At 42.5% G+C, this 70545-nt stretch overlaps 6 protein-coding genes across 6 annotated transcripts; 5 read left to right on the forward strand and 1 right to left on the reverse strand.

Moving 5' to 3' along the window:
• Nucleotides 16342-20002, forward strand: LOC8056947 (probable glucuronosyltransferase Os04g0103100). Its single transcript, XM_002445960.2, has 4 exons — nucleotides 16342-17526; nucleotides 18196-18448; nucleotides 18792-19004; nucleotides 19605-20002. Exons 1-3 carry the CDS (start codon nucleotides 16793-16795, stop codon nucleotides 18960-18962), a joined length of 1158 nt encoding a protein of 385 aa, XP_002446005.1. The 5' UTR covers nucleotides 16342-16792; the 3' UTR covers nucleotides 18963-19004; nucleotides 19605-20002.
• Nucleotides 22057-26268, reverse strand: LOC8056948 (rhomboid-like protein 19). Its single transcript, XM_002447360.2, has 8 exons — nucleotides 25843-26268; nucleotides 25599-25717; nucleotides 25419-25479; nucleotides 23894-24060; nucleotides 23396-23510; nucleotides 23059-23261; nucleotides 22857-22967; nucleotides 22057-22545 (listed from the first exon to the last, which is right to left on the reverse strand). The coding sequence occupies exons 1-8, from the start codon at nucleotides 25927-25929 to the stop codon at nucleotides 22449-22451; spliced, it is 960 nt and encodes a 319-aa protein (XP_002447405.1). The 5' UTR covers nucleotides 25930-26268; the 3' UTR covers nucleotides 22057-22448.
• On the forward strand, nucleotides 30247-37713 carry LOC8080240 (zinc finger CCCH domain-containing protein 24). The gene is made up of 14 exons (XM_002445961.2): nucleotides 30247-30771; nucleotides 31180-31272; nucleotides 31360-31638; nucleotides 31738-31810; nucleotides 33295-33427; nucleotides 33499-33652; nucleotides 33774-33857; nucleotides 34593-34715; nucleotides 35362-35523; nucleotides 35605-35739; nucleotides 35884-35979; nucleotides 36153-36644; nucleotides 36931-36974; nucleotides 37261-37713. Exons 1-14 carry the CDS (start codon nucleotides 30295-30297, stop codon nucleotides 37502-37504), a joined length of 2589 nt encoding a protein of 862 aa, XP_002446006.1. The 5' UTR covers nucleotides 30247-30294; the 3' UTR covers nucleotides 37505-37713.
• LOC8056949 lies at nucleotides 45483-49468 on the forward strand. Its single transcript, XM_002445962.2, has 7 exons — nucleotides 45483-45992; nucleotides 46545-47160; nucleotides 47231-47558; nucleotides 48237-48309; nucleotides 48457-48547; nucleotides 48698-48777; nucleotides 48873-49468. The coding sequence occupies exons 1-7, from the start codon at nucleotides 45948-45950 to the stop codon at nucleotides 49194-49196; spliced, it is 1557 nt and encodes a 518-aa protein (XP_002446007.1). The 5' UTR covers nucleotides 45483-45947; the 3' UTR covers nucleotides 49197-49468.
• On the forward strand, nucleotides 54750-55640 carry LOC8056950. Its single transcript, XM_002445963.2, has one exon. It carries the CDS (start codon nucleotides 54949-54951, stop codon nucleotides 55402-55404), a length of 456 nt encoding a protein of 151 aa, XP_002446008.1. The 5' UTR covers nucleotides 54750-54948; the 3' UTR covers nucleotides 55405-55640.
• Nucleotides 59528-61257, forward strand: LOC8056951 (uncharacterized protein C594.04c). Its single transcript, XM_002445964.2, has 3 exons — nucleotides 59528-59951; nucleotides 60143-60406; nucleotides 60577-61257. The coding sequence occupies exons 1-3, from the start codon at nucleotides 59733-59735 to the stop codon at nucleotides 61054-61056; spliced, it is 963 nt and encodes a 320-aa protein (XP_002446009.1). The 5' UTR covers nucleotides 59528-59732; the 3' UTR covers nucleotides 61057-61257.

A 70545-nucleotide genomic window follows, 5' to 3' on the forward strand; every position in this document is an offset into this window, starting at 1 on the left:
TGATGGTATCAAGCTCTTAGAGGACATACATGCTGGATCCTGCGGCAATCACGCCGCATCCAGAACGCTGGTCGGAAAGGCTTTCCGAGCAGGTTTTTATTGGCCAACCGCGGTCGGCGACGCAGAAAAACTGGTTCGACATTGCGAAGGATGTCAGTTTTTCGCTAAGAGGACCCACGTACCTGCCCACGAAATTCAAACCATCCCGTCGTCTTGGCCCTTTGCTTGCTGGGGGCTTGACATGATCGGGCCATTTAAACCAGCCCCGGGCAATTTCAAGTTTGTTTTCGTGTTAATCGACAAGTTCTCCAAGTGGATTGAATACATGCCTCTGGTCAAGGCAACCTCCGAGAAGGCTGTGGAGTTCCTCAATCAAATCATACACAGATTCGGCATCCCGAACAGCATAATCACCGACCTGGGCACTCAGTTTACTGGCACCACTTTTTGGGACTTCTGCGATGACAGAGGCATAGTCATAAAATACGTGTCAGTGGCACATCCACGTGCCAACGGTCAAGTTGAACGCGCTAACGGAATGATCGTTGACGCCCTAAAGAAAAGGTTGTACACCGAAAACGACAGAGCACCCGGTCGATGGATGAAAGAATTGCCGGCAGTGGTCTGGGGCCTCCGAACTCAGACCAGTCGAAACACAGGGGTGTCTCCCTACTTCATGGTGTACGGCGCAGAGGCGGTCCTGCCGTCTGACATACACTTCGGATCTCCTAGAATCGAACACTTCGACCAGGCGACCGCTGACAACGCCAGAGAACTCGAAATCAATTGCATAGAGGAAAAGCGTTTAGATTCTTGTCTCCGAACAGCAAAATATCTCGCGGCCGTCAGGCGATACTACAACAGGAACGTCAAGGACCGTTCCTTCGTGGTCGGCGATCTGGTACTTCGATGGAAAACAAGCCAGGAGGGAATGCACAAGCTATCCACTCCCTGGGAAGGACCCTTCGTGGTGACCGAGGTCACACGACCTACGTCCTACAGATTGGCATACCCAGACGGAACACGAGTGCCTAACTCTTGGCACATAGACAAACTGCGACGTTTCTATCCATAAAGTTTTAATAACTTTCCTTTGTAAGTATCTTATAATTGTTGATAATGAAATTCTCTATTTTTTGCCTATACCTTGTCGCACACAGCACTCGGCAAAACTCCTGCAATGGATGCTCTTAACGACTACCAAGACGAATACGGTGACACGTCACTCAGATAATCTTACAGCGCTCAAAAACAACAGTCATGACAAAAAGCAAACTTTATTACAAACTTTACATACAAAGTTTACAATAAATACCCTGACGGGCAGACACTAGTCTATTCCTACAGACTACTCTATTGGCCTAGCTGCTCGGGCTGATCACCCGCCTGGCCCTGCTGCCCGGACGAAGGGGTCGGGGCCACCGGCGCCTGGCTGGTCGAGACCGCAGGCGTCGACCGCCCATCTCCCGCAACGGACGCGCCCGACAACTCCCTGGCCGACCTATCTGAACTCGGCTGGTCTGGGGGAGTGGCCGTTCCGCACAGATTGATGTCGCCGATCACTGTCGACGACAAGTCCAGCAGACTACCCCGAAGCTCGTCCGCTTCCTGTGGGCCGACCTCCTTCGGGTACCCCTTCTCCAGCCTGCTCAAGTCGACCAGGGGATAGTGGGCGCGCACTATGCTGAGGACGTGCGCGCCGGCAAACTCCCCGGCGTCCTTCACGAACTGCTGGAGCCAGTCCCACGCCCGTTGCGCCTTCTCGACCGGGGTCAACTGTGGCGCGCGGGGCTGGCTCTCCGGGAGCTCGGGACTGATCAGGTCTAGGACCGGGGACACTCCTTTCCAGATCCTGCAACAGTTGACCTTCCAGGAGTCCCGGTCCTTGATCAGATCATCCAGGTGCTTCTTGGCGTTCACCTTGAGCACTGCAAACGAAACAAAGCGTTATTTTCGGCATACCAAACAAACAAAGGGGCGACAAGCAGCAGCTAACAAGGCGGCACCCATTACCAGATAATTCTCGGTCCTTTCGACCCAATTCCTCTTCTGCTCGCCGCCCGGACTCCAGCGCACCGGCGAGCTGTTGGCTGAGCTGCTCCTTCTCTTGTCGGAGGCGCGCCACCGCCTCCTCCAAGTCTGCGTGAATCATAAACTGGTCAGTAAAGCAAACTACACAAGTACGCGAAGCTGCTCGGAGCGTGTGACTAACCTTCTCGCTGCCGGTACTGGTCGGCCAAGCGACGAGTGAGGTCGAGACGACGCTCCTCTTGGGCGCTCATCTCGGCCACCTTCTCCTCGACTTCCGACCGCAGCCGGTCTACCTCCGCGGCCAGGGCCTTGTTCTCGGCCACGACGCCTTCTATCTGGTCAAAGCACCGTTTCCGGTACTTTGCCGTTTTCATTGCGCCCTACAAAGCGAACATTTAACGACCATGCAAGACAAGGCATAGAATGTACAGCAGTACAAAAAGTCGCTTACCTTGACTTCGTCGACGAGGCGCTTGGCTGCGCGCTCCACCCTGGCGGCCTCCTCGGTCTCGGCGAGCTCTTCATGCCCGATAAAGTGATCCCCGCGTTGGCGCCACACATACACGTGTTGGCGGCCATCACGGGGACGACCCTCAATCTCCTCCACCTCGTCCTCGGAGGCCGCCTGAGCTTCCTCCTCCCGCGCTGCGTTGCTCCCGGTAGCGGTCCCAGGCATTACTGGTCCCCGGACCAGACCTGGGGAGCCTGCAGTCGAAGCGGCCCCTGCTCGGGGCGGTGTGGAGACTTCACCCTCCCCGGCGGGAGGAGGGGTCGGGGCCCTTCCCTCCCTTTCCGTGGTGCTGGCTGGGGGAGGCGTCCCCATAGCCTCCTCAACCCTGGTCGGGCTGCTCGACGTAGCCGGTGCCGCGGCCGGGGACTCCTCGGCGCTCTCAGGCACGGCTGCAGCCGTAGGCTGCTCTGCGGTCTGCGGGGCCGCGTCCTCAGCAGCGCAAACCGGCTCACTCGTCCCCTGGCCAGCGGCATGGCCAGGGTCGACATCCGACGCCGCGCTAAAGGAACAAAACTACAATAAAAAAAAACATCGGTGAAATACGTAAGTTGAGCACTTACAGGTTCGAGCGGCGGTGGGTCGCGGTAAACCTCCTTCTCGTCCGACCAGTCGGCACCTGTGCTCCCGACTCCCCAGCAAGAGGCGCAGGTGGATCGACGGCCACACGGTCGGCAGTGGTCGCCCCGCCGTCCGGACGGCTAGGAGGCCTCCGGACCAACGACGGAACGGCCTCCTCCTCCTCCTCCTCGTCGTCGATCCGGACGAACCGACGCCGTTTCGGCGCTCGGCTGCTCTCCGCCGGCAGTGTCGGCATCGGCGACGGATCCACAGGCATTGGCCTTTTCCCCGACACCCTCTCCTCGGTGGTTGGGACGGGGCGGGCTTGTTCCTCCTCACTGCTGGTGTAATGAGCACACCGAGCAGCGTCCTCCTCTAGCGGGTCTTCTCCCGCAGGATTCTCCATCCCCGGTGCCAGTGATACATACACTGTGCACCGGTCGACATCGCCGATCTGCAAAAAGCAACAAAGATGAGCCAGCCACATACGATATACGAATACTAAAACAAAATAATCTGCAACATACCTTTGGTGCCGGTCGGCCTAACTTGAAGGCTTGCACCCGATCACTGCCACGGATGAAGCCTCCGTCCGCGAAGTTGAACAGCTCGTTCAACAGCCGTTGTACCTCCGCCTTCTCCAAGATCTCCGGTCGCATCCTGGTCGGGTCCACGCTTCCGGCATACTCGTACGCCGAGTGCACCCTCTTCTGGCAGGGCATCACCCGACGACTGAATGATCGCTGCCAACAGATTCTGACGGCGGCATCCACCTCAACAGCATTGATTCTACTTTCATGGCACAGAGCATCTTATCTTTTGATGTCCACACAATTGAGTTCTGCAAATCAGCTAATGTGTTCACAGCATCCTGTCAAAGGTCTTGTGGAAGTTCTTCCTTTCTGGTGGACACAAAGAGTACTGATGATATGCCTTGCCAGATTTCTCAATTGGGCATCAGAGGTTTTTTTTTGAACGCAATGGCTGGAGCTCTGCCTTTTAATTAAGAGAGGAAATAGAAATTTATATATAGGTGGAGAGGGCATACCTCCTTTAGGAAAACAATTACAACTTTTCTTTGTTTATTACCCCCTCCCATCTAATGCCCTCTTCCTTTGTTGAATATCCTCTTTGACTCTTGACGCCACTTGCATTGCCGATTCACGAGCGTTGTTGAAAATTCTTCTATTCCTCTCCTTCCATAGGTTCTATAATGTAAAGATCACCATTCTGTTGAAACGTTTTCTTTCCCCTTGGTTATCTTGGTTTCGGCCTCCCTCCCACCATGAGATTAAATGGACTGGTTCCTGAGATGGCAGGATCAATTGGGCATCGTAGTGCTCCAGGATAGAATGAGGCTCCACACTGCTTTGGCGAATGGGCAAAGTAGTGACAAGTACAGTCATGTCTCAAGCGGTCCGTTGCACAAAATGCAGTGGTCTTGATGAGGCCATCTTTGTCCGCCGTGAGAATTTTTTCTCTCACAAGAATCCAGGCGAACACTTTGCACTTTGTCGGCGTCTAGACTCATCGTCTAGACACAAACAAGTGATGAGTTTGCGTGTCTACCTAAATCCGGATGGTGATGCAAGTGGAACACAGAGAGTTTATACTGGTTCGGGCTAAGGATGCCCTACGTCCAGTGAGTTTATACTGGTTCGGGCTAAGGATGCCCTACGTCCAGTGAGATCAGGGGTCTGTATTGCCTTGCACCCGAGAGTGCTTGTAGTAGGGGTATACAAGCGGTTGCGAGAGAGGGCTAAGTCTCAGGTCTCGACTTTGTGTGGTGGACAGAGCGTGACTTGCTACTCTGTGCGTGAACTCGCTTGGAGTTTTGGTGTTGTGCGTGTGTTGAGTCTTAGTTGCCTTGATCGTGTGGATTGTTGGCCGTGTCTTGGATGTGAGCCCTGGCTCTCCTTTTATAGTCTCAAGGGGGACACAGGATTTTACATGTGTGACTGGTGATCTTCCTCTAGTGAGTGGTGAAGCCACAGTCCCGACCCTATAGAGGCTTGCCCATCCCGTCCTTGAGGTATGGCTGACAGTATGGTTGCTCCTGTGGAGGGTTGTCGAGCCTTGTTGAGGTCGTGAGAGTCGGATCGGTGACACTGCTGTCTGTCCTGTAATAGTTGGAGAAGACAGCCAATAGTGACACTGGTTAATCTCTCCCATACCTCTTTTACTGTGAGGCGGTGCACCACAGTGAAAGAGGTAAGGTAGCATAGTGAAAGAGGTAAGGCTACAGTGGCCGGGGTGGTTGGAATAGTGGCCGCCATGTCCTGCCGTGGTATGAGGGTCACTGCGTCCGTCACATCGTGGGTACGGGCGCCGTGCGTTGGAAGCCTAGCTCTGAGACGGGGGCTCGGGCGAGACGGTGTTGGCGCCCGAGCCCAAGAGGGGTCGGGCGAGGCGGAACTTGCGCCCGAGGCCAAGGGGGTCGGGCGAGCCGGTGCTCACGCCCGAGCCCTGGTGATCATGGATGGTTTGCCTTGTTTTTTTGCGATTTTTATTATTCTGATTTGGGTATCCCTTTTTATGGTACCCATTGTTCTCTTCTCTGTATGTGCTTTCCATATGAGGTCACTCTGGAATCAAAGTCCTTTGTCATACATAGCCCAGTCAAGTAAGGCCCTTTTGACAGCCCTCTTGACCTTGTTTTAACATCTGTCTTCCTCCTATATTTGGAGGAAGGCTCGAAAAGCTTCCCACCCTAATCAAAGTTTCCTAGTACCGTACATGCTTGATATTACACAGTTGGAGAATGAGCAAGTTGGTTTAAAAAAAGAAAGAGAAAGTGAGCAAGTGCCTAGCAAGAGAAAAATCATGAATTCGGGATGCTTGCTCATCTTTCCTTTTTTAGCAAGAGAGCATCAACTATCTTGATTACATAGAAGCTTCTCGTTTGATTGGTGTCCCGCCCTTCAGCAATGATAGGACACATCGACTGGTGTGTAAGATGAGTGCATGGCGATCTAATAAGTTCGATGGAGGCCAGCACCTAAATTGTCAGTGCACAAAGTTGTGTTGTGAAGATCAAGAGCCAGCTCGGCATTAAAAGGTAGGGCATGAGCTTTGGCCTCTAAGGGTTCCAAGGCCCGAGCAATCGCTACATGGAGGAAAAAAAAAGAAGCATGGAGAATACTCGTAGCAGGTTGAGTGAGAATGACAACTCCAAATCCAGTTTGATTGCTTGAAGTAGGATTTTGTAAGTCAAAAGAGGCATCACAAGAAAAAAAAAATCCTAGGAGCATCCTGAGTTTGCAAGGTTGCAAAATGAGCAGCATCTGCAACTGCAATGGTAGGACTGTAGGAGCTATAGCAGCACGTGGAATAGGTTCAGACATAATGTCGCCTGTAATAATCCGAGCATTTCCAGGTTTGCATCTGGGCACTAGTAATCTGATTAGGCTTCATTAGGAAGTAGTAATCGTTTGAATAAATCACAACACTTAATTTAGTTGAATAACTAAAACAATCAGGAAACAGAAAAGGAAAAAAATAATCAATCAAGTCAAGAAACAAAAATCTTTCCATCTGTCGATGAACTTCACGTCAGAGATACAGAAGGCTGTGGAGAAGGGGGGCAAAATCCAAAAGAAACAGAGGTTAGGTACCCTGTCGACTGATTTAATTTTTCTTGGTGCATAATGAATCATCCGAGATCGACCTGATTTCTTGTATCTCGTCCAAAGTGTCTTGTACTGCGTCCAAAAAAAGGTGAGCTAGAGACTCATCTCTTAATCAAAAGTGCACAAATCTTTTGCGTGATGTTCAAAGAAAGAGTTCAGACTTTAGAGATGGTGCTATCTATATATATATTGGCAATTAGAGTCTGGTTGTGGCAAATCCACCTGTGCCAGCCGCGTTTTTCTCCGCCATTGCTGTGTGTTTTTCCTGAAAGCCGCCATTGCTGTGTGTTTCTTTTACGAACTATAGGAGAACATGATTATGCATTGCATTGCACAGCAGCACGGTTTGACATAGTGAAGATGAGAAAAAAGGTTGGCGAATTCTGTTAGCCTATTAGGAAGAAAAGGACGGCCGCCTGCTGTTGCTCTCAGTTGTCTGTCTGTCCGTCCGTCCATCTGTTTGTCTGATGAGTGAGTGACTGACTGACTTGGAACCAACCAACCAAGCGAGTCTGAATCCTCTGAAGTTGACCTTGGCCCCATATATTCTGGTATGATTTGGTCTGGTTTAATTTGCTGGGTGATGGCGATGCCGATGCTGATCGATATCGTACGTGCACAGGTACCTAGCTGCTCTGCATGTTCAGACTGAGACTAATTATTAGCCAGCCGATACGCAGATGCCACCATGCATGTGTGTGAGATTTGTTAGCACACCAACATGCACTGCAAAGCACATGTGAGATTGGTTAGCAGAGGATCATATATATTCTGATTATTATCGCTAAATCTCACTGGTGGCGCGGTTGGGATTTGTGGATGGTATTTAATTTAATTTAGGGGGCTGTCTTTTAATACAAAACTCTGACTCTGATCATGACCAGTTTTGGTTTTGGTCGCCTGCTTTATAAATGTAGTACATTCCAGCAGGGATCTGCCTAACATAACCATGAGAGAGCTGACTGATGGCTCACACCACACATATATATAACACATTGTTTGATTTGTTTGTTTGTTTGTTGTTAAAATATTCAAATCGTCTCGGATCAGATCGATGAGGTATAATACATACATTTTGTACTTACAGACGCCTTACATTGGGAGTATATGTATGGTTGGGTGACAGTGTTCTCTGGATGGTTTAATATGGGCCAGCCGCCGGCAGGTCTGATTATTATTATTATTATTATTATCTATATGTTGACAAGTAACAGGCAGCCTGATGTTGGGTCTCAGTTTCCGTGTGCTGCTCGCTACTGCAAGCGCAAGGCAAAAGCAAAGTCTTGTTCTTCAGATTGGATTTTTATATACAGTGCAGCTGCATCACACCGTACCAGCAAGGATCGATAATACACCCGCTTTCGTTTCCATTTAATATATTTTCATGTAAAATAAGAACATGTGAAAATAATGGAAATGATTGAGATTTTAATCATCTTTCAGCATGGCACAACGTTTGATGATGTTTTTTTGATATGATGACAAAATAAATAATTGTTTCTTGTCTTGTGCCGTCGGTGCCTTTTAAGGATACTGCACACTGCTACCCGTTCTATGTTCGCAAAAAAAAAAAAATGCTACCCGTTCTAGTCTTATTTATTTGATATTTGATGCGTTCTCACGGTTAGCAAAATGATTTATTTGTTTTCAAATCACGGTACGTCGGTTCCCCTCAAAAAAAAAAAAAGCACGGTAGTACGTCGGTACCAAACATCTGGTGTTGTGGAGTTAGTTGCACGGTACGGCACCCTTGAAAAGTATTTTGAATGCATCTCGAGATTCTACAATTTGACAAACTTTATACTAATCGAAAGGCCAGGGAAAGAAACAAATTGACTTTTAAGTTACTCCCTCCATCAAAAGGAGCATGCCATCCTAGTTTTCTCCTTAATCATCAAATTACCTTAAATTTTATCAAGTTTATTCAAAAAATATCGTTATTACCACAAAATAAACATCATTAGATACACCATGTTGAATACTTTTATAATGTTAGTAGTTATAAACAGTGATAATCTTCACCATAAACTTGGTGCAACATAAATAGTTTATTGACTTAAAGACAAAGCTGTGTATAATAATACTCTCTTTTTGGGATGTTTCAGAGGTACTAGTAATTAAAAGCGCATGGTAATTAAAATAATATTAGGTCATCAGCTGGGATTGCTCCTACAGCCATGAGACCATCCATCAGCAGGACAATTGTGTTGGCAGGACACAATAATCACATGCATGATGCATGGTATAGCATGCAGATGCAGTGGCGCATGCATGCATGCATGCAGTTTGACGGATGGCGAGAAAAGGTTGGCAAATTCAGTTAGGAACCAAGAAAACGCCGATGGCCAGCTGCTGTCAGTGTCAATCAAGTAAGTGCGTGCGTGTTTGGCCGGCAGAAGCGAATTCTTCGTCTCACCATCAAGTTAGCTTGTCAGGTCCCATTCAATTCGATCGGTTCGTTCTGGTAGGGTTTGTCTGGTTTCTTTGTTAGATGATGTATGTATTCCTATATCTTTCTATACGCATCGTGAGTCACTGCTCACTGGGAATTTTCTAGGGATTGTTACATCGAGATTTGCGGAGAAAACAAATTCACTCCATCGAGAACAGTTAATAAGTTGAACTAGCTAGAAGGTGCTTTTTTTTTTGTGAAGTAGCTGCTTTTGGCGTAGAATTTTACTTTTGACTTTCTATATATCTTTTCAAATTGGTGGAAATAGTGAGACAAATAAAAGAAGCAGGTTCTATTTTCATAGTTATTTTCACCAAACCGCTTACAATTTTTATAGCACATACCTCACGACAGTTTTTGATAGCTCATAATTCACTATATCTTTTTCACATCTTATGCTGAACCAAATAGTCTTCTTTTTATTTATGAAATTTTATGGAAGTGTCCTTAAAATATCAAAATAGTGATGATGTGTATTTTTCACTATATATAGCTCTGTTCCAAATACACCCATAAGGCAAGCGGACCCCTATAAGGGCGAGTACATTACTACATGTCAGCGGTATCCACAAATTAAGGCCGTGTTCAGTTCTTGAAGAGAAAAATTTCACGATACTGTAGCAATTTCGTTTGTTTGTAGTAATTATTATCCAATCATAGACTAACTAGACTCAAAAGATTCGTCTCGTAAATTTCGACCAAACTGTGCAATTAGTTTTTATTTTCATATATATTTAGTACTCCATGCGTACATTTAAAGATTCGATGTAACGAAAAATCTTGAAAATTTTTGGAATTTTGGATGGAAGTAAACAAGGCCTAAGAGACTCTAGAATTACTAGGAGACAACTTAAAGGACAATCCATTGTACTTGTTATCTCTTAAGTTGTCTATAATAATTATGTGGTACTACATGAGACAACCTATGAGACAATACCAATGCACTTGCTCTAAATTACTCTAATTTCGTCACTATATAGTTGGTTGGATGGTTGTAAAGTTTAGCTGCCTATGGGCTACATGTTGCAAGGAGGAGATCTGAATCTGGCAACCAAAACCAAAACAATTGTTGTCTTTCTTTAGATAAAGCAAGGTTTAGTCATCTTAGACAATTGCTTCCTCCGTTCACAAAAAGGATATAACTATAGGATTTTTGTGTATACGCTGTTACTAACATTTGAGTCTTTAACTAGGTCTACTACTAAAATACATTTTATAATTAATTAATTTAATTATACCTATTTTGTATACTCTGGTCAATCTGCTGTCCGGTTCCCCTATTTTTATGTACCTTTTTTCCTATGTTTCCTGATCGTATCATGCAGGAAAACGAATGACGCGTCTGTCCAAAGAAAAGGAGCTCAGGGGCCTCACCTTTGGATCCGACTTTGGACTTTGGAGTACACCTAAGTATCTAGCCTTTCTGAATATCATTCCGTTTCCACTTGCTGACAGATTTGTGAAATATAACTATCATCTTTTTCTCTTGGGTGTAATATATCTCTTTTCTCTCTCTCTCCTTTCACATTCCAAAAGGACATCTGGTTATTGACATAGAGTAGTTAATGTCTTGCCGCTTCGGAGAGTGATCTACCGATTTTTTTTAATACATTTTTGTATGGAAATTACAGAAATATGTATTATATATAGTAAAACTCCAAAACAAATAATTCGATGACGTGCCCCTAGTGAAATGTAACAACTTAGAGACGAAAACGTGCACCAGTAAATCTATGATGGTAGATACTAACAAGATGGATTGTGCTTGATTTTACCATCTATTTGGAACATGACAAGATTTGAAGACCTCTATTCCTCGTATGGGATCGACAAAAAAAATCAAAGTCATATTTTTCTTTTGCAAAAATAAAATCATTTTACAAGTGTATGATTTCACCTAAAATGGTTTTCCACATGAACATTTTGGAAGTTGTTCTATGAGGCATCATATTATTTTTTCATTCAACAGACAGATTATTTTGAAAATTAACACACACAAACATTTCATTTAGTGCCACTTAAGACATTTTTGCCGATTTGGCAATAACATTAAAGATGAGAGAAATAGAAAAAAAAACACAAGAAGCTCGATCTCATTAGTCCGACTTATGTGTCATGATATAGTGTTTTTCTCTCGTAACAAAATAGTATCAGCCGTAAACACCATCAGCCGAACATCCCATAAGGGCACTCCCAATGCAGAAACTATCATGATTTCTATAGATATTAATTGCAGTGTCATCTAAGCATTTTGCTGATGTGGTAATGTAGTTATTGAAGAGAGAGAGTAAAAATCATAGAAACTGGGTCTAAGTTAAAAACCATGTCTATACAAAATCCAAGACATGAAGTGATATAATTGGCTAAGAATAGAGAGAGAATGAATTTGATTGGTTGTAAAAATATATTGGTATCATAGTTTCTATATATATAGTGTCTATAAATTTAATGAGTATAGAAACTATATGTAGTTTTTAGCATTGGGAGTGCCCTAAGAAACTGAATCATGTACAAAAAAACCAAATTTGAGATTCATTGGGATTGATATCACAAATACCAAGACAAATAGGAGAGTGGGGAGGAAGAGGATTAGGATTCTGTACTTTGTATTCCTATTAATTAGGCTCAGCCGCTACACTTGGGCTTGAACCCTTTCCACACTAGTTTTTTCGTTGATATGCGAAGTAAAGAAATTGCACTTATTTTGGGGCTCCTTTTGTCAGCACTAACGCGGAATGGTTGATCTCAATTGAAAAAGTGGTTGATCACGTCCTCATTGGAGAGGCACTTTTCGATTAACATGACTACTCCATCACGTCCTCATTGCTCGAGCATTCAAAATTTATTCTAAAAAATTACATTCTAAAGATAAAATATTAATTTTACATTAAATATTTTTCATTTATCAACCAACCATCTTTAATCATGTGGATGATAACGTCTGATTAGAAAATAAATCGAGAAAACACGCGTCTTTTATGTTCTCCGTCAATTTATCATAGAATTCCTAGAATGCACTATAATACATGACAAAGGCAGTATAAGATTAATCAATATAATGTGTCATTCCCCAATCGCCACTCAAGGCTAGCCCAGCTATCATCTCAAAACAGACACAGTTGGCGTATTTAATAATGTATAGTAAGATTTAGGCATGAAAATTATGTTATGTAGCATGTGAAGATTAGCAGGTGTCCTTTTAGACTTGGGTTCTAAAATTAAACTTGCCGAACCAAAATTTTGGCAAGGGAAAATTTAGGGTTGCCAAAGTATTAGAAAAAACTATATAGACATATATCTGGTGGAGTGCTGGCAACGGATCGAGCAATAATTTTCCCTCTTGTCATAATAATAAAGAAGGTTGTAGCGACTAGTGAGTAACCAAGATTCTAGCTATAAATATTTTTTTTTTGGTAATGAACCAATGATGGCTAAAAATTTTTAGGCATGTTTTAATTAAGCATGTCCTTATTGTCAATTTGTTAAGTCAAATATGCATGCATGAACATGTATGGCAGTGCATTGAATTGTGGTGGTAAAAATATTTTGGCCATATATATACGTACCGTGAATATGTTGGCCATATAGAAAGAGAATACTCGTGTGAGGTACCACCCGGGCAGCGGGTAGATGTTGGAACGAAGTCAACATTTGCTGAGTCGTCGTCGTGACCGTACGGAAGGGAGAGAATATTTATTAACATTTACTGGTAAAATATTTACACTAATAAATATTTATTAATATATATATATATATTAACATTTTTTAAATAAGAAGAATAGTCTAACATGAATTATAGAAGTTAAAAGATACGTTTATTTACACTAATAAATAAAATTTAAATAAATATTATTTATTATTTTATTGTTGGACATATTTTTATAATGATCTATTTATTTTATCATTAAGTAAGACAAATAATCAAACATGAATTGTACCGGTCAAAAAAAAATGTATTTATAGCACGAAGGAAGTATGGTCTTGCAAACCAAAAAGTTTTTAAGATTTCCTGTCACATAGAATCTTACGGCACATGCATGAAGAATTAAATATAGACGAAAGCAAAAACTAATCACACAGTTTGACTGTAAATCGCGAAACGAATCTTTTGACCCTAGTTAATCTATGATTGGATAATATTTAACACAAACAAACGAAAAGTGCTACAGTAACGAAATTCAAAAATTTTTAGCACTCGTCGTGGCGGTGGTGTGCGCCGCTGGACATGGACTCCTCGTGCTCCACGGACGACGACGACACACACACAGACACGGGGATGGAGCCATGTAGGTACGTACTCCGTCCAGCGCGCACGGCAAGCACCGACGACCCCACCGCAAGAGCACGGCAAGCAAGGAATGGAAGCCGTCCGTCCCGTCACGAACGAACCAAGTGTGGTTTGACCAGCATGGAAGCCGCGGCACGACGTTCGTTTCCACCTAAACACGCTACTACAACTGGTGTACCAGCTGTCTAGATGTGAAAACGGATTGGATACGTACGTGTTTTCACATTTTTTTTTGTCAGATTCGAATTCGAATACGGATATTGTCAATCATATCAGATAAAAAACGTTTGAATATCGACATTACAAATATACAATTTTAGTACTCCGATACGGATACGGTATCAGATGTTGAATATTTGGACTCGGATACGGATACAAATTCGGTCTTCAATACGACCAAAAAAATATTTATACCATTTTCATCCCTGCCTGCAGCTGTCACTTGCCCCCTAGTGTAACTGTAACTGGTCTACCAGCTGGATCAGATTCACTCTCATATATATATGGTCAACTTTCATTTGGAGCCCTCAGCTCAGCTCCATCCCAGGTTTCCCTTATATATTCTCGTCTTTATTTATTTACTTATACTAATACTATTATATATATATATATATTCTTTATCAACTACTACTAATTAATTACTTACTTGTACAGCAGGCTGCTCCTTCCCTCGTCGGTTTCTCATTTCCACTGACCTTACCAAGCTAGCTAGCTAGCTAAAGTGAGACTTTCGAGTGCTGCTGAACGACGACTTGTTCTGAGGATGATGATGCATGGTGGTGGCATGCATGCGTGCTGCAAAAAAAAGTCAATTTCAATTCAAGGTGAAAAAAAAAAATGGCAACTGCTAAGTAATCCTACCCGTGTAGACCGGGCCGGGAGTACGTAGAATCAGATCAGATCAGATCAGATCATCATAAGCACTGCTAACTGTGCTAAAACGGACGGACGGACGAACCAACCCAGCAAAGCAACCAACGGTTTTGTCTTTTGTTTGAGCAGCCGGCCCGCGGAAATGGAAAGCGGAAGGCGCGGCACGAGCACGACGACGCGGCCACACCCTGTTGCTTGCTAGTACAGTACAAACTAAGAGCAGCAGCCAGCAGGTCGTTTCTAATAAATTCTGCCGCCACCTCATGCATGCATGTAATACGTACGCGTACATTCATATTTGTGCCTGGTGAAGGAAAAAATTTCGTGACACTGTAGCACTTTCGTTTGTTTGTGGCAATCATAAACTAACTAGGCTCAAAAGTTTCGTCTCGTAAATTTCGACTAAACTGTACAATTAGTTTTTTTTGTTTATATTTAATACTCCATATATTTGATATGATGGAGAATCTTGAAAAAATTTGGGTTTTGGATGGAAGTAAACAAAGCCTTGGTTATATTACTCGTATATACGTACAAAATAAAATATGTATTTATTTTTTTATTTAGTACTAGTTCAAATAAAAATTCCATGGTTAACTTCATTTGGAGCCCTCTGAGCCCGCCCACACTACCATAACGCGTCTCCGACGTTCTCGATCTCATCCCTGCCCCCAACTATGGTGGCCGCCAGGTCGCCGCCTCAGCCGCACTGCCCGCAACTCACAACCTACCCATCGAGCCGCCCCACCCTAACTCCAGGGCAGCGTGCTCGCCGTGAACTCGTTGTGTCGCTTCGCCCTGACTTGGCCTGCGGTTACCTCCATCGCTACTAGGGTCACTAAACCGCCTAGCCACCGTCTAGCTAGCCTATCCTCCCTCGAACAACCTTCCTTCTAAGGCCACTGGAGATGGAGATGGAGATGAAGATGGCATACCTCGCTAGAACTCTAACGCCTTCTTACTCTCTGGCGAGGGCACTAGTGTTGGAGTGGGGGTGTGGGCATAGGCGCTGGAGGTGGAGTGGTGACGAGGGCGTGGGTGATGAAGGAAGGAGAAGTGGGGAAAGAGGAAGAAGTAGTATCATGTTGTCCGTGTGTTGTGTGTTTACTTTTGCGTATTACAAATAAACTCCATCCCTCGGTTTTCATTCTCTGACGAAAACTAAATTGACCAACGTAGAATCTAACAAATTTGAGCTATACTACTACTAGCTTTTCCCTAGTGAGTTTTCTTTGCATGGTGTCATCTCCAAACAGAGAGACTCGATGAGTGTTGGACTTGTTTTGACCTTTTGTCACGCTGTATGCTCATCTTTTTTTTCCCCTGTAATTAATTTTCTAGTCTTTCATTCCTCTCCAAATCTGTCATATTGTAAGATGGCACGGCCATATCTGCATTGTGCTGATGCTGGCGCGGTGTTATTTTCTCGTTTATATAATGCACAAATGATCTTAATGACTGCAATGACTGGCCGCCCACGCACTCGTGGATTAATTAGTTGCATAATAGTCAACCAATGCGTAGCATATTATTTCAAAATTCATGGTTGGAAAAATGGCAGTTGTTAAGTACTCAGATTTGCACTAGGATCATCAATAATAGAATCAGAAAAAAGATCAGATGGTAAAGCATTGCTGAGCTAAAAACAGACGACGCCAGCCTGCTGATGTACGCGTTGTAGAATGCCAATGGTGGGTATTGGCAACTACTTTCTCCGTCTCAAATTATAAGATGTATGATTTTTTTTGACTTCAAATTTAATTACTCGTCTTATTTGAAAAAATTATAGAAATATAATCTAATTTAAGTTATTTTTGAAGAACCTTTACTAATGAGAAACCAAGCTAAAATAAAATAAATGATATTTTATATAAATTTTTAAATAAAATGAGTGGTTAAATTAGATGTTAAAAAAGTCAAACGCAGAGGAGCAGGATCTAGTAAAACTCTGGGACCGCGATCCATCCATCCATCCAGAGCCGTGTGACGTCGTCTTCCTCGCGCGTCCTCCGCAGCTTCTTGCTTGCTCTGCTCTGCTTCGCTTTTCTTGGTCCACGGCGACCTCCGACCGAGGACCGACGGACGGCAGGCAAAGGCAGCGCAACCTCTCCTCTTCTTCCCCCTTCCATTCCTCGCTTTCGCATCTCTCTCTCAGTCTCAGCCCTCTACCCCACGCCACCAACCCCGACCCAACCCTCTCTGCTCCACCTCATCGCTGGGGCCTCGCCGCCCGCAGCCCAACTTCTGCTGACTTCGACATCCATCCCCCGCCATTCGCGCCATGATTATTCCTCCCTCCCTCCCGACTACTTCTACTTCTTCTTCTTGCTGATCCCTTCCTCTTCCCCTTCCACCAGGGCAGGAGCATCGCCCAGCTCAGCTCCTCTCGACTCCCTCCCTTGGACCCTCACCCGCCAACAACCTAGGCAGCCGGCAACGAACGAGCAATAATGGCGTCGATCCGCCGGCCGCACTCGCCGGCGAAGCAGCACCTACTGCGGCACCACCACCCGTTCGCCACCTCCTCCCCGCCCTCCTCGCCGCTCCGCCACTCCTCCTCTTCGCCCCGGACCCACCACCACCTCGCCGCCGCCGCCGCCGCCGGCGGATACCCGCACCCGTTCCTCTTCTTCACGCGCCGCCCGCTCCCACGCTTCGCGGCCTTCTTCCTGCTCGGCTCTTTCCTCGGCCTGCTCCACTTCCTCTCCCACCTCCCTCACCAGACCCCACACCTCCGCCCCTCGACTTCCCCCAACAATCCCACCACCGCCGCCGTCCTCCCCATCGTCCGCCTCCACGACGACGACGACGCAACCACCAACAAGCTGCTCGTCATCGTCACGCCCACGCGCGCGCGCGCCGCGCAGGCGTACTACCTCAGCCGGATGGGCCACACGCTGCGCCTCGTCGACCCGCCCGTCCTCTGGCTCGTCGTCGAGGCCGGCAAGCCCACGCCCGAGGCCGCCGCCACGCTGAGGGGCACCACCGTCATGCACCGCTACGTCGGCTGCTGCGACAAGCTCAACGCCTCATCCGTCGATGACGACCGGCTCCGGCTCCGACCGCACCAGATGAATGCCGCGCTCGAGCTCATCGAGAACCACCGCCTCGATGGCATTGTTTATTTCGCCGACGAGGAGGGCGTCTACTCCCTCGACCTCTTCAAACGCCTCCGCCAAGTCAGGTACTGCCCGACCGCCATTAATCAATTCTCGCCTCCTCCGGTCCTCCGCATTCAGTCCGTCAGTCACCTCATCATCACCTGTCAAATTTAAAGATCCCATCTTTGATGATGAATGAATGATTTCGTACTAGTAGTACAGTATTTATGAGTACCTTGAATGAATGATTTGTGGTTGCCCTTATCCAACAAGATTGCATTCAGCCTCTGCAATTCTATCCGATTGCAAATGCAAAGGGGGGAAAGGGAGTTTGCTTGCTGTCTAATTCTAGTGAAAGGGCCACCTTTTCCTGTTATATGCTGCCTGAATCGACTGAAAAAATTGGTACCTTTTCTTTTTCTATCTATCTCTAAGGCACTGCCAATACTGCTGCTTGTGTACTGAACATAGGACTCAAAAGTTCTTACCATTTTCCTTGTCTCAGACAGTCAGATTCTTTTCAATGTTTTGCTTTGTAGGACTTCATTGGTAGGTAATTCATACATTCTAGTATTTGTTAATTACATCTCAACTCAAGAATGTTGGTTTTATAATCTAACTGTAACATGCCAACAGTAGACCCTGCTTGCAGCTGTGAAATATGATATTCTCTGTTATTTGAGAAAATTGGATGCTTTGTATCTATAAATAAATCTGGCTGTTGACTTATTGCAAACTCCTCTCATGATTAGGAGGTTCGGCACATGGCCTGTGCCAGTGATCTCTGAAAACAGAAAGGATGGTGTGGTGCTGGAAGGCCCTGTGTGTAAACAGAACCAAGTTGTGGGGTGGCACACAAGTGAGCATGCCAGCAAGCTCCGTAGATTTCATGTTGCTATGTCGGGTTTCGCGTTCAACAGCACCATGCTCTGGGACCCCAAACTCCGCTCCCATTTGGCATGGAATTCAATCCGGCATCCCGACACAGAGAAAGAAGGTTTTCAAGTAAGTTTGCTGTTTCTGTTTTCTGATATTCTGACTGTTGAGTTAGTAAATAGGAGTATTCGTGTGTTCCTACTGCTCTTGGATAATACGTGCTCTTATCCATTTAGCAAAGTACTTATATTACATAGACAACTGATCTACTCTCTGACTGTTATGTAACGCTGGATATGTTTAATTTCACCATTATAAAATGGCTCTAGTGGAATAAAATAAGACTCTCCAATTGCTGATTAGCCATCAGACACATGGTGACCACCCGATTGGGCAGCTTTTCTAAATACTTGTTTGGACTCTATGCCGTTCTGCATGTTGTGCTGCATCTGAGATGGTTGTTACTTTGCAGGTAACCACGTTCATAGAGCAACTAGTGGAGGATGAAAGCCAGATGGAAGGCATACCCGCTGACTGCTCTCAAATAATGAACTGGCATGTGCCATTTGGATCTGAGAATCTTGCCTATCCCAAAGGATGGCGAGTTCCGACGAATCTGGATGTGGTCATTCCTCTTAAATAGTATCACCAGCTATGTTCATCAAAGCACTGACTCCTTTGACAGGTTTGTTTTATTTGTACCTTTCTGAAATCTGCTTTGGTTCTCTACATAGTTGGTACCCATTTCTTACATTCTTCAACTTGACGCTAGCAATATATACAAAAGGGTTATTCGGTCCCCTTTCAGTTGTCTTTAGCATTTCAGTGGCAGCTGCTCCACAAAATCACTGCGTGTGGCATCTCAACACACACTATTATATTAAATTAATCAGCTTATGATTGCGACACATTTCAACTTTGATGATCGGCCCTTGAACCCATATGGTTGATTACAGCCAACTCTTACTTTCTATATCCTCTTTGTTAGGTTGAAAACATTTGTGTCATATCATCTACGCCTTTCATTTTGTGTAACTGAAAGTTTGAAATAGATCAGCTCAACTTCTTTCCTGAAACATAAATAATTCAGATATTGATATCCATTTCGAAAGCATCCAATAATCTCTAGCAGATCTGCTAACGTGATTGATTGGGAGTGTGGTCCAAATTTCTTTTTGTCTGCATTCACCATCTTTATCCTTTCCACTTGTGAATATATAAGTTCACATCATGTCTAATATGTTTCTTATCTCAGCTAGAGCTAATTGCTGGTGCTGTTTTTCAGGCATATACTGTAGAAATTAAGCCATGAAGCTTTGGCTTTCAATAGTGCTGAGGAATCCCAGGTTGACTACATTGGAGAAGCAGCTCTTGAGAAGAGGAGGCTTCAGGTTCTGCGCAACCTCATGCAGAATTTCAGTTGTTATAGTCAAACTTTTGGGAAATATTTTGTAGGATGAAAATTAGTGCAGCATCAACAATGAAGCCAGCCATCTTGTTGCAAAGCCGTGCATTGTATATGTTCATGTTGTTTGTATTCTTTTTTTGTTTTCTTTTTGAGTTCACAAGCCAAAAGGCAATATATACAATACAAAGTTTTAAATCTTCTGCTTAGTTACAGATTATTTCAGGAGTTTCAGTAAAAGCATGACTGCATTAGTCACCTTATCTTCAAGAGGTGCATTTCTTGCTCTTACGTGTGATGATACTGTAAAAGTGCTAAATTTCTTGTTCCCGTATTCGTTTCTTAGCCCTAAAACCAAAAGGTGTATTTGCAGAATTTTAAATCTCCTGCGCATTACTTCATGAGCTCCAATAAAATCATGGGCCTTTTTATTTGTGGGCAAGTGCTGACATTTTGTGGTAAAATGATACTAATGCCTTGTTTAGTTCTGGCCCAAAAATTTTTCACTTCATCTTATCCAATGTTTGGACACATGCACGGAGCATTAAATATAGATAAAAAAAATAACTAATTGCACAGTTTACATGTATTTTGTGAGACTAATCTTGAGTCTAGTTAGTCTATAATTAGATATTATCGTTATAGTTACATATGTGCTACGTAATCCTAAAAAACTTTTAATAGTGCGAACTAAACAGGCCGTAACTGTATAGAAATGTTAGCGGTGGAAATTTGTATGATTTGCTATCTCAGAGCATAAATAAAAATGCAACATAATAAATCCATTCTGAGTGCAGCTCTCGGTACAACCGTAGTGAAGGCAGGTTGAGGTTTAATTTTAGTTAAGTTTATAGTAAATAATATTAGTATTTATATTTTGAACTAAATTTATTATGAAAATATAAATCTATAGTGTGGCTAGGTGGAATGAGCTCGCCAAGGCGACAGCCGACAGAAATGGTCGCCGCTTCTCCTGCCGTCGCCGCCGTCTTACTCTCAAATCCATCACATGGATGGCTATGGTATCACCAGTTAAACCAATCCTCAGGTAAAAACTTTTGCTCATTTCAATAAAAGCTTAGGCCTTGTTTAGTTCCCAAAAAAATTTACAAAATTTTTCAGATTCCTCGTCACATCGAATCTTGCGGCATATACATAGAGCATTAAATATAGATAAAAGAAATAACTAATTACACAGTTTGTTTGTAGTTTGTTAGACGAATCTTTTGAGCCTAGTTAGTTCATAATTGAACAGTATTTGTTAAATACAATCAAAAGTGCTACGGTGTTCATTTTGCAAAAGAAAAAAATTCGAAGTAAACAAGGCCTTAGTAGAGAACGATCCCTCCTGCTTACCCTTAAAAAATCCCAATCCCCATGGTAAAAATATGAGCTCCGGCGATTGATCAATCGTTCAACTGCAGATTGTCGCAACGACGACGACCAAGGTTCTATTTAGTTCCTATCTAAAAATTTTTCACCTTATCATATCTAATATTTGAACACATTTATGAAGCAATAAATATAGATTAAAAAATAATTAATTATATAGTTTACATATATTTTGTAAGACAAAGCTTTTAAATCTAATAAATTCATAATTAGATAATGATTACTATAGTTACAAATATGCTACAATATTTAAAATCTTTTTTCCGAACTAAACAAGGTCTTTATCACCAAATACTAGTAGTATGCTAGTCTTTTATACCAATTTTATTGGCGGGTCTTGTCCTACTTAGATCTTGTTTAGATTCATAAACTTTTTGGATTTAGCTACTGCAGTACTTTCATTTGTATTTGACAATTATTGTCTAACTATAGACTAACTATGGTCAAAAGATTCATTTTTGTCTCGCAAATTACAGGCAAATAATATAATTAGTTATTTTTTATCTATATTGAATGCTTTATGCATGCATCTAAAGATTCGATACGAGCCTGACGCTGATACCACCACATCATCGAGTCTTTAGAAATATGCATGAAGCATTAAATATAGATAAAAATAATTAACTGCATAATTTGCAAGACAGATCTTTTAAGCCTAATTAATTCATAGTTAAACAATAATTGATAAATACAAATAAAAATGCTACTCTGACCACGTCAAAGCACTGAAACCTGCACATCTAACGTCTGGGCGTGGCTCCTCAAGTCCTCAGCAACACTTCATCTGATCGCTTAATTCTTACACAGGCCACAGCTGATTGCTTCCGCCGGCCCTATTTGTATCGTCAGATAAGGCCACAAAGTCAGGCATCCATTTTTTATGCGAAACCTATTGTCCACTCAAATCACGTTACTGAAAAAAAAAGATTATCTCAACATCTGATACTGACAAAGCCATTCTTCTTTCTATATATGAGTAGAGACAGAGTATATGACTACTACAGAATTTGACCAGTAACAAACAATCGGCTGCAAATGCATCACCGCTACGGAATCTCAACATCTCGCTGCAATTCCTGCAAATGCCACCACCCTTTTCTTCTTCTTTTTACTGTGTTATAACAATCGACTACTACAGAAATTTAACCAATAAATCTCATCAAACAGATAAATGAAAACAAGGAGAAATTAAGAACATATTATTGGTTCGCTGTAAACTCAATGACTCTCCATCTCCACAAGACAAATCTGGTGAGCTACGATGCTGGAGAGCAAAGCCATGGGCGACAGGCATGACTCCTATAAAAGGCGCTGATGGTCGTGAGAGAGTTCTCAGTCTTCGGCTGTGCCGTGGCCATGAGGCGTGGCTTCTGTGTCACCAGCATTGTCAGCTGCCAACCTTTCCTCAAGAACCCTCTCGCCGCGCTCCCTGAAACGATTGAGATGGAATTAGCCAGCTCTTTCTTAATAAGCAATACAAAGACTTGTTTCTGAGATTCCAAACATTTCAGTAACACAGTTTCGGTCTCTAGCTGCCTTTGCACAGTAGTTTACCACTACTTTTGTGGTGCTAGCTCTGTTATTAGCACTTGAAGTTGAATGGCGTCTAGATGACTCACTCACTCGAATCTTTAAGAATTACCATCGTAATCAAAGCGAAGCACCAGCAGCAAATATGGCTGCTATAGCACAACCGATACCACCTTATCTAAATTTCTAACTAGAAGAGAATGTGCATACCTTCTTCTTGAAGCCTTGGCAGGATCTGAAATTGGGAGAGCTACTTCCGAAGGCCTAGACCTTGCACACAACATCCTATCAAACAGGTTGGCCACAGGGTCTGTAACTGGTCTGCAGAGAAAACAAAAGCAGTGAATGATATCAAAAAGTGAGATCAGTAGTGAGTGTAAAAAGAAAAAAAAAAACAGAAGATTCAAAGTACCTCATGGCAGCTGGGAATAAACTGGGGAAGGAGAAGTCATCACTGGGATCACCCTTAAGTCCAGTCAGTGGGTTCCTTTGGAAGTATCTTAGGTAAAGCCAGCTAACATACATCCCGGACACCAAAGTCGGCAAGAAGTTAATGGAATCAGGCACAATGAAGGCCATGATACTTGAGAAACATACAACAAAGAATGGCATCCACTGCGGTAGCAAGAGAGAGACAAAGAGATAAGATAACTCGGCATCAACAAGCTTGTAAGTGTTCTGAGGAATAAGTACACTAGTACAATTAAGTATAGTATAGCTGTAGGCTTAGAAATGGCTATTTGGTATACCTTTGCCTTTATTTTCCAGAAAAAGCACATAGGAAGCTCAAGGTTTGGTAAGAGTTGCTTCAGGGCCACAAGAAAGCCAGCAAGGCAACCGTGGAAACCAGAAAGTGGTGTGACCCTGCATGTCATGGCATAAGAAGGTCAGGTAATGTGCTTTTCTCAGGAAATAGCATGTTACCGTGTAACTTGAATGATGCAAAAACAACTAACAATGATCGTTTGGTATCAATGTGTCTAAACTCCAAAGATTTTTAATTAGTGACTAGAAGAGTAGCTGTTTGATATCAGTTAGTTATTCTAAAGTTCTTACTGGCAGACCTAAGAATATGATCTTATATTCACTAGAAGCAGATGTCAACACGAGCACATCAATTGACCATCTTCGCACTCGAGGAAGGCATGGGAAATAAGCACATTAAACAAAACTAAGAGCAGTGGCAGATAATGAGTATAATTAGTAATAGGCACATCTGATAGACTGAATGAAGGATTAAAACTTACAGGAAGCTCTCCTTTCCAGTGACATAGTAGAGTCCAATAGCAAAGCAGAACGCAAGAATGCCACAGATGGAGTTGATCAAAATAATGAACTTCAAGAATTCCTTGCGGCCCCATGCTGGTTCAATGTCCTTTCCACAAAAAAGAAGACCAAGAGAACTGCCAATGGCCTGTAAAAAAAGCAAAAACTCTGTTTGTTATCATTAACAACATAACAAAGGAGACTACTTTTATGCTGTCAGAGAAATGCCACTCCTTGTCTCTTGAATTTTGGAGCATAATAAGTTGCAAGCACATGGAAATTTTGCTGTTTCAAAGCGATGAGCAAACTTTAACAGCATATGTTTGCTTCAGCTTAAACATTTGATTTTGGGTGTTCTTATAACAGGGCCATGCGCTAGCAAGATCATGTTGTGCAATAGCACAAACCCCCACCCACCCACCCAAAAAAAAACAACAATTAGGTCCCCCAAATACTTCTTTCCATATACTTGGAAAATTAGAAGCATGTAACTGGCATGTTGCGAACGCGTAGCTGTTCCTTCCAAACAGCGGCGGAGGGTGAACTAAAATATAGGGGTGGCTAATTTGTCCAATGCTAATTGCAATTACACTAATGCTACAGTAATTCTTTTCTTTTAAGGAATGAAAAATAAAATAATGCCTAGAACGTTGGCGGCCACAAGCCAGCTAATGAGGGCTGTAGCCCATAGAAGAGCTCTGTAGTGGATTCTATGTGCAATTTTACTTATTAGGCTGTTATGCTAGCTTGTTTTTAAAGAAAGGAGTATACTGGTTGCTTCCTGGGCTAGTTAGCTATGGTTGCTTCATGGGCCTTCAGTGTTTTGCGGCAGGCAAGGGGGGGCGGAGCCCAGTTTCGCCTCCACTGGGCTCCGCCCCTGCTTCCAAATAAGTCCACACAGCTATCTTAGTTCTCTCTATGCACCCCAATTCAATCCTTGTTGATTTGTTGCTGCAAATTTCTTCTGCCAATCATCGTAAGAATTAATTACTCCACTTCTAACTCTCATCATACCTCATTAAAACCTTTCTGGATTGGAGGAGGTACTATGTGTTTTTCCCAAAGTAATCCTGTTCTGGTAGTATCCATCTATTTTACTCTCAACGTGCAGGCTACAATGCCATGCAACTCATCGAAGACACAAGCAAAGAAGTTGTTTGTTGCCGAGCCTGAATTGAATATGTCTATGGTTCAATCTTTAGTTTTGCAAAAGATCATCTCAATGTGAAGATAAACTTTGAGATGCTCAAAATTTGTAGATTTCATTTTGAAAGTACTATCCTGATTTCTTTTTTACACTTTTAACATTACTGCCTGGTATAATATTTTCAAAAAAATATGGATTGTTATAGAAAAGATAAACAATTTGCTATTGTCATTTCTTAGACGTAGGGTCTAACTATGGATTTTGCACCGGGCCACCAAATTCTGCAGTATGGCCCTGTGTGTCTACACTCTAGTGTATAAGATCTCAAAAGTGGTTCAAATCGAGAGAATTAAGCTCACCCCTGGGAGGACTTGCTCGATGTAACCAGCGGTGAAGACGGTCCATACATAGGGGATTGTCCTGCAAGGCGCAGACACAAGTCAAAGGAATGTCCTGGGGAGCCACCACCACCACCACTCTGCCGGGAAAAAAGGTGTTTCTTTTGAGCGTCGTGGGCAGGCAGGCAGGCAGGCACGTACTTGGAGGGGATGATGGCGAGGTAGTTGAGTGACGAGGGGAGGAGCTGGAGCAGCACGTATCCACCGATGAGCACAACGACGAGGCCCTTGCAGGTGCGCGTGAACTCCTTGCCGGGGGTCTGCAAGAACGACAGGAACCGGGTTCGGTGGCCAAGCAGTGAGCTGAATCAGATCCCAGGCGAAGCAATGGCGCGGCAGAGCAAGCAAGAAATGAAAGCAGAGGAAGGAAGGAAGAGGCGCTTACGACGGCCGGCGGAGCTCCGGCTGGCTCCGCAGATCCGGGTGCCGGAGCCGTGGCCGTCGGGTCCTGCAGCGGCTGGCTCTCCATCATCACCACCGCCGCTGCCTCCTCCTCCTCCTCCTCCTCCTCTCGCTCTCGCAGATGCAGATCTACTTCTCCTTCCTCTCCCCTTGTTGCCTTGTTTGGTGGAGACGTGGAGTGGTGGCAAATGGCAATAAGAAAGAAGGCGAGGGGGGAGGTGGGGTTGTTGGGGTTACTCTCCACTCCCGCTCCGGTCAACCCTGCTACTGCTACTGCTACTGCTAGGCTTCCCCTCTTCTCCTCTCCTCTCCTCTCCTCTCCTCTCCCACCCAAAGCTTCGCTTCCCTCTTTGCCTTCAGTCGGCCACCAGTCACAGTCAGCTCTGCCGATGCACGCCCAACACCGGACGGAAAGCGAGGGAGGAGAAGCGTCCGTTCCGTTCCGTTCCGGCCTCGCGCCCTCGCCTTGTCTATTTCGCTAACTTCCCTCCCTTGATTTTTTTTCTATGTGGGCCCATCCACCATTAATCAACTGCTAGTAATGTTTTGCCTTTTCTTCGGGCAACGTGAGTCACCAACCAACCATATGCTGAAATAAAATTGGTCGTGTTTGGCTCCCGCCACGGCTGTAGCCGTGCCACAAGAGTGGTGGACGAAACGGCCAATAGACAGTTGGCCTGACATCCAAACCAAACCCACACCAATCCAAAACATATATATATATATATATATATATATATATATATATATATATATAAAAGTCAAATCCAAACCAAATTAGACCATGATTTCAATCATCCACACCAAACCAAACCACGTATGCACTAGATCCATTAAAATACATTTTCAACCCACTATTTCACCGGCGCCTCATGCTATTGTTTCTATTTAGCCATAAACAAAAGAAAAAAATAAATAGACAGAATAAAAAATCATTGTAAACTCTATTATTTACAGCCAAACCAGTTCAGCCCATTTTAATATGGCCCAAACCAAACTGGCCCAACAGCCTTTTCAGCCTGTTTCAGTCCAAACCAATACAGCCCAAAAGTAAAACCAAACAAAAAAATCGGTTTTAACCCAAACCATTGTCAGGTTTACAGACAGTTGCATACATCGGCTTGTTCGTTTGATTAATAAGCTATAGTAATTGACTGATTTATTGTGAGAGAAAAATATTGTTGAATGACTGCTAAATTCGATTGATAAACTGAAGCGAACGGGCTGTAACCTTGCAGCTACGGTGTGTGCCAAACCTTTTTGACGATGTGTGGTGGGAGCGTTTGGTTGTTTTGGCATATGTTGTACTTGTGGCGTGGTGACTTACGACGTGCGTTAGCTGCGAGCCAAACGCGCCCAAGCAATGCATAAATGTTAATATATATATATATATGCTCGATAAAGGAAGAGAGTTGCAAAGCATATGCAAGAGAGTGTTAGGTTTGTTTTTGAGAGCCTCCTATGTAGCTTCATTGTCGGACAATAATCTAAACATCGGACATCCAAAATCAAATGTTTGGAAATATTCACGGATTGTCTACAAGTTAAGCGGACACATCTTTGTTCTAGAATGGTAGCATCAAAATCAAACGTTTGGAAATATTTACATATTGCCAACAAGTTAAGCAAACACATCTTTAGTCTCTAATGGTAGTATCTAAGACTTATATGCTGGTGAATTAATCAAGATTGGATCCATCGAGCTTTTAATTGGGGTTGAATTCAAATAGGCATAACTCATAAAGTAGCTAATTTATTAGCTGAATATGTTAATAACTATCTCATTAGTTAGACCAACCTAGCTAATTGCTAGCTAAGAGCTATTAGCTAACCAACTAATAGGTAATGTGGCATCGTTCGTGCTTTACTGTGCAAGTGAACTCCAAAGATTGTCATCTATGCACATAGTAATGAAATAGACTTTCAGTTGTCTCGGTCGTTGAATCTTAACAAAATTATCATGTGTCAATTTTGATCGATAAAAAACCAAACAATAAATTTTGACCATTTGTTTCTCTAACAAAAAATCAATATCATTGAAGATCGAGTTAGTTTGTTGAATACAAATCTATTGATAACAGTTTTTATATTCTAAATAAACTTCTATATAATTTAAATACTCCATGATAATTTTTTTTTTACTTTCACATTTGTAAAATATGTTATTATCATTGGACGAAGACAGTATACAATAGTAGCACTTTTTCCACTTTTGAGGAGCTGCTGCAAAGTGCTAACTTCGTGACGACTAGGGTTGCACAATTTGCACGTTAACAGCACGCTGTCACCTAAGCATTGTCATCCTTTTTCTTTTGGTGCTCACGAATCACGAGAGCTCTACACACTTAGCACCACGCTAAAAAGCTTATATAATATCTATATATAGTTGTTAGAATAGGCTGAAAATGATTTTGTGGAAAAAGACATGGAGTAGGAATGGATTATAGCGAGTGAGTGAGGTGGGCAGGCCGTTGCTTTCCTGATCCTAACTTTTGTTACAGTACATACCACCTAAGGGCCTGTTCGGTTAGGCATTCCTGACCTAGAACGGCCCGGAACATTTCTAGGCCAGTATAAAATATCGAATGGTTCCAGACCCGAAATAGTTCCAGGCCATTTCAGCCCAGAAACGAATGGGCCCTAAAGCGAAGCGACTTGTTCACTGCTCGTAGAGATCAGGGTAGGACGTGTTTTCGTCCATATATGTAAATGAATTTATGGTGGTTTGGAACTCTAAGTTGGATATTTTCCAAGAGTTCCAAATGATATAGTTCTGCTCCACTCTATGTTTTTAGCTAAATAGGTGTAGCTCCACTTCCGAAGAAATGTGGAGTGTGAGATAACTTAAAGGAAATAAGGAATGCTCTATTAATAAATTCCAGTTTTTTTTGTTAAGTTGCTTCATGTTGAACTTTATGGAGCAACCCCAGATAGGACCTAAACACTTATTGCATGTGAGTTTGTGTCCAAAACAACTTCATTTAGAAAACTGGAGAAAACATTATGTAGACGGTCAGTAGTTCCGAAACTTGGTGTGAACTGAGCGTGCAAGGCTTGTGCTGTAACCTAACTATCATCTATGTGATACTCCCTCCATCTCAAATTATAAGTTATTATTCTATTTTTTTTAGAGAGTCAAGATACTTTAAGTTTTACCAATTTTATATAATAAGAATATAAACATTTGTGATATCAAATAAGTATCATTATTTTTTTATTAATTATATTTTCATAGTATTACCTATTTGATGTCATAAATCTTTATAGTTCTCTCTAATTTTGGTCAAATCTGAGATACTTTGACTTTTTTAAAAGTTAAAATGACTTATAATTTCGGACGAATGGGGTAAGAACTTTGGTGTGGACTATGTACTAGTCATGTGCATCTATTCTATTTGTGCGTGCAGTAGTCTAGTAGATAACATGGATAGTGCAACTCCAAGGTGGCTAGATTAATCAAGTTAAGCTGAGATTGGTCATAGATAACATTTTTTATTTAATTATAGTGTCCTCACATTATTCATGCTTAGTACATAAAAGTTATTTCGGTACATACACATTCCACAAATCAGATTTTGAAATAACCGATGATGTATTTTAGAGTAGTTGATGGTCAATTCCAAAACCAAATATGCCTATACTTAAAAAGAGATGGAGGGAACATGTTCCATACCCAAGTGATACATATATATGAGTCTAATAACCAATAGTATTTGTAGCATAAAACTGAATTGAACTTTTTTTTTGATAAGTACTGAATTCAACATCGCACCTTTACTGACAAAACAAAGCTGATGACACTGCCTCTGTTCCAAATTAAACTCTACTATACAAAAAGAATGAAGCGTTAGTAGTCTTAATAATAATCGTAAAACTGAGAGAGCATATTAAACTGATGAAAAATTGTTGAAATTTAGTCATTTTTTTAGGGGAATGAAATTTAGCCGGTTGACATTTAGGAAATCTGTTTTCATTTCATTTCTTAGATTTTTTTGAGGAACTAATTTCATTTCTTAGATGAGACTCAGGCCTTGTTTAGTTCCAAATTTTTTTTGGGAAATAAGCACTGTAGCACTTTCGTTTGTATATGACAAATATTGTCCAATCAGACTAACTAGACTCAAAAGATTCGTTTCGTAAATTATAGGTAAGCTATGTAATTAATTTTTATTTTTATCTATATTTAATGTTTCATGCATGAGTTTAAAGATTCGATGTGACAAAAAATCTTAAAAATTTTTGGTTTTGATGAGGAACTAAACAAGGCCTGAGAGAGAAGAACAGATGGCCCAGAATAGAGAAAGGCCGTTTCCCAAATGAGAAAAACGAAAAACTAACGGCCCACTTGCACAAAAAGGCCCAAGACGATAATTCCTTTCGCTGCGCGCTGCAACTGCAACCCTCCGATCCGCGCACACAGCCGCCCGCCGCCGCCATGGAGGACGTCCTGACACCGCCGCCGCCGCCGCCGCAGCAGCAGCAGCAGCCGGAACTCGCCGGAGAGAAGCGTAAGAGGGAGGAGGGTTCGGTGGACGCGTCCACCGAAGACGCTCCATCCGCCCCCGCCTCCACCGGCAGTGCTGAGGATGCGGCCGGCAGCGGCGTCGCCCGGCACCCGATGTGGAAGACGAGCCTGTGCTCTTTCTTCCGCCGCCGCGGCGCCGGCGCCGAAGGGTGTAGCCACGGGGAGTCCTGCCGCTACGCGCACACCGAGGAGGAGCTCCGCCCGCGGCCCGACGGCACCTGGGACCCCACCTCCGACCGCGCCAAGAAGCTCCGCAAGGTCGCCGCGGAGGCCCAGGAGGAGGCTGAGGAGGAGGTCACGGTGGATGAGCAGGCACTCGACAAGTGCCTCGTCGGGCTCCCCAGGGGGTGGACGGCTGATAGGCTCAAGTCATTCCTCCAGGAGCAGGCAAGTAGTACTGGTGCTCAATTCCTTCTTGTTCTTCTTGGTTTTATTGGACAGTGTCTCATACTCTTGTACTACGCATTGCCGGTCGGCATCAACAACTAGAAGTCTAGAACTATATTTAAATGTCAGAGCTCCAGAAGTTTGCTTGATACATTGAAGCCTGAACCAATACTGATTCTGTCCAGCAGGGGCGTCTGAGTGATCATGGTGTATGAGTGTTTTAGGCAGCTTAAGTGTGATTCGTATTGGTACATGTAGTTAAATATCAACACCAACACATTTGGAGTCTCATCCAGCCGATTCTCCCCTTTTCTTTTTGAAAAGGAATAAGGATATGCATCCGCGAATCCTGTTAGTTTATGCTGAGTTGCCAACCTAATGGTTACAAGTTAATTGATGGTGCTGCAGGAAATCTCGTATGCAACAGCAAAGAAGAAGAAGGGAATGACAGTTGGTTTTGTGACTTTTCAGAGTGTTGAACAACTAACAAATGCTGTTCAGGTAATTGTCCCTCTCTATATACTGTCTATTTGCTTGGGTGTCTAGGCTAGGCAAGGAACATTGACTTTTACCTCTTGAATTGGTTAGGTCCTTAAGGAGAACCCTTCTGGTGGAAAAGAAATCAAGATAGTAGATGCCAATCGTAGGTCCCATCAAAAAGCACATGTTGAAGCACCGGTATCCAATACTGGAACAGCAACAGAAAATGGCAGTAGTCCTACTAATGCAGAGGAAACACCTGCTCCTGAATCGGATTCATCAAGTAAAAGAAGTGCCCGTGATGCAGTTACTCCCCTTGCCCATATGACTTACATTGATCAGCTAGAACACAAAAAACAATCGATGGCACAGATACTGAAGAAACTTGTAAGGCCAATTTCATGTCCTTGTACTGTTCTAAACACTGATAAACAATGGTTTTACAGAAATTGCTAATCTCTCTTTTACTGTTCTAATCTAATGTAGACTCGCAATGCTAGGAAAGCTTGCCCACCTGCCATTCCCCTTCCTGATTGGGTTTTAAAATCAAAGGAAATCGGTAACCTTCCAAGCTTATTGTGTTACAATTTCACATGGTATTCTCAGTAATTGTGATAAGCTCTTGTTTGGATGACAATGGGTTGATCCAGCATCCATCATTGTCATATAGTTTGTATTCTCCTTTGTGTTTCAAAAAGATTTCTATTTCTTTACTAGTACTTTTACCACCGCCCATCAAATACAATTACACTCATAGCTTGTTTTAGCTCTAGCCATATTTAACGCTAGCTCTGCCCCTTATGATCCCCATGCAGATTCTTTTAGACAACTATATGTCTATATATGGATGAAGATAGTTGTATGCCATGCTTTATGTTGGAATTTTTTTGGCAGAATGATTGAAATGTAATGCATATTTTGATATAAGCCATGCGGGATTGTGAGTAAACTGAAACAATCTCTATCTACGGAGTTAAATCTAGTGTTAAAGGACATGCATGCTAATGCTTACTTATTATTGCTGATAAGTAATAAACAATCTCCAGTCAAAATAGAAGTATTAATCAACATATGCAAATAGTTATGCCATACATGTATGTGCTCATGGAAGCCTCAAATAGAAGCAGTGCTTCCGTGGAAGAGTCTTCAACCTTAACTAGACACCCATGGTGAGCTGTGTCCGCTTGGACGCCTAGGTGACGCCTTTGAAACAGAGACCAAAGGAACAACTTATTGTCCAATGTTTTTGTTATATATATATTTTCACTACCCTACGATGATTATAACACATTAATGTTGAAGACTCTTCCACGGAAGCACTGCTTCTATTTGAGGCTTCCATGACCCTATTATAAGGGCTGGACAAAAAGCTCGCTGAGCTGGCTTGGTGGCTCGTTTCAAAAGTCCTCCAATCGGACTTGTTTTTTCTTATAAAAATGAAAATGACTTAATTTTGAATAACTTGGACTTCGGCTCGGCTCGTTAAACTCAGCATGAAGTTGGATCTCAAACAATTCAGGAGACTATGATAAATAAGATTATGCCAATTTTCAAAAAAGCTCAAAAAAAGGTGCAGTTGGCTCGATATTCAGGAGACTATAACTCTTCCATGCTTCAATGATTCATATCAATAGCAGACAAGCTGTTAGAATCTCTAGGCAAAGACATGAGACATGGTGCTGACTGCTGAGTGTAAAATATGTGTCAGACATGCCTTTTCTTTTGGTTGAAAGTGAACATAAGTGGCATGCAATCCAACTCTTTACAAATGCAGACAAATCCTAATGTGTTTCACTTACCTGAAACATATATAAATCTGTTTTTGACCAGTGTCTGAGACTCTGCAATTTATCTCAAATATTTGGAACATGCTCTTCTCATTGTTCTGGCTTCTGAACATGGGGGGTCTGAAAAATTAATTTTTCAGCTTAACAGGATGCACTTATTATGGCCTTTGCAATGACCTTTTGTGCTTTGCCTCTTGGTAATGGCCTTCTGGACTCTACTCCTTTTAGCTAAGTAACGGTCTGTTCGATTACCCAGGTGGCCTTCCTTGCAAGCTTGAAGGCATTTTGGAGTCCCCAGTTGTTAATGGATACCGTAACAAGTGTGAGTTCTCTGTAGGATATTCCTTAGAGGGCAAAAAGACGGTGGGATTTATGCTCGGAAATTTCAGGTTGGTTTCTCTTTCTCATTTTTTCAGTGCTCTTAATTTCATTAATAATGACTGGTACAAAATAATTCTAGGGAAGGTGTGACTGCTGTTGAGGAACCTGTGAACTGTCCAAATGTCTCAGAAATTTCCTGCAAATATGCCCAGATGTTCCAAGATTTTCTTCAATCATCAGGCTTCCCTTTGTGGAGCAAGATTGACAACTCTGGGTTTTGGCGCCAACTCACAGTATGCTCTCTAGCTTCTCAATCTACAGCTAGATGCTTCTATTTTATGTTTATATTGGGATTTTGAACTAAGGCTACTATAGATTATTAGAATTAACAATTTTGCACTGGGATTGTTTTAGGTTCGTGAGGGAAGATGTCCAGCTGAAGCTGTTGTTTCACAGAATGCAGAATCACAAATATCAGAAGTCATGCTTATTGTGCAGGTTATTTAGAGTAAAACTTCACTTGTAGTGTCAACCTAATGATTCATAAATAGGGTGTTTGGTTTGAGGAACAAGTTAGTCCATTATTGTTATGATGCTTAGCTCATATGGGGGTAATGGCGCCAAGGCTTTGTGGCCTGGCTGCCGAAGCAAGGGGATGAGAGATTAGACTGATAGCAGGGAGATGAGATTAGAGATAGCATGGGGTGAGTTGAGAGATAACTTCATTCTTCATTCCTTCCCTCATTCCATTGATGCTGGTTACAATATATAGGAGCTGAGCTCCTTGCTAGGCACACAGACTCTGGCCCTTTCACACTTGAGGCCCCTTCAGCTGCTCCTTAATTGTTATTAATAGCCTTGATGACATTGGCCCTTTCAGCCACCAGCCTCCTCGGGCTCCTGCACGCCTGCTGACCACATGTCCCCATGCAGCTGCTGACCATGCGAGTCCCCAGGCGGCTGCCTGCTGCCTGCCCCCCATGACAATTATCTCGCCACTCACTTTTTTTATTTGGGCTATGAAATGGAATAGGTTGATCCATCATCACCTCATTCTTCACAAGCCAATAATTAATACTAGTACGAGGAATGGAGTCATTCCACCAAATTTGAGGAATGAACTCATGATGCACCACCTCATCTAGTATGTGTTTGATTCCTCAAACCAAACACCCTAAAACATTCCTAGTGGCTAGCCACTGACACCCTATCAAACTTTGCCTATAATTTCAGGTGTGTTCAACAGGTGTTGATGAAGCTCTTATGAAAGAAGAGTTTGACAAGCTGTCTGCTGCCTTGATACAAGGAGCAGCAACATGCTCACCTCCCTTGCCACTGACAACTATTGTAGTGCAAGTAAGTTTTCGCAGAACTATGATTTGTGTCTGTTCTTATTAACTTCACTTCTCTTACTTTTTTTTGCTTGTAAAGCGTATTGTGTGCTGTCCAGTAAAAGCTATAGCCCATAGGTGTTAGTGACTTACTTTGTCATGGTTGTCAGGAATTTTGTTTAACATTTTGCTGGGAGCACTTTTGTCTTTATATATAATACTAATTTGTATAGTCATGCCTAACACTGGGGCACTGGGCTCATTGTTCATTTGTTTTTTAGCGGCTGTTTGGAGTTTGGACCTTGTTGATTTAGAAATAACATTTTTTAGGAAATAACCTTCATATGATTTTCAGGAAAACTGATTTTAAGTTAGTGTTATTTTGGATAAGTTTACGGAGCATTCTGTTTGGATGATTTGTTGAGCAGTGGAGAAAATTTAGATTGGACTGATTCATGAAAAAAACAAGGCTGATGTCATAAAACTCGTACTATGTGGTAGTTTTTTTTTAAATATCTTGATCTTTATTTGTTAACCAAACCGGATTTTATGTTGTTAAGCTCCAAAAATTGTGGTAAAACTTGAGACCAAACAATCCCTTAGTGATGTTACTTTCAGTTTATTATGTTGTACTTGAAATAATTGAAGAGTAATGAAACCAACTTATGCAGGATCATAAAGGGATATCAAATGCTGCACCTACTGATTGCCCACTGATCCCGCTATTGGTACCAAATGGAGATCAGTTGGATGGCACAACAGAAGATAAAACAAGAATCCATGATCACATAAGCAACTTAAAGTTCTCTATATCACCAACAGCTTTTTTCCAGGTCAGTAGCTGAAACAGCAAGTTATTGCTAATTGCCTTTTATGGTTATAAATAAGTGTTTTAATGACACAGAATTACACAGGTTAATACTCTTGCTGCAGAAAGATTGTATACCCTTGCTGGTGATTGGGCTAATCTCAATTCAGACACATTACTTTTTGATGTGTGCTGTGGGACTGGAACTATTGGCCTGACCTTAGCACATCGTGTTGGAATGGTGATTTATTTTACACAATTTGTTATCTAGTGTAACACACAACTACAGCTTGAGCCATTATTAACTTATTTAGATTCTTATTAAATGTCTCTGTTTATTTGGAAAAATCTTTCTCAAATCTAATTACTATTGTATTATTGCCAGGTTGTTGGGATTGAAATGAATGAATCAGCAGTTTCAGATGCTCACAAAAATGCTCTTATCAATGGCATAAAAAATTGTCGCTTTGTTTGTAGTAAGGTAAAGGCTCATATTCGCTACATGAAACTGATGCCACGTTGTCTCATTCTTAACTACCATCTTGTCTTCCTCTAAAAACTACCGTAATGTCATCCTGTTCAGTTCCATTGACTTCCTGATCTATCTGCATACTGAAATAATCTCATTTAAGCTCATGTGTTGGGATTAAACAGGCTGAAGATGTGATGGGGCCCCTTCTGACAGAATATCTTGGTTCACCACAGCAGCAGGCTGCAGCTTCTGAAAGTAATTCTGAAATTGATGATACAAACAAAAATGAGGATACAATTGACTGCACAAATTGTGATGGTGAAAATATAGATAGTTCAAAGCACAGAAATGACAATGGTGAAGGTCAGCAGCCTATGGACACGTCAGTTGACTATCCTACCTGTGCAAGCAACGAGGAGGTGGATGGGGTGAACAAAGTGGTTGATTGCAGTCATGATGAACACAATGTGGCTTCTGGTGAACAGAATTGTGGGGAAGCATCGTTGCTCAATGATAAACCCATTGAGACATCATCGGATAATAGTTTGGAGCAAGGCAAAGCATGTCAGGATGGTTCTTCCAATCCAAACGATAATGTCCTTGCTGCTAATGCATGCCAGTTTAAGAATGTTGTTGCTATTGTAGACCCTCCACGTGTTGGCCTTCACCCTACTGTAAGTAAATCTCAGCCTTCTGCTGAATGATTGTAGTGAATTCCTGAAACAAGTCTGCTTGTTATTTTCCTGCTGTTACAGTGTAATGAGCTGGTGCTTGCCACCTGTATTTAATCAAAGGGCTGGCAGCTATCCTAGTTCATTCCACTATTAGCGATCCAAAGCACTTGGGGGTAGCACAATGATTTACTGGATTTACTTGCACTATGCTACAGTTTATATTCTGGTTCTTACTAAGATGCTAACCTTAATGTGGATCATACTCACATTCTGAGTATCTTTATAGGTGATCAAGGCATTGAGGACGCACCCACGTATTCGACGTCTAGTGTACGTATTTCACATACTTGATACTTGCATTGTACCATAATGTCTTAGTTGGACACAATAGATTTTCTTGCTTCTCTTTAAGCTAGAAGTTACTGGCCGCATATGCAGTGAAGTGTTTGCTGATGCTGAACTGAATTGTAATTGAGGTAGTGATGTCCGGTGGTTCCGTTCTGAAGATCAAGGGCAGTTTCTAGTGTAGAGTTTAAACAAACATACAGCAGTGTCATGGATTAGTCTGCTTACAGTTGTGAAACTCACTGCTTGTTTTTCTTTTCTCGTATCACAGGTACATCTCCTGCAACCCTGAGAGTCTAGTCGCTAATGCGATTGAGCTTTGCACGCCAACATCTGAGAAACAAGAGAAGAACAAAGGCAACCGAGGGTGGCGATCTATGAGCAGCGCCGGTCTTGCACGGCAGAGGACGAAGTCGATGCCCAACTCTGAACCTTTTATACCCAAGAGGGCAATGGCTGTCGATCTGTTCCCTCACACGCCGCACTGCGAGATGGTTATGCTTTTTGAGAGGTGAAGGATGGTTATGATGCCTCAGATTCTTGTTAGAGATTTTGACCTATATATATGTCGAGGACCATATCAGTTTTCCTCACTTTGGTCCATACATTTTGTAACATCTATTTGATTGAGAAGCCATGACAGTTGATGGTTACTGTTTGAGATTTGTTGTTTTGATAGGATCAGCTACGTAATCCTCGGTACATATTTCTTTTTGCTGTTAAATGGATGCCATAGGATTCACGTACTAAAATGTGTGCTACTTGTTAGCTACTATACCTGCCGCAGTTTTTATATCGATGGTCCAACCTGGAGTGGCATCCTAGTCAGGGAAGAAAACCGTACACAAGTACTGGAGCTACTAGTGTTGGCCCAACTCCAACAGCATTAGCAGTATTGTAGCACTTTGATCTTTTTGTTCTATAAAAAGTATTGTGACACTTTGATCTTTTTCTTCATTGTTTTACGAGTGGGTTTGGCCTTTTTTTTTTTTTTTGATCTGTCAGGATTTGAGACAGATAACGACATGTTCCTAATTGCGTCATAAGCATGCCGTCTCATTTTGAGCATGGTGTGTGCTAGGGCATTTGACAAGTGTACAATACTAGACCCTTGTTCATTGGTTACTACTTGCTAGGACCAAAGATGAATGTCGGCCATGCAGCTAAAAAAAGGATTAAACTAAAGCTGAACGATGATTTATGAGATAAATTATTGTATGATGAGGTGTTCAGTGAGAGATTTATCGCTGCATACATACGATCATTTGCACCTTTTTCCAATAAAAAAGAATGCATAAACCAGTGCTCAAGTTGAAATCGAAATGGGAGAAAGCACTAGGTGCTCTAGAATGAATGAGATAAGCTGTCGCTCGCAATCTTGTCCTTGAGAGAGAGAGACTAACGTTCTTGGTGATCGGCCAGGTTTGCTTTAAACAAATATCTAACGTACGATGTGGTGCTGCTGGTGCAGACATAGAGAGGATTTTCTACAGCTCAAAAGTAAAGCAGAAAATCATAAAGGAAAAATGAAATGATTCCTAGAGAGAGATTGAGTTGCAGTGGGTCCTGCTGCTGAAGTTGAGAGGAATCTGTGCCAATGTCTTCATGGATGGACGGCAAGAGTCGGACAGGCAGGCTGCAGGCATGAAGGTTTAGGTGGCCAGCATGAAAATTTCATTCCATTTAATACACTCCCATTGGCTGCGAGACCAGGTTTCTTCATCCATAAATTCTGAGCTAACAACTGCTTGACTGCCGGTGGTGGTGGTTATGAATCACTACTCCATCATCACTGCTAGGGCATGAAATGAACCATACCATACCGACGACATGTGCAATCTGCAAAGTCAACCCCCCTATTATATTTTGCTTCAACTACTCTAGTCAGATGCAATTCTAACTTTATCCCCAGCCAAAGCAAGTTAGATTTTGGACAAATTTATACCAAAAAAAAATATTAGTATAACTATCCTACTAGATAAGTAACACTAGATTAGATATGTCATGAGATATGTTTTTATATTATAGTATTTATTTAGAGTCAAATGCTAATGATGTTTTCTATGAATTTGATCAAGCTTAAGATGCTTTAACTATATATCTATTTAGAGTTCAATGTTAATGATCTTGTATGGTGCGAGGGCAAATCCATAATTACATTCTTTGTGGAATGGAGTAGGTAGTTGTAGAATATCAATTTTTTGTGGATTGGGCCAGATAACTAATTAGACCCTATGTGTGTAGCTCAGCGATATGTACTCCCTCCGTACTTTAAAATAAAGTCATTTTTGTTTTTTATAAAAATACTTCTCAAAGAGTGATATATGTAGTTTTTTATGAAAGTATTTTTTTTAAGACAAATCTATATATGGTTTTCATATTTCCAAACTCAACAACGTAAAAGTTATTTATGATTTATATTCTCAATGTTTGACTCAAACCTTATCCAAAATAACTTTATTTTTTAGTAAGAAGGGAGTAGTTCTTAAAATTAGAAATTGAGATTTGGCTATGGCAACTTCTATTTTCTGTTAATTTCATAAATGTTTCTCACTATTATTGAAAAAAAAAACTGTCAATATTTATCCAGAGGATACAACAAGCAACAAAGTGTCAGTGGTGCCAAAGAAGGAAAATTTTTTTCTAGGAATTGGCTCTGGTGGTGAAGACATGTCCAAGGAATTGGCTCTTTTTCTCCAAATGGGCGGCTGATGTGATCTTTAGCTAATGCAATGAACAATAGCGTTGCTAATACATGTGCAAGCAGACTATACAGCAGCACTATGCAAGTGTATATATTTGCGCCAGCAGTGACGTCAGCTGTCAGACCAAAGTCGGTCGTCCATCTGGCTAGAAATGCACGGACTTTTTATGTGCATGGCTGCCGATTGACACTTGTTTTGAATACGTCATCTGCATTTATACCAGTGAGTGATCCTCCTCCAATGGTTGCCGCCGTCTCCTACGTGGCATGCAATCTCTCTAGAGATCATTGCACCACGTCACGGTCCTACGTGGCATCCGGATGGGCCATTCATGGGCCTCCAACAAAATATATAAATACTAGTATATGCGTACCTACTCTGCTCACACCGGTCATCACCTGAAAACCTTTGACGTTGTACTACAAAACAAAACAAAACAGCAGTAACCCCCATAACCGTTGCACATGTGGAAGGTAGGTCGGACACCTGTCATCGTGCCCTGTCACAGACTCACAGGGGACGCACAACACACGCTAGCATTTGGCTCTAGTATTTTTTTTTTTTTTTTAAAAAAAATATTACTGAATATTTGACTAACTAAAGACTATTTCTTGTTTTGTTCTTGCAGAAGTTTATTGTTGCCCATTATATTGCTGCATAAAAATGCAATCGAATTCATAAAGTTGGGTTTCTTTTCTTGGCCAAATGGAAGCATTTTCATTCTTGGATACTCTCTAGGGCGCAAAGAAAATACACATCTTATACATTGAGGAGTCAAACTTTGCTACATTTGACAAAATATATATTAAAAAAAATTACTAGCGTTCTCAGCCTCCTAGATGTGCACTTATTTTGAACAGAGGAAGTATATAATTAAGTCCATAGTATAATTTTGACTAGTGCATCAAAACTTAATCATACCCCAATTGGACTATTGTACCCACTGCAAAAAATGCAATACGGAATCGTCGGATTCTATATATACATTTTTCTTAGCAAATATGATTATAAACATGTTTCTAGTGAAATCAAAGTTAGGATAAATCTAAATAAACTCACATTTGTGATTGGTGGAAATACGAGATAAAACTCCTATGCACCATTTCTTTGAAAGTGGATGGACAAATCTAGATGGTACCAGAGGTGAATTTATTATATATTATAAGAACAAATTGGCACCCAAATTTATCTTCTCGAGAGGATTCACGGTTACAAAGGGCTCATCATCACCAGCTTTTATCATCATTCGTGAAAGTGGGCCGTAATAACCAAGGTTATCACCTTCGGCTCGACATTTCATCCGATGGTGCTCAAGTGAATATTCTAGACGATGTGGTTAAGCCGTTTGGTAAAGCTCAGCCACTAGCTAATTAAAAATGCTTTGGCTCCACCTTCTTTGGTGGACAATTTTCTTTGGTTCTGGCTTCTCTTGTTACAAAATCATTAGGTAAAATAACTCCTCAATTTTCACTTATGGTCCTACTTGTCATTGTGTCCACATGAAAATGTTACTTATGAATCATCCATTCCTCTTCTCTTCTTCTCGTCTACCTTTCCTCCATGTGTGGAGCATAGCTGCGCTCTGCTTCCACACATGTGGCTTGCTGGCCGATTTGCCCCTCACATCATCCTTCCTCGTGGCGGTGGTGGCTACACATTGTCTCTCCTCCTTGGAATCGGTACATGCAGGCCACGCCCCTCTTAGCCCTGACTCTTGATAGTGGCACATCGCCCCTCTTATCCTTGATGCAGACAATGCGTCCGCCCCTCCTTCATGTAACCACGGGTTGTGCTCCTCCTCCCAACATCAGGCAGGTGGGCCACACCCTTCCTCCTTGTCATTATCAACCATCCTTAAGCTAGCCTTCGCCAATACGGGAGTGAGAGGGAGCTAGAAGGGTTTGGTATTTTTAGCTCTAGACAACGGGAAAACTAGGACTTCACATGTATAGAGCTGTAGGCAAGAAGTTGGTATCTCATGAAACATTTAAGATGATGAATTAAAATCACTTTATACAACCATTTAGCTAATTATATAAATAAAAATATGTTTAAAAAAAATTATAACCTTTGTTTTGATAATAAACAACTTAAATACAACATATTTTAACTTATTGTATAATAAAAAAAGATTAACCGAGAGGTAGGAAGAGCGATAAAATGAGAATATATATGAAACCAAAACCAGCCTCTCGCTGTTTCGTGCACACATGTAAGAACGACTGAATCGTTCCGGTTCTGAATCGCTGGCTGAAAATACGACTGAATCGTTCCGGTTCGGAATCGCTGGCTGAAAATATTTTTTTGGAGACGATTCTTCCGAATCTCACAAAAAGGAATCGTTTCTCCGTCCTATCCAAACGTTGTACATCTCTACACTCTGCCATCTGATAGGTAGGCTCCTGGATTAATTCCGATGCACTAAATTAATTCGTCTGTCATTGATTCACATCCAAGTGACACCTCCAGTCCACCCAACTTGCTAACCAACTAACAGTGCATCTATCTATATATCTCCGGGTACAAAAGATCATCTGTCAATTGATTCATTGTCAACAATATATCAGCAATCCATGTAAGGACTGTACGAGTAGCAGCAGCAGAAGCAGCATGGAAATTTCTCTAAAGAGAGCAGATAGATAGATGTGTCCTGTATCTCGTTCTTTCGTTATCCATCTTCACTGTTGAGTCCACGATAGGCACACAGCTGATACTGCAACAGTGTATATATATATATAGTAGAGGACGCGTTTTCTCGTTGCTGTTGTTACCATCACAAATGACAAATCCTCTTCCTTTTTTTTTTTTACCTTTAATCATAGCCAAACTTGACCGCAAGGGTTTGGAGATTTGTACTAACGCACAGTGATCTCCACAAAAGCGCGACACTTACGTTACACTAGAGCCACCACGCGCAAACGGCCTCTACACGCCACCACCGGCATGCTAGTCATAGGTTGTGTGTTAAGTAGGCGCCGTGGTCCATGGCTGCGTCTAGGGAGGTGGATGTGGATCACTAATCTCGCAAATCAGATCCATTTGGTATGGCTCTAGCTTCTTGGTACAGTATGAATAGCTACATCCATTGATGCAAATAGATCTTACAATAAATTAATGTCAGAATCGCTTCCGATTGTCTCCCATCGCCTCCGCTAAAAAAGTTTTTTTTTCTTAATTTAATTCGTGGAAGGGTAATTATGTTATTGTACAAGGTTCTCTCAAACCCCAACCCTTATCATCGGTGGCGACGGCTCCCTGTAACACACACTGATGGACGACGATAGGTGGAACCCTAAGAAGATTTAAAAAAACTTAAGAAGAAGATTTTTATTTAACTAACTATAGTACTTGAATCATACACCCTAACTATGCTACTTAAAATATTTTTTTTACAATTATGAATTTACCCTTTTACCCTTCATTAAAAAAAGAATTGCAAAAAAAGAATAACTACTCTTCTATTTAGGGTCCTAATCCTCATAATTTTGGAGGCGATGTGACGTCTATGGCCCACCGACCATAGACACACCTATCGCCTCCCATCGCCTTGCTCCCATCGCCTCTCATCGATTTTCATATTCTGGGTCCACCGACCATAGACACATTAATTGCTTCTCATCGTCTCTCCAACTATTGTAAAAATATTCTAAATTAAAATAAATTAGGAGATGATGAAACCACTATTTTAGGTTTCATCAGCTTTGGCTCTAGTTTCTCCGTATGTTGTAGCAACAAACAGGAGGAGCTATTTCAACTAAGACCATAATAGTTTTATGGGCTTATAGTTCATTTTAAGGTGAGAGATAGAAATAACTCCTTTTGTTATAATGTACGGAGGAGCCCGGACTAGTGATCAGATTTTAATTTAGATTAATATTTAGAACTTAATAAAATAGAGATTAATAAGGGAATTGTGTACTTTCAACTACAGTTGGAAACTAAAACAAACTCATGCTTGGCTGCAAGGACAACAACTTTTCTTTCTTTTGGAGGAAAACTACCGGTACACCATATCTCTTGAGGAAGACAAACAAATTACCCTCATGTGTATTGGTGCCGCAAATCAAAATACTATATACACATTTCACATGTTTTCCTAAATATAGAAAGGGAAAAAGGTTGCAAATAAAGAGCCGACACAGTCAGCATCGTGGCATGGCTAGTGGCACTCCATGTCATATCGGCCGTGAAGGTTTATTTATGTGTGGGAGCGCGAGTACATTTATATGGCTTTCTATACTTAAATTAAACAAATACACACTGAAATTTATTTTATAACTTTTATTTGAAAAATAAAAATATCTCTATAATAATTGACTGCAAGAAAAATGAAAGCAAATGCTATACGCATCTTACTTCCTTCGTTCTAAACTATAATTAAGCCGTTTTGATTTTTTAGATCCATAGCTTTTGCTACGCAACTAGATATATAGTACAAGATTTAAATCTAGAAATGTCAAAACATTTTATAGTTTGAAATTAAGGGAATACTTACGTAGAAGATAGGAGTGGTTTTGGACCAATTGTATCATCTACAGTAATTGTCTGAGATAGATGAAGTTCCTTTTTATGTTAACATACCTGTTTAGATCTTGAGCAATCAACAATACAATAAAAATTAAGTATTTTCAACAACCGTGTCAACGATGAAAACTGAATAAACTTCTTGGTGGAAAGGACAACTACTTTTTTCTTCTACAAAGAAAAAGAAAATAAAAAAAATTATTGGTACCATATCTTTACAAACAAAAACGAAGCACCTTATGCGTACTAGTGGTGCAATTTTTTTTTGAATATGCATTGTACATTTTATAGAAAAGGAAAACATTAATTAATTTCAGAATAAATGTATACTTGGTAAATGTTAGAGTAGAAGTTATCTAATTTATTATTTGACGATAAACACGTATTTCATAAAATTAAATGTTGACAACATTACAAGACCGAGGTAATAAGCCTAGTCTTAGTGCTTGCAGCGATCAAAAGCCAAAGTATACTTGGTGAAATGAATCAACAAACTTGCAGCTAGTGTCAACATTCATGTTCAACTCAACATCCAATGATTCAATAGTTCATTAAATCATTTATCAAGTACGCCCTCTATCCCTGAAAGCTTTAATTCCTAGAATCCGTGTGAGTCAAAGTTTTTCAAGTTTGACCAACTTTATAGAAAAGAGCATCAATATCTATGAGATAAAATAAGTATCTTATAAAAATATATTTTATGACAAATATAATGATACTAATTTGGTACCATAAATCTTAGTCTTTTTTTTTGAAATTTGGTCAAAATTTTAAAAGTTTGACTTAAGACAACTCTAATAATTGAAGCTTTCAAGGACATAAGAAGCATACTGCATAATATAGAGACACACACTCTCTTATTTATTAAGTGTCGTTGTGGGATGCGCCGTACACATTAGTCAAATTTTGTAAACTTTGACTAGATTTATAAAAAATATTAGCAATAGTTGTATTTTAAACAAATTTATTATAAGAACTAATTCAACGATCCATCCAACAACATATAATACTTATACTATAGTCAAAGTTGAGTATGCTTGACTTCTCGAGAAATGAAAATGACAAATAAAAAGAAAAATAGAGAGAGTGAGAGAGTAATATAGGCAGATCTAAATTAAGGTATTAATAGCAGCTAAAGTATCATTAGCAGCGAAGTAATTGAGAATATCGTAGCGGTAGACTCTATGAAAAAGTTATAGTTGACTAGTTAGAGACAAGATTTATATATCCTACAAGGAGTGTTGAGTTGGGGGGATGATAACCCATGAGCATGCATGACTACTGCATCAAGTGGTGAAAGTGAAAATGGAACTGACGGGGGCGGCTGCGGCTGCGGCTGCGGCTAGAGCTTTTGTCGTCGATCCGTCCGGCCGCGTCCTGCCCACCTCACCCTGTCGCCTCCACTCGCTTCGAAGCTCCACCACAGCAGCCCAGCAGCCGTCGCCTCCCTCTATTTATGATGCCTGCCTCTGCCTCTGCCTCTGCCTCTGCCTGCACCGAATCGTCTTCTCCATCCCAGTTGAGCCGCAAGAAAAGCATCGAATCGAATCGTCTTCTCCATCCCAGTTGAGCCAATTCCGCCATTGTTGATCGCCCGCTCGCCTTTTTTTTCTTTCCTCTGCCACCACTGCTCTGCGATCGACGGCTGATTGGCAAGGAACCGATCGAGCCACTGTCCAGATTTCAATCCCAAGATTGCTTCTGGCCTTCCCTGCCAGCAGAGCCGGCCATGGAGAAGAAGGAGACTCCGCCGATGCATAGCAGGGACCTGCAGGTAAAGTCAGTCAGGCCAAGACTCAGATACATCATTCATGTAATCATGTGTGCTTTAATTGGCTGCACTCTTATCTACTACAGTACCTTTTAATCCATGCATGTGTATTGGGGTGGAAAATTATTGTTACTGTGTAATCCAATTCCTTATCAGTCAGATGAGATGGGATCTTCTGCTAATCTGCTAGTGTTAGCATCTTGTACTAGTATGCAGTTGCAGATTGTTTGACTTGAAAACATTTTGGTAACTTTTTAATTCTTTTTTTTTTTAAAAAGACTTCTTGACACTTCCTACCCTTCCTGCTCTGAAATTAGACTAGAATAGAGTAGTGTTACTTCCATGGCAATCAGCAATTCAGCAAGCAGGCTAGCTGGCAACGGATTACTATGTGCAACTCTGCTGATTTTCCTTCCTTATATATATATATATATATATATATATATATATATATATATATATATATATATATATATATGCAGCTGTAAATTCTGAAGGAAGATCGCTCGTCTGAAGAATCTTGTTCCTCTTTTTTTACTGTATATATGTATGTAGGACGAGGCCACTGCAGCAAGTGTTGTTTCATCAGAGCAACGGCCGCGGCCACATCTCTGCATCGACATCCCGGCAGAAGATCACCTCCCGACGCCGACGCACGGCGGCATGAGCATCATCACTACCCCACCTTCCACCAGGAGGGGGCAGCAGCAGACAAGCAGCAACATCGCCACCACGCCCGTGTCTTCCTCCAGCTCCAGCAGGCCGAGCAGGCCGCCTCTGCGCTCGCCGTCCTTCATGCTGAGGCAGACGGTGAAGAGCCTCCTGCCGGCGGGGAGCTTCAAGTCGTCGGCCGTCTCCAAGCTGTTCAGCTCTGGCGCCACCAAGACCAAGGTGATGGCCAGGACGTCGTCGCTCCCGCTGGACGATGCTCTGTCGTCGTCACAGCCACAGCCACAGCCACCAATCCAGCAGAAACCAGGTGGTGCAGCAGCAGCAGCAGCAGCAGTCCACCACATCTGCCGCTCGCAGTCGCTCCCCATGAACATGAAGAAGCTCAACAATGGCAAGAGCTTCAAGAGGATGGACTCGCTAGGCGGCATGTACCGTGTCGTCCCTTCCATGACCAGAACAACCCCTGCCGTCGTCCCTGACATAGTCCCTTCAGATTCAGGTGCGTGTCTGAATCTGAATCCTCGTTTCTCATCATCATTCTGTATTTCTGAACTGTGTAATTAATTCAGGTACGACCGGCGGCGAAGACCACGACGACGACGGCGGCGGCGGCGAGGACATACCGGAGGAGGAGGCGGTGTGCCGGATCTGCATGGTGGAGCTGTCGGAAGGCAGCGAGACGCTGATCAAGCTGGAGTGCTCGTGCAAGGGCGAGCTGGCGCTGGCGCACAGGGACTGCGCCGTCAAGTGGTTCAGCATCAAGGGCACCAGGACCTGCGAGGTGTGCAAGCAGGACGTGCAGAACCTCCCCGTCACCCTGCTGCGTGTCCAGAGCATCCAGCAGCGCGATCACCCCAATCGCGGCGGAGGGAGCACGCCCAGATACGATCGCTACAGGTAATTAACAGTTCCTCATCTATCGCTCTCATCATCAGAAATTCAGAATTGTATTTGCAACAAGCAAGTCTTTAATCTGTGGATGGATCAGATCGAGAGCACCTAAGCAGCCAGCTTCTGCTGGAGAGTGACTCTGGATACTAGTTTAGTTTAGGAATGGCAAATTCGACCAGAATTGATTTGCTTGCATTGCATATGATATGAGTGACACCATTTTGCATTAAAAAAATTTGTCCTTTACATATATAATCACAGTATCATTGTACAATGCTTTCCTGCTAGATCCATGGAGTATGTTTGTTAATTATTGACATGTGAACAAGCAAGTTTTACTTGAACAATCCAAGCATCTGGGATGCCACCACGTACGCACACACACACGCATCTTTTATTTTAAAGAGAAGGATGCTAGCTGTCACTACCTGCATCATTAGCATTATGTGGAGATTTAACACCTGTCCTAGCTACGTATACCATTTTGGAATGACGATGACACGATAATAATATACTAATAGCTAGTACTTAGACACAAAAGTAGTAGTTGGTGACCGACTTTTTGAGCAGATCACCACCACACGTGTTTTCAAATTAACATTTCTCTTAAGAATCAAATCTGATGATGTGATCGAGGTAGTGGTTTATGCTTATTTGCTTACTGTCTCTTGTCTTGTTACTCAGAGTTTGGCATGGGACGCCTATCCTTGTAATCATAAGCATCCTGGCCTACTTCTGCTTCTTGGAAGAATTACTGGTACTGCTGCTACCTCCCAACTATTCTTCTTGCTAACATTGACATTATTATATATGCACAATCAGTAGGAGTAGTTTAGAACTTTTTACATACATAAGTAGTATCTGGTATGCTAAATTTCTCCCTGGTTCTGTGTATGACTGACAGGTGGCCCATGACGGCATCGCTGCGCTGGCTATATCGCTGCCCTTCTCATGCATCCTGGGCCTCTTCTCATCCTTAACCACAACAAGCATGGGTACGTATATGTCATGACTGACATGACATCTACGAGTCAAATTAAAAGACAATTCCATATATAGATGCTTGGTTTCAGAAATCAGAGCTAGCCATGATATATATATATATATATATATATATATATATCTGAACCTTGCATTGCATGCAGTGGCAAGAAGATACGTATGGATCTACGCAGCGGTTCAGTTCCTCTTGGTCGTCTTCTTCACCCATCTGTTCTACAGATATGTAAGCATACGTCAAACACACAGCTCTTCTGAAAATGTTATGTATGCATATGCTGATCCAGAGTGTCTTTGCACAAAACTCTTGCATTTTTGCAGCTCCATTTGCAGGCTGTGATATCCATCATCCTGGCGACCTTCGCCGGTTTCGGCGTCGGCATGACCGGCAACTCGATCGCCATTGAGATACTACGGTGGAGGGCGAGGCGGGTGGCGCCTCCTACTCAGCAGCAGGCTCGCCGTCACCGCAGGGCGCGTGCACCGCCTCAGCAGCAACAGGCTGCTCCTGCATCTGATTCTGATCATCAACCTTCCAGTCAGCCTTCAGCTGCAGACGTGGGAGTGGGAGTGGGAGTTGGACAGCACGACGCCATGGCCGCCGCCGGAGATGTTGAGAACCCACCCGTCCCTCAGGCGGCATAGAACAGTATCGCATATACGATTCTCTTCTAGTTTATATACTGTCGATCGAGCTTGTAGCAGTTTGTAGTTTGTTAGTTTACCAGAGAGGTTTTGCATTGGGACCTTGTTACACTGTATAAAAGGTAGTGCAGATGGACTCTGAATTTTGTTTCTCTGATATATGCATGCCTTGTGAAAGAGATCACCATTTGGTGCTGTAATTTACTGTATGGACATTCTCTGTTCTTGCCTAACGAAAATCTTCAGGAAAATTGTTTGGATGCTTTTGACAACTGAATTATTTGACCCGATCGAGGGGCTTTGTCAGATGTACGGTTAATGTTACAGTTACAGCGACAAAGATGAGTTTCTTGGGTTCACTAACCTTACTTTTACATTGCAAGATGCTGTGCTACAGCTTTGTGCTTGGCAGGCAGGTCATGTATGTTGATTCCAGTTCCTGCTATCAACTTCTAAAATTTTTAATTATAGAAAAATAACAGATCTGTGGCAATATCAACAGAAGATATACAGACATGATGTGTGGCAATATTAACACCATGTAAACATATATGCAGAAGCAATGATCATGTCTCTTTCTACGTTAAACGCATAGCTCAGGCTGAAACTTTTAATGAGACACATCAAACAAAGGAACGACGCATAGAAAAAAATATGAATACAATTTTAAAGTACATAGAGTGATTGGTGACAAAAACAAAACAAAAAAAACATTATACAACTATTGTGTTACAATATATGAACAATTTAGAAATAAAACATAAATATTTTTTGTTAGCTGAAAGCTAAATTTTTACATGATGTCAAACACTTAACTCTGTAAAAGTTGTGCCTGTTGAGACTAGTTTTGTTAATTATCCCAACAGATCCTTAATATTAACATTTGCCCCCATTGCTTAGATCCCTGAATTTTCAATTATGGCAATGCTATTCTTTGATCCAGTATTTATATTGAAAAAGTAGCAAATTAAATATTCCTTTTGTTTCCTTTGTAGTTGGAGCATAAAAATGGCCCAAACAACAGTAAAGCAAATATATCGGGCCTCCTCCTTTGGTCCTTGCTGCCAATCCCATGGGCCTTTCCAACCTTGCACCACGGCCTATATTAATATTAGAAACAAAAGGCCAGCCAAAGACCGCCACATGTACAGATGCTCAGCTCAGCTTGACCTCGATGGACTTCATTTGCTTATGTGTCGAGCCCAGCATTGTTTTAACTTGTTATAAAGACTAACAAATATGATGACTACACGTTGTAATAGGACGTATAACTTGTGCAATCACCAAAGATAATGAGCTACCTATCTTTGTTGAATTTAACTGAATCTGGTCTGACCTTATTTCTACAAAGCTCATAATAAATGCTATGTACAATAAACAATTAACCCCACATGGAAAATTGGCGCAGCTTGAATTAGTAGCTACACTTGTTGTGAGGTTCGAGCCATGCCGAGTACTCATGCGCAATGACAAGTTTAGCCTGCTAGGCCACCCCATGAGCCCTTGAGGGCAGAAAAAACTTTGTCCATGAGTGATGCGACGTGAGGAAGGTTTTATGGCTCCAAACTATAGCTTACACCACGTTAGAAGTGGATACTGTTGGGCCTCAAAACCATGAACCAACATCCGTGACAAGCGAGAAAGAGTAGAAGCGAAGGATACCAAACCAAAAATAGAAAAAAGGAGGGCCGGGTGGAGGAATGAGGGTTGGACTTGGACACATGTGGGACAGAATGATCATTGCTACAGAATCGACCAGGAATGGCCTTTAGTCTCGGATTTCGAGCCGTAACTACGCTTTCGGGACTAAAGCCCCCCTCTTTATTCCTGGCTCCGTGCACTGGGGCCAAAGCTCCACCCTTTAATCTCGGGTGGTATTACCAGTGGGGATTAAAGGGTGCTGCCAGCGGTGCCACACAAAAACACCCTTTAGTCCCGGCTTACCGTCCGGGACTAAAGGACTACCAGCAGGGACTAAAAGGACCCCTTGTTTTTTCTTTTTCTTTTCTTTTTAGTTCTATCTTTTTAGTTCCGTCTTTTAAGTTTTGTTTATTTATAAAATAGGTTTTCCAATATGTATTCTTTGCTGCTAATATATATATATATATAGCAGCATAATATGACAATAAGCTTATTTTATACTTTTATATATATATATATATATATATATATATATATATATATATATATATATATATATATATATATATATATATATATATAGAAGTTGTTCTCCAAATCTATTACTGCACAAGTTGTGCTCCAAAGTTAATACACTAAACCTATTACAAGTTGTACTTCATCATCCAAAGATCTACAAAGCATAGAAATGATCATCATTGTTTGGAATCGTCTTCTCGTTAGGATTATAGTGGAACTCGCTGCTTGGATTTATGACTTGTTTCCGAAGAAATCCTGCTATTGCCTCTTGTATTGCTTGGAGTTGTTCATGTTGCATGAGTTTTTGCTTCAACCATTCAGTCTTCAATTTGAATTAAAAGAAGGTATTAGTTATATCAAGATTATCAATAGTAATTTGAGAGAAAATGAAAAGAGACATGTGTTACATACTTTGAGGTATTCTTCAGAAATTCTATTTGTTACTGCCATACTCGCAAACGTAGTATCCACATAAATTGTTCCCCAGTTCTTATCTCAAGATCCACTGTAGGATGTGAAGATTCATCTCGTAAAAAAGACAAGATATAAGATATACCACGTACATTGACGAAGGATAAAATTACTTGTAGCTGTATTATCTTTAGTGGCGCCCTACGTTGAGTTAGATGTTCCCGAACAATGAATCTTTTCTAAACCCTAAACCAATGATATATTTGAAACAACAAGAGAGTTGGATCGTTAAGTATGCATATATACAAGCTTAGCTTTACGCATGCAATGGATTGAAATTATCTTTGAATGATGTCTCTCATATATTGGTAATCTCGTTGTGGTTTCTTCATTGAGTCATAGATTACCAACTTACTTTCATCGGCCTGAACATGGGCTACATGAGCACGTCATGAATGAGCCGCCCACGAGGTCTCCTCTATCGCCTACCTCGAGGCCATCACGATGACGCTACAAAGGAGCTCGTTGTTTCTTCTGCTGGCGCTGCATGACAACATCAGGAAGCTGTTCCTGCTGCTCAACATCAACAATGCCAATGGCGCCGAAACTGAGGACATGTGAGGTGATTATTAAAAGGATTGTAATGACATGTCAAAAAACGGTTCACTATTGTGCATACTTGATAGTGGGTTGTAAAGATATTATGTAATAATTAATTATTTGAGACTTTTTTTATATTGGAGAATGAACCTATAAACGCGAAGAGTCGATGGCGAAGTCGAAGAAGATCACCAATGGGCGTCGGTGACGTCGATTCAATCTATAACCATTAAATTTGAGCTCAAAAAAATGGCGGCGATATCACAAAGACAAAAACAACATGAAAATGATAAGAGAGGATGAAGTTAGTTACCCCTAGACCGAGGGAAACGATGGCGGCGTCAAAGATGATCACCAATGGGCGCCGGAGATGAAGAACAAGCAAGAACTAGCAATGGCAAGAGCAAGAACAACTCTCTAAAATTTGAATGGGCTCGGTCTCGATCAGGAAGAAGTGACCGTGTTTTATAGCATGGGCTTTTAGTCCCGGCTGAAGAAAGAACAGGGACTAAAAGGGGTCCCCTTAGTCCCGGAGCAAGCCACCAACCGGGGCTAAATCTTTAGTCTCGGCTGTTGGTTTGCCCCGGGACCGGATCGTAACACGAGCCGGGACTAAAGGGTTCCTGCCCCGACAGCCCTGACAGGTAGTCGTTAGGCAACCGTTGGTTAGGACTCTTTAGTCCCAGCACGTGTTACGGGCCGAGACTAAAGGTGCCTTTAATCCCGAAGACCAAAATTGTCGAGACTATTAGCGATTTTGGCAACCGTCCAAAGGCCTCTTCTGTAGTAGTGGATGGGACCAAAAGATCAATGTATTTTAATTTTAAACATTATTATCATTGTTGTTGTTATTATTATATATAGCTCGTTTCTTTTTTTATTTGGTTTAAATGTGTTGATATATCAACACCTCATTTCTTACAAGCATAAACTGATAATTATTAGTATCAAAAAACATGAAGAATTGAGTCACTTCACTAAAATTATGATGTGTTGGACTCTCGATGCACCTTCTCATGTGTGAACTAAACACCCCCTAAAGTATCCTTCAAACCCAAGGTTAACCATTACAAGACATAATTAACTACTCTTGGCATCCATCAAAAGAAATCCATGCAATTTTCTCATAAGTCAAACAATCAAGTTTGACAAATCTATATTAAAAAATACTAAACATTTATGGTATCTAATAAGTATTATTAGGTTTAGCATAAAAATATTTTTTCATAGAGGTGTTAAAATGTGTGTGTGTGTGTGTGTGTATATATATATAGTGAGAGTATACTCTGTAGCTAGCTACAATATTGTTATTCTGTAGCCACCTTCATTTACGATAATTTTATATACTAATTTACGATAATATATATACATATTTACGATAGTTGGTTACTATAACACATAGAGATATTTACCGTAATGTTATAGTAAACCACTTAGTAAGAAGTTACTATAATCTTATAAATTAATATAGTCATTATCGTAACTCAAAGTGGCTACAAAATAAGTTATTTTGTAGCCAGCTATAGAGTAATAGTTCTATATATATAGACACATATATATATATATATATATAGCTTTCTTGGTGACGACGGGAGCGAGTTGAGTTGAGTGATGTTTACAAAGAAGACATAAATATACATTATACAGGAAGTGGTAGTAAACCCTAAAACAGATAAGAAAAAGTAGTTTATCACTGAGACATAAAGGTAAATGGAAATTTAACATATATAGGAAGTGGTAGTAAACAAATTAACATCAGTTGTGACGACAGATAAGAAAAGGATCAATCGCGATTAAAGTAGACATGGGGACACACACCAAAATATTCTTTCCCTTGTGATGTTGTCAAGTTATAAAGGTACATATGCACTATACTTTTCTGAGTATCCCCAGGCACACAATTAATTAACTTTGCTAATTACCCTGACCCACAAGGCCGCCCTAGGTACCCTTTGTCAGTGAGACCTACAATACTACTGCATAGGTTTAGTTCCCTTGCGAAAAGTTTTTGGACTATTATAGCACTTTCGTTTCTATGTGACAATTATTATCCAACCATAGACTAACTAAGCTCAAAAAATTTGTCTCGTAAATTATAGGTAAACTATACAATTAATTATTTTTTAATCTATATTTAATACTTCGTATATGTGTCGCAAGATTTGATGTGATGGAAAAATCTTAAAAATTTTGGGTGAACTAAACAAGGCCTATATCTATGCGTATCTGAAAACTTGATGAAGGAAACCCCCTAGTGCACGCAAGAAACATATGCATGCATGTTTGTTGATGATGCAGCCATGCCTGACGCAGGTACGGTTTGGGCGGTGTCTCAAGGCTGGAATCGAATCGACTAGCTTGTGCTCAAGCTTCAAGTTTCCCCCTTCACGCACGCTACTACATACCCTGCAGCATCTCGAATTGCGATCGACTTCAATGGTGTGTTAATTTGCATGCATTTGTGTCCTATATATACGTGCATCCAGATCAAGGCTAGCCTTCATCGAGCACCACCGCAACACATCTCGATCACTCTGCGAAACACAAGAAATTAACACACAGCACACAAGAAGCAACAACAATGGCGTCGTCCAACAACGTCGTGGCCACCGAGGTGAGCAACGCGGTGACCAAGCTCAACGACCACCTCGCCACCGCCCTCACCGGCAGCGGCGAGAACACCACCACCACCGGCACCGGCGGGGCCACCACCACCACCATCATCACGCTGGCGGGGGAGAACAGCGGCGCCACCATGGATGCCGCTGCGGCTGGTGGCGACGTGGAGGACCTCGTCGTCGTCGGCAGCGCGGACGCGGATCCGGAGGAGCACGACGACGAAGGCCAGGAGGAGGAAGAGGAGGAGGAGAACGTGGTGATCACCGCCTACGCCAACAGCAACTACCAGGCCGTCAACAACTCGGTGCTCGTCGCCGGCAGCTGCGCCGTCAACGACCCCGGCGTGCACGTCGTCGTGGTGGAGCACGTCGACGAGATCCGCGACTACGATGAGGACATCGACGGCCAGGAGTTCTAAGCATTGCATTATTAATTACTGCAAGTGATGGTTTCAACGACAGTATTACGAACAACTCCGATCGATCCCTCAGCACGTAAAATGATGTTCGAAAGTTGTTACTAGTTGATGAGGTGATCACTATCACTATATGGATGATAAAGGACATATATATCATATATCTATGCATGCATGGCATATATATCTATGTAATCCCGGCTTTCAGTTTCGTTTGTGAGACTTGTTTGGCTTATTAATTCCTTGCTTTATTTAATTTGGTCCATTATATTAGTACAACATATATATTTACATTTTCTTGGGTCTGGAAAGACATCTTCTAAACCTGCTGGAAAAGCAAAAAATCTACTGGAAACAAAGAGGAAATATCAAATGGGTAAAATTGGGAGATGTTGGTACACATTTTTTCCATGCTAATGCAACAGTCAGACATAGGAACAACCTAATTTCTCAGCTCTTCACTGATGACAACAATGCAGTAAGTACACACAAGGATAAAGAGGCTTTGTTATGGAATGAGGACTTTCTTCCGTTAGTAAATAAGTGTGAAAGGAGGCTTGGAGGCATCTCGACCTTGCTCAATCAAGCCGGAAGACTTCAGATGACCAATGCTGTGTTGTCATCCCTGCCAACCTTCTACATGTGCACTCTTGAGCTGCCAAAAGCAGTAATAAAGCAAATTGACAAATACAGAAAACACTGTCTATGGAGAGGATCAAGCACTCTCAACTCTGGGTCACCAAAAGCTGCATGGGATATGGTCTGCACAACAAAGGAAGAAGGGGGACTCGGAATCATAGATCTTCGGTTGCAAAACCAGGCTCTGCTCATGAAAAATCTAGACAAATTCTTCAACAAAAAAAATGTCCCCTGGGTGCAGTTAGTATGGGAGAAACATTACTCAAATGGCAAGTTGCCTAGCAATACAAAAAAGGGGTCCTTCTGGTGGAGGGATAATCTAAAGCTTCTTCAAAAGTACAAGGACTTCACAACACTAACCCTGAAGGATGGACAATCATGCCTTTTTTGGAAGGACAATTGGCTTGCTCAATCGCTTGAACAACAGTTCCCTCAACTGGCATCATTTGCAAAAAAACAAAATGATCTCGGTCAACAAAGCCTTCAACCTCAGCTCCACCTCATCTCTTCTTACCATACCCCTTTCGCAAGAAGCGTATGATCAATTCTTAACCTTATTACAGATCATGACAAATACAACACTAAGTGATTCGAGCGACACCTGGAGAATTTGTGCAGGCTCCGGAAACTACAGCTCAGCAGTTATTTACAGAAGGTTGATAGGGCATCAGCATACTGAACCTGTCTACAAATGGTGCTGGAAATCATATTGCCAACCCAAGCACAAAGTCTTCTGCTGGCTACTGATCAAAGATAGACTCAACACAAGAAATATGTTGAGAAGAAAACATATGAACTTACAAACCTACAACTGCGAATTCTGTACAAATGCTACTGAGGAAACCTTGCAGCATCTCTTTTGGGAATGCCCATTCGCGCAGCAGTACTGGGGGTCACTCAATTTACAGACAGTTCCTCAAGGCAATACGTTCGATAATGTTGAGGCGCTAAAAATCCAACTGCAATCACAGTTCTTCATGATAGTGATTATTCTAATGGCTTGGACTATCTGGAAAGCCCGAAATGAAATGATCTTCAACAATAACCAGATGAGCATGCAGCAGTGCAAATGCTTCTTTCAGTGGCAAATCAGATCTGTGGCCTTAAGAGTTAAAGACAGCCTCTCTGAAGCGTATGAACAATGGACACAAAGACTAGAATTGACTCTTGCTTGAGTTTTATCTTTTTTGATTCTCTTTTTGTATCCTAGATCTCTTTCGCTCTTTGCTGTAACTCTCACTTTCTTTTTGTTGTAACTTAACTTACCTGCCTTTAATAAAATTCCTGTAGGGGCCAAGGCCCCTCCAGTTCCCTCAAAAAAATCGACTTTGTATGTAAGTTTGTTTGATCATACACACTACTTGAATAAAATTCTAGCTGAATATATGTATACTCTATCTATTTTAAATTATAAGTTGCTTTAGCTTTTCTATAGTGTTTACTATACATGCATCTAGATTATGTATAAATACATAGCTTTTATTATTTATCTAAAAAAGCAACAACGACTCATAATTTGTAACTGAGAGAGTATATAGTTGCATAAACCACAGGAATGGAATAATCGTCCATCTAGGCTCTAGAGCATATATAGTTATGAAAAGAAAATGTGCGTACAGGAACAACTTGATACAATTAGCTAGTCTCCCCTCAGATCTGTTTCTTTCAGACAAAAAAAGAAGACAAAACCAACATCGATGATGATCGATCATCAACCGTGCCATTATTAGTTGATCACTTCATCTTGATCCTTAATTTATGCTAAAACCAATGATGAACTTGCTGCGGTGGTTAGTGGCGAGCGTCTGTGGTTAGTTGCGGCGGTGGGGCATCCTGTGCGTGCTGTAGAGTGCCTGGGTGCGTGCAGCGTGCGGTAGAGTGCGTGTGTGCTGTCTGGGTGAGTGCGTTCGTGATGTTAGGGGCGGCGGCGGCTGGTGCCGGCCTTTATAGTTAGTTTTGTTTTAATTCAGTCTTTGCCGAGCGTAACTTTAGGATTGACCCTCAGTAAAAAAAAAAAATAGTTTGTCAAAGGCCAAGGCTTTGAACTTTTTTTTTGATATATTTCCTCAATTTATTTTTGTTGATTTTTTTTTTGAATATTTTAAATTTAAGCTGCAGGTGCATGGAATAATGCGATTTAGTGCTTCAAAAAAAATATTATTCATGGCATTTGATGTACGTTGAGTCCATATACACGAAATCACATCAAATTTCAGGCATCGTAAACTTTACGTAACATGACGAGAGGAACTTGTTAGAAAAGTGCTTAAAATTATATAAAATTCATGCGAAGTCTGAAATTCATAAAACTTATTGTGGTTCCATGTTATAGCATGTTAGGCTATGGTAAAAAAATTGAGAAGGTTTCGAATAAGTTGTGACGTTGGATGTCTAAAACTCAGGCATCTTCAGAGGTGATCAAGCTAAAGCAGTACATATCTAAATAGTACGAAATTTGATCCCAATACATATTAGAACATATAATGTGACCATTGCATAAATCTTTAAACAATAAGTCATCTATGTGACTAATCAGTAAATTATATATCCCGTTGCAACGCACGGGCATATTTTGCTAGTATTAAACAGATATGCAAACCAAAATTCATTTTTTTAATGTGGAAAAAAAATAAATTTCACTTTTTTTTTAAAAAAAACTTGCAAACTCAACTTTGGCTGCGTGCACCACACAACGCCTACGCGGAGCACCAATAAAATTTTGCTAATTTTCACATGGCCACACTGCAGTTTTTAAATAAAAGGTTTGTGGCCCTATCATTTAATTTGGGTCAATTGAGATGAATAAAGCTACAGTCTGAAATAACACGCATACATAGGGAGGGACCGCATCAGGATGGCATGCGCGCCTGCAGGGCAAAGCTACTACTAGAATACAGTAAACAGACGTCTCAAAAAAAAAAAAAATACAGTAACAGACTAGCAGAACGGTTTGTGTTATCACTCGAACCTGAAGATCACACAGGACGGTGACATGGAGCGTGTGGTCCTGATTAGGAGCACTAAGCCCATCATCAGACCCACCAGGGACGAAGCTAGGAACAAATTTAGGAGAGGCTGAACAAAAGTTATACATCGACTTAGCTCTACTATTATCCCTCGTAAATATATATTAATAATAAAATTCACAAAATATATCTAAAAAATAAAGTTTTCAGCTCACTATACCTTATAAATTTGTGTTTAAAATTAAAAGAAGAGCACTAGAGATTCCACTGGGCCAGCAGCGGTAGGGGGGCTGGTGCCCACCTAGCCCCAATGCTAGCTTCGTCGCTGAAACCCACACTGAGTCAAGCTCAAATTTATTGTGAGAATAAAAAAAACACTGTTGAATGACTTGGAGATTTGACTGATAAGCTCTCCGTGTCATATTTGATTTAGATAATTTTAGCATATAATAAGATATCTAAAGTTACATAAATAACTTCAAATCAAGTAGGTAACATATGAAAACACAAAAAAAAAACTAAACACATCAAGAATGATTAACGAGAGTATGGAGAGTGCTGCACCGCCGCGCTGACGCTGTTGTTGTTGATGCCTCTTCTTCTGTGTTTAGAAGCAGCAGCACTATAAATTCCATGGCATCGCATCCCATCCCTCTACAAGGCAGAGAGCAGCTCCATTGCCGCTAGCTCAGCACGTACGAGTGACGAAGCACACCACCGATCGCCATGGCCGGCGGCAACCTCAAGAACATGTTCGTCGCCTTGCTCGTCCCGCTCCCCTCCATCCTCTTCTACCTCTCCTTCGTCCGCGCCGGCGGGGACACCGGCGCCAGCACGCTCTCCTCCTGGTGCGCCGCGCACCCTCTGCTCCTCGCTAACATCCTCTTCTTCCTCAACGTCGACGTCCTCTTCTGGCTCGTCGGACTCCTCCTCTCCAACCACTGGGTAAGCAAGCACTCACTAGTCGTTTCCTTTTCCTCCACCTCGGGCCACTTCCTTGTTGGCTTCACTTCATCATGCCACCCCCACGGATTCTGTCATCCCGTTTCCACTGCCAACACGCTTGCCCGCAAGGTGTTCGACGCAATGCCTTGCCTACTCGATCTGTGCTTATTGTATCATCATCAACTTTGCAGCTCATTGACCTGTACTGGACCGTCATCCCGGTGATGCTGCTGCACTATTACCGCGGCCACCCGGCGTCCGTGGCGGACGCGGTGAGGTCGGCGGTGGCCGTCGCACTCACCTGGCTGTGGAGCGCCAGGCTCACGCACAACTACCTCAGGCGGGAGGGGTGGGAGTTTGGCAAGAGGGAGGACTGGAGGTTCAACGAGATGCGCGGCCAGTATGGCAAGACCTGGTGGTGGATGTCATTCTTCGCCGTCTACCTCTCCCAGCAGGTGATGCTTCTGTTCACAGAATTTGCATTCTGTTTTAAGCTAGAAATCACAGACAGACATCACAAAACCATTCATAATCTGTTTATTGGTACTCACTCATCCTTGTATAATATCTAACTCTACCTAGCTAGTTCTGAATTATATTCAAATGCATGTTGGCTGATCGACAGGTGTTCCTGATCGGCATCTGCCTGCCCATGTACGCCATCCACTCCAGCAACCAGCAATGGGGCATCTGGGACTTTGTGGCCACAGCCGCTTGCATTGTCGGAATAGTCATTGCTCACTTTGCCGACACCCAGCTGCACAAGTTTGTCACCAGGAACGAGAAGCTGAAGAAGCTGGGTGAGCCAACCGTCCCAACCCTTGAGGATGGCCTGTGGCGGTACTCACGCCACCCCAACTACTTTGGCGAGCAGCTCTGGTGGTGGGGCTTGTACCTCTTTGCCTGGAACTTGGGCCAGCAGTGGATGTTCGTCGGGCCTCTCATCAACAGCCTGTGCCTTGGCTATGTCACGGTGCTGGTTGAGCGCCGCATGCTGAAGCAGGAGCACCGTGCTGAGGCGTACAAGCTGTACCAGAAGAGGACGTCGGTGTGGATCCCTTGGTTCAGGAAGGCTGTCCCTGAATCGAAGCTGAAGGAGACCTAAGGTCACAGTGTAGTCTATTTGGGCCCTGCCCCTTGTCCAGGTTGTTCACCATGTTGTTGTTCCATCCCACCGCCATGTCTAGTATTTGTCGTTTCATCCGCTATGTGCAATTAACTATATGTGCATGAAGTGCAGCTTGTATCATGATGACCTGTTTTAAGGTGTAAGTTAATAATAATGTATCTACATTTATCTGCCTGATCTGAAGCTTGGTTGCCTGATCTGAACTGCAATTTTGATTACCAAATCAAGCTAGTCGACAAGACAAAGGCTTACATTACATCCAAGATAGCTAAATATGTCATCGATTTTCTTTATCTACAGCAACTGGGTTTTTTTTTTGATGAAACAGCAACCGGCTTGTTGTCAGTAACGATCTTGGTTGGTTCCATTCCATCTATTCAGCCTCATGGTCCTGGATCCTGCAGCTCACTGATAGTATCCAGGATCATACTCTTCCACCACCTTCTGAATGCCAGTGCCTAGCTGGTGTGTTCCCAGGCCTTCTGAAAAGCAGCTATCTTTGTTGCCAAGGAATTAATTAACTACTGTTTCAGTATCATGATGACCTGTCGAAGGTGTAAGTTAATAATAATGTATCTACATTTGTTTGCTTGATCTGAAGCTTGGGTGTTCATCTCATCCTTCAGAAAGACCAGATATGACGATTTAGACTGAGATCAAATCATCCCTGACAACTGAATTTTTGTATGATCATGCATACTAGTTGGCACTGCAGTCTTGATTACTGAATCAAGCTAGTTACATTCTGGTCATATCATCCCTTTTGTCCAATATTGACAAGACAAATGTCTAATCCAAGATAGCAAATATGTCTAATCCACAGCAACCGGCTTGTTGTCAGTAACGATGTTCGTTGGCAAGACAAATATGTCTAATCCACAGGAACCGGCTTGTTGTCAGTAACGATATTTGTTGGTTCCATCTATTCATCCTCCTGTCCTGGATCATCATTACCAAGTACATTGATAGCAGCCAGGATCATGCTCCTCCACCACCTTCTGAATGCCACTGCCTAGCTGGTGTGTGCCCAAGCTTTCTAGACATTTGAAATGCAGTTATCATTTTTGAGAAGGGAAGATTAACTATTGTTTTCACTATACCTAGACCACAAGTTTTTTTTTTTTGGGTGGTACTCATCACTTCAAAGTACATTCGTTAAACTGTTCGGAGGGGTACCACTACAAGTTGGCGCATGAATATGAATATATGATGATGATACCCACCCACAAAAAGTTAAGAACATTCGAATCATCCTCCGCGATGAACATGAACTTTTAAGGACAGATCAAATGATTCACTTTGGTAGTTACTTTTAAGCCGGTGTGGTGCCTCTGAAACTTGTGTTATAGCCGAATGATTACAGGGTTACTTTGCAATGTTATTTATCCCCAGACAGCTGCTGCATATGCATGCTTGGCCCAAAAGAAGCGCGGCCTGATATGAATATATATACAAGTTGATGAAAGAGGCCGGCCGCATGAAGCACTTTAGGTTGGGTTGATGATCCCTACATCATTATCCGAGCTGTTCTTGCTTCATCCATGGGCCCCCAGCTCTCCTCCCTCACAGCAATTATAAACCAATCTCTCTCTCCCTCCCATTACAAATTTAACAAACAGTTGCTAAGCACCTGGGTAAACTAATGTATACTTGCTCAATCCGCCTTGATCTTCTTTTGGCACGCAATGATGTCTGATCAACTTTTGGCCGAAGGGAAAAGCGAACGCCGTTTGGGGTTTCTAAACCCCTGCTTTGATTCATGCTTATGTTTTTGTCTGGTAAGAGCTGATGTCTTGATGGTTAATTTTGTTGGGAGCTTATTTACAGCAAGAGATGAAAGATATACTAGGTTTCATTGCGAGGGATCGCAAAGGATCACAGGTGACAACTGGCGCGGGAAGAATCAATGTGTTACATCATGCGTTAAGTGATGCGTGGTGCCAGGTAGCTCTAATCGCAGAATGGATCGGGATATGTCTCGTACTCAACAATTCCAGCTAGTAGACCACGGGATTGATCACACGTGTTTGGATTGATCCCCTCCCAGAGTTTGTACAATCCTTCTTGGTGATTCATGATTCAACTGAACGACACGTAAATTAATAAAAATACAAGATTTGTTCTTAACAAAGGGGACCAATCTCAGCAGAGGCTTCATACTAATTTAATATGGCGATACATCAGCAAAAATGATGAGACAGATAGAAAATTAAGAGGAAATACCGAAAGTGAGGTCCGGGTGAAATTTAGTTGACACCGATGCCATGCGAATGGAACTGCAAGGAAGTTACCTTGAGAGCTCACTACTGGTTTACACCGGTTCCTCACCCCACCCCTGAGCTCCCTCAAGAGGTGACTCGAGGGGGGGGGGGGGGGAGAGACCTTATCGGCACCGTAGAGCAGCCTTTTCCCTACCTCCCCACTAGCCACTACTGCCGCCCTCTGGCGTGCAGCGGCGGTGGCCCCACAAAGGGTTCTCGTTCAAGTCACCTTCCCCCATCTCCCTCTCCAACTCCAGAGTCGAGAGGCGGCTGGCCGGCCAGATTCCCTCCCTGTGCCTGTAGGGGCTGGTGGTGGGACCATGCCCCATGTAGCCCGCAGCACGGCCGACCACCTAATCTATTCGTGACGTGGCTGGCCCTGAGGCGATAGCTACCGGCTAGGGCCCACGACAACCAGTGCCTAGCCGTGGCTAGGTCCTTGGCCGGAATGCTTCCTGCTAGCACACAATGGTCGGTTTTAGTGGCAGGGGTTTCGAGACAATTGTGGTGGTGTGGAGATTTTTGTGGTCATGGTGCCCGTGTTGGTGGCTTCGGCCCCTTAGCATCGGTACCACCGCTGCGGGTGCCACGGGTGGCCTAGGTCTATAGATGTACAGTCTCTGGGTGAAAATCCTGCCCGGTTTCTTCTAGTGCGCAGTGGTGGCGCACCCTGCATCATCTACCTTCTTGGTGGCGTCATCGAAGTTTTTTGTTCGTTTAGGCAGACTGGCCGGGTCGAAAGACCAATTTATGTACTTCTTCTAGCGTTGTTGGCGTCTGCCATGAAGACATCGTTGGAGAACTTCTACCGTCCATCTTCCGCTTTTGTTGTCGGAGTTGCTCCTTCCTGTTGTACCTATTTGTGCTTTAATAAGCTCCTCTTCACAATGGTTTTCCAGCCTACTTGGGTAGCTGTTGTCCATTGCTTCTTTGCAGCAGATGCTTTACCGCTATCACACTCTTCTTTGATGGATGCTTTGGCGTCGTTACTGCTCGGGTGGATATTTTGCCACTGACTTTGCTTTGGCCTCCCCTCTCATGCAGATACTATTGAGGATGTGATGCCCCTACTCACGGATACTTTGTCACGTAATCTCTGCCAGATGCTTTGTAGCCGTGCTCTGGCGGATACTTCATCGCCATAGTCTTATCTCTTTTCAGTGGATGCCTGGTCATCATAACTTTATTTATTTACTTTGGTGGCAGCCTTGCGTTGATGTGTTTTTCCTTTGCAAGTTCAGTCGGTTAGGTTTATGGTGGAGGGATTCTCCTTACCAACTTTCTTTTTTTTTCTATTGTTGTTTAGGTTCCTAACCACTTTCTCTATGGTTCTGTAACCTGCCTTGTGCCGTTCTTTCGGTACTATTTTCTTTTTAATGAAATATGGGTGAAGTTGTGTTTTTTTTTAAAAAAAAAGAGGTCAGTGCCGGCCGGTTTCATCTCCACCCATTTTTACAAGTCCCATGCAAGATTTAATCACAACATCGTGCAAAAATCAAATGTTATTGCTAGCCTATAAAACTATAACATGAATTTTTGCATGGAAACATTGTTACAGTGTCCTAGAATGCACGTACGCTCACACCGATAGAATCGCTAGTCAATGGGTCCAAAATTTTCTGACAACCAAAAATCAAGTATCTTCCTGGAAGAATGCATAGTCCTTGGAAGATGCAGTTAAGCGTCGATATGATCTCAATACTTGAGCGTGCAGCCTGCACCAAGGAACACGGTGATTGAGTTTTTCCCACATGTGTACTATACTAGTTGCAGAGACTTCGATCCTTGGCTCATGGATATAGTTTTCCAAACGGGTCGCCCGGCACGGCACGGGCACGGGCACGGGCATGGTGAGGCACGGCACTATGCAGCACGGCGGCCCGCCGTGCCGTGCCTGACAGTGCCTCCGTGCCGAGGTCGCGGCACAGGCACGGCACTATGGCCTGTTAGCCGTGCCGTGCCGTGCCGATGGGCACGGCAGCCCGTGTGTCTCCTCGTGCCACCGTTGCCGCCAACGTCGCGTAGAAGCTTGGGAACGCCGCCCCCCGTCGCGCCCCCAGCCGCGCGCTTTGGAGGAGCACCGCCGTCATTCTTCGGCGCGTTCCGCCTCGCCGTCCGCGGCGCCAGGGCGCAGCAGCGGGGGCCGAAGCTGGCCGTGGTGGCGACCTTCTCGCCCGCGCACTTCGAGGGGGACTGGGAGAGCCCCACAGCGTGCGCGCGCACGGAGCCGTACGTGCCCGGGGAGGGGGCGATGGAGTACATGGACGGCGAGATGCTCCGCGCGGAGGCGGAGGAGGTTGCGCCGCCGCCGGCGCAGGGCGCGCGGGGCCGGGGTGACGGTGGAGGCGCTGTAGCTGCAGGTGACGCGGATGGCCGGGCTGCGCGCGGACGGCTGCCCAAGTGCCCAGCACGGTGAAGAGTTAGGGTTAGGATTCCTATATATATATATATATACACACTACATCCAACGGCTGTAACGCTTCTCAGATCATCCAACGGTGGAGATTTAGCGGGCTGCATTGTGCCGGCCCAATTTCCGTGCCGTGCCTCGTGCCAGCCCACGGGCTGGATTCTCGGCCCAGGCACGGCCCATTGGCGTGCCGTGCCAGGCACGGGCACGGTGCCAGCGTGCCTGGGCCGTGCTCGGGCCGTGTTTTCTCGAGCCGTGCCCGTTCCAGCCCAGCGGGTCTGGCCCGTCTGGAAAACTATACTCATGGATGTTTTTAGTCAACAACAATTACTTCAACTGCACGGCTGCTGTTTGTATTTTACTGGTTCAGATCCAAATGATGTCAAAAGTGTTGACCTCATGTCTTCAATATATAATTTACAAATATTCTGAGTGTTATGCACGGGGCCAAATGAAGCCAGCTGAGATGTTAACAATGTTCTGGACAGAAAGATGATTCATTGTTTAAGCAAGATTTTAGTAACCTGTCAAGCCATTGTCGAGTAGTGCGCAAGTGAATTATTTCACAAAGCATCAATACACTAGTTCTTCCATTCCGGATTATAAGATGTTTTAACTTTTTTAGATTTATAACTTTTGCTACATATATGATACTCTCTCCACTAAAAACTTTTCTGAGGCAGACAGAAAGCATTTTTCGAGGTGAGCATAAAAACGCCTCGGAGCAAAGGTCACGGTAAATATGACCTTTTTCGAGGCAGTTTGTTGTCTGCCTTGGTTAATAGAATAAAAAAATAAAAAAGGAAAACCCCATGAACATGCCTGCCGAGCCCATCCATGTGCCGCAGCCGCGCTGGCGCTTGCTGGAGCCGCATCCTACCTCCCCGGATCTAGACACGCTAGCCGTAGCCAAATTAGGTTGCCGCCGTCGTCATCGCCATGGATCTGAGCACCATAGGAGAGAGAGAGAGAGAGAGAGAGAGAGAGGTTGTGCCACACCATGCATGGATCCGATGCCGCGTCACGACACACCACCGCGCCTAAGGAGAGGGCCAAGCCCCCGCGCGCCATGCCGAAAGAGGAGGCCAATCCCCGCACGGTGAAGGCCTGGATCTGGTCAATGAAGAGTGCCACCGTCTTTGGCCTAGATCCTGTCGGAGAAGAGTGCAGAGGATGTCGAGGAGGTTGCGGCGGGAGACGAGGAGCTCATGGAAGCAGCAGGAGACGAGGGAGCAACGGCCGATCCTATGCCACCGTCGCAGCGCCATGCCTCCGATGCCCATCCTGGTGCGTGCCTAAGAGTGAGAGGGAGAGGGAGTGTCGCGCTCGGAGAGGGAGAGGGAGGGGCGACACGCTCAGTGAGATGAAGAGTGTGCTCAGGGCAACTCGTGACTTTGCGAAGGGAGGGGGCGCGAGGGAGGAGGTGGCTACCAGTTGGGAGAGGGCATGAGATGGTGAGGATTGAAAACCCTAGCTCCCTTTTTTATTGAACCTTTGAAAGCTCTAGTTTGGTTTTGGATAATTGATGAAATCTATGTGTACTAACCTTTGTTATGAGTGAGATGCAGATATAGGCTCGTACACACCAAGTAATGGGGCTAGATGATGGTCATTGTGATGGAGGTGACCAAAAGATGATATTCAAGTGCTCCAACTTGGAAAAAAAGAAAGAGAAAAACAAAATGTCCTCAAGGCAAAGGTATTTTCTTGCAAACTAGTTGTAACTAGTAGTTCCTAGTTGTAGTTAGTTGTAACTAGTAGAGAGTAGTGACATAACTATTGCTTGTGCCTAGAGATCATAGCAAATAGAATTGTTAGATAGGTGACTTGCAACCCTTGTAGAGCTAGAGCAAAATTGCTTTACGCCTTTTGTTATATTAATCTTTTGCTCTAGTGTTTTGTAGATTTTTAAATAGATTATTCACCCCTCCTCTAGCCATATTAGAACCTTCCAGCCTTCTGGTTGGTTCCTTCTGTTTTCAGTATAGTAGCCATAAACTTTTTCTCATGCTATCTTTTTATTTATTTCCGTTTGGCTAGTAAAACTTTTTTTAGTAATCCACTGTCCACTGATTAGCAACAAATTAAATCTCCATTGTACTAATAGTATTGTGAATCAGTTGTTTGCCTTTGGCAGCTTCACTGGTACCCTAGTAGGATATATATGTTCCCAAATTAACATTGACACCGACGCATCATTGTTTGATCAATCGAGAATTGTACAAAAACAAAAAAGAATGCATGGTCCTAGTTTGGGACATGCAGTTAATTAAGCATCGATCTCAAAAACATTGGAGAGCGTGTGAAGCAGACTAGAGGAAGAAAATGGTTGTATTTTCACCAAGTGCAAATTACACATCGTGGATGGTCCTTCTCAGTCACGAGTCACCCCTTTTTTCCTTCAGCCGAAGCATCGCGTGAACTACGGTTTGCCTCTTTTGCTGGCTTGAGGTCGATGCCCTCCCGAATGCCCAGAACAAAAAATAAAAGGATTCAGTGATTCAGTCTGGAAGCACTTTGGAGCCAGAGCAAATTAATAAACTGAGGCAAAAAAAAAAAAAGAAAACGGTGGAGTTCAACACGTCATACATGTTCGTCTCCGAAAGATGATTTTCTGACACGATAGAATACTTCGCTCGCGCTATTAGGCCTTGTTTAGTTTATAAAAAAAGTTTCTGAGTAATATAGTATATTTATAACTATAACAATTAGTATTTAATCATAGCCATTTATGTATATTTTATTCTAAAAATCAAACCTCTCATTAAAACATTACCCAACCCCTGTCATTATGAAAACATTCCAAATTTACCCTCTACTCTTTATCATTTACAAAGTACCCACCTATATACCACTTTAAAATAACTAAAGTCTGTATTTTTTTTGCGAGATTCAGTTACAGATGCCCATAAACACGAGCGCACACTCACCCCTATGAACACATGCATGCACACTCTACCCCTATGAGCACATTCGAAGAACCGAGTTGGACCGGTAAATCTCGAGATCGATGAAGTCACCACAGACGTCTCGTTGTCGAGGGACATATCGTCTACCACTAAAAGCTTAGCCGTTAAATTCTAGAATAAATTCAGAAAAATGCGAGCATCCGTATCAAGTCGGAGACTTGAACCCGGGTGGACAGATTCCACCAAGAAATCCAACCAGTTGGCACGAAAGGTTGTGTTTGGTTGAGCTTAAAATCAGATTTTTATGAGAATAATCAAGAACCCTATCCTAAATTCCCTCTGTCTCTAGGATTCTTTCATTATGAGGCCAAAAAAATGTGAAACGGAGCCCACAACATTTCTATCAAAATTTTTATAATGTAAATGTATCCCCTATAATAAGTTGTTTTAGGAGAGTCGTAAAATGAATTTAGGATATAGCTATAGCAGATTAACTAAAATTGGTCTCCCTAACAGTTTTGCAAATAGGTTTAGTATTCTTGTTTTTTGTCAAAACTCTCAAAATCTCCTATTCAACCGTTTGGCAGTTGGGTTTAACATTTATAGCAAGTTGACAAATTCTTCTCCTTTCTTGGCATTTTATGCACGACTGGAATAGGCTTGGCATTCTGCATGCGCGCGTTTTTTATAGCAAGTTGACAACCTGATGCTTCTTCGTTGATCTCCGAAACCAATAATTTTTTTTGCCAAGTCAAAATTGCCAAACACTTGGACATGCCATTTTTGTTCCCTCCCCATATTGTTTTGAGAGTTGGTAAATAATAATATTTGCGAAACAAAATTTGCAAAATTGTTGGAGTTGCTAGAGATAGGGGAAAGAGATCGAGTTGTCTCCCTTATTTAGTTGAAATGATGCTTCTTTTAGCAGATCTCTTACAAGTTATAGGTATAGGAGATTTCATACAACACATCTATTGCCTAAAATGCTACATTTTTTATACTGTAACATCTAAGAAAAATTACAGTTTTTTTTCATGGTCTTGCGTAAAAGTCAACTGATCTAATATTCTAATGTGTACAAGTGATGATCTAGCAATCTACACTGTACTGGTGCCTCAAGAGTCTAAATAAATCTTTAGGGATCGACAGAACAACCATGGCTGCCGACCTGGCTACCTGCTGCTCGCTATAGCTGTTGCCAAATTAAGGCCTTGTTTAGTTCCCAAAAATTTTGCAAAATTTTTCAGATTTCCCGTCACATCGAATCTTTAGACGTATGCATGGAGTATTAAATATAGATGAAAATAAAAACTAATTACACAGTTTGGTCGGAATTGACGAGACGAATCTTTTAAGCCTAGTTAGTCCATAATTAGACAATATTTGTCAAATACAAACGAAAGTGCTACTATTCCTATTTTGCAAAATTTTTTTGGAAGTAAACAAGACCTAAGTCAAACGGAGACTTTAACTAATGCCGGCCAGGGCAAGCTGTATCAGTAAAACTCGAGCAAATAAATAAACCAGCTGTAGCAGTAGTACTTAAATCAAATTGCGCGTAAACCAGCTCATCAACCCTCGTACGTATCAAATTACCGCCAAATTATTGTCTGTCATTCAAGTTGCTGGCACATATAGCAAGTAATGGTAAAAAAAAAAAGGTTTGCAGACGTGCCAGTTCTACATATATATATACTGTGTGTGCATCTCCTTCGCTGCAGGGTATATACGTACGCGTACACGCATGCATGCACACACACTACGTACGTACTCTCGAGTGTCTCTCGATCGACTCTGTAACTCCTAGGTATAGCTAGAACGACCTAGAAGGCTAGCTAGAACTCGATCGAAGCCTAGCTAGAAATGATGACCAATGGCCGGCGCG

This window comes from Sorghum bicolor, chromosome 6 (assembly GCF_000003195.3).
Source record: "Sorghum bicolor cultivar BTx623 chromosome 6, Sorghum_bicolor_NCBIv3, whole genome shotgun sequence".
In the NCBI taxonomy this organism is placed as follows: domain Eukaryota; kingdom Viridiplantae; phylum Streptophyta; class Magnoliopsida; order Poales; family Poaceae; genus Sorghum; species Sorghum bicolor.

What these genes read in the sequence shown, in the direction of transcription:
- LOC8056947 (XM_002445960.2), top strand. Translation starts at nt 16,793, where the DNA reads ATGGCGTCGATCCGCCGGCCGCACTCGCCGGCGAAGCAGCACCTACTG. An exon ending in AAACGCCTCCGCCAAGTCAG is followed by an intron (nt 17,527 to 18,195) that starts GTACTGCCCGAC and finishes TCTCATGATTAG; the next exon opens with GAGGTTCGGCACATGGCCTG. An exon ending in CAGAGAAAGAAGGTTTTCAA is followed by an intron (nt 18,449 to 18,791) that starts GTAAGTTTGCTG and finishes GTTACTTTGCAG; the next exon opens with GTAACCACGTTCATAGAGCA.
- LOC8056949 (XM_002445962.2), top strand. Translation starts at nt 45,948, where the DNA reads ATGGAGAAGAAGGAGACTCCGCCGATGCATAGCAGGGACCTGCAG. An exon ending in TGCATAGCAGGGACCTGCAG is followed by an intron (nt 45,993 to 46,544) that starts GTAAAGTCAGTC and finishes ATATGTATGTAG; the next exon opens with GACGAGGCCACTGCAGCAAG. An exon ending in GCTTCTTGGAAGAATTACTG is followed by an intron (nt 48,310 to 48,456) that starts GTACTGCTGCTA and finishes TATGACTGACAG; the next exon opens with GTGGCCCATGACGGCATCGC.
- LOC8056948 (XM_002447360.2), bottom strand. Translation starts at nt 25,929, where the DNA reads ATGATGGAGAGCCAGCCGCTGCAGGACCCGACGGCCACGGCTCCGGCA. An exon ending in TCGAGCAAGTCCTCCCAGGG is followed by an intron (nt 24,061 to 25,418) that starts GTGAGCTTAATT and finishes CTTTTTTTACAG; the next exon opens with GCCATTGGCAGTTCTCTTGG. An exon ending in TTATTCCCAGCTGCCATGAG is followed by an intron (nt 22,968 to 23,058) that starts GTACTTTGAATC and finishes TTTTCTCTGCAG; the next exon opens with ACCAGTTACAGACCCTGTGG.
- LOC8056950 (XM_002445963.2), top strand. Translation starts at nt 54,949, where the DNA reads ATGGCGTCGTCCAACAACGTCGTGGCCACCGAGGTGAGCAACGCGGTG.
- LOC8080240 (XM_002445961.2), top strand. Translation starts at nt 30,295, where the DNA reads ATGGAGGACGTCCTGACACCGCCGCCGCCGCCGCCGCAGCAGCAGCAG. An exon ending in AGTCATTCCTCCAGGAGCAG is followed by an intron (nt 30,772 to 31,179) that starts GCAAGTAGTACT and finishes ATGGTGCTGCAG; the next exon opens with GAAATCTCGTATGCAACAGC. An exon ending in GTGTTGGCCTTCACCCTACT is followed by an intron (nt 36,645 to 36,930) that starts GTAAGTAAATCT and finishes GTATCTTTATAG; the next exon opens with GTGATCAAGGCATTGAGGAC.
- LOC8056951 (XM_002445964.2), top strand. Translation starts at nt 59,733, where the DNA reads ATGGCCGGCGGCAACCTCAAGAACATGTTCGTCGCCTTGCTCGTCCCG. An exon ending in TCCTCCTCTCCAACCACTGG is followed by an intron (nt 59,952 to 60,142) that starts GTAAGCAAGCAC and finishes TCAACTTTGCAG; the next exon opens with CTCATTGACCTGTACTGGAC. An exon ending in CCGTCTACCTCTCCCAGCAG is followed by an intron (nt 60,407 to 60,576) that starts GTGATGCTTCTG and finishes GCTGATCGACAG; the next exon opens with GTGTTCCTGATCGGCATCTG.